We start from the raw sequence: 72,089 nt of genomic DNA, 5'->3' as shown, positions 1-72,089 counted from the left end.
TTGATTAATTTAATTTACTTGATCAAAATTAATTTTTCCAAAAATTATTTAGATTTTCTAAATTAATTTTTCAAGAAAAATCTTTAATTAAATTCTCTACTTGAACAATTCTTACAACCACTTAATTTAATTCCACATCGAATAAATCGACTTAACTAAATTATTCTCATAGTCGTAGAATTTTCTCCTGATTCAAATGCAGTCCGATTAAGCTTTTTTTGAGCTAGCAGAGGGACTAATTTGACATATACAATTAGGTTTTAGTGATTGCAATTATGCTTAGAAGCATCTTTATGATAATTCATAATTACTTAATCATGGAGTTAGTCCACAAGAAGTACCATGATTGAAAACTCCTTATTGTATACTCTTTACAAAAGTAGTTCATCCAACTACTTTGTCCAATAACCTCATCATGTGCGTGTTACACTTATATAATATCGTTTATTCCCTTGAGTTAAATCCATTCACTCAATACAATCCTATTTTATCTTATTATCAATATTGTATCTTCTTAATGTTTAATATGATCACTGTCAACAAATAACTGTGATAAATTGCTCGTTCAAGAATGAGCAACCCATGGCCACGTTTCATATTTATTAATCCACATAATGCCAATGAGAGGATATCATTAACTCTTTAATTAAGCTATGCATTCCACTGTTGCTAGTAAAGTCATGTTATACACAAGTCATGTACCTAATATATCAACTATGGTCTCGACACTTATATCAAAGCACATGAGTTGCATACGAATGGTTAGTGACTAACTCAGGATTTAGATAAATCACACCATGACATGAACGTCACAAGTGAATTAATTCTCAAACAGATTCAGAATTAATTCATCATGGGTCCAATCTAATGTATCATTCTACCAATGAATACATCTTTGTCTCTACTCATGGAGTCAACAGCTTTGATAGCCAAGACTAGACATCTCACAAATTAGAATTGTAGACGACATAATAATCCTTCTCAATATTTGAATCAAATACTCACTCCAATTCTTTTACGGGATTACAGACTTATTTATATTCTACTGACGCAAGTTATCTTTCTCACAATGTAAATGTTCTTTATAATGCCACTTATCTTCAGTTTGAACTTTAGACAATCAATGAGCTACTATTTGCTTGTCATAATTTCGCTATGCATGTAAAATATAAAATACATAAATACAAAAGAAATAATAGTGAAATGTGAAATTAACTTTATTTATTTATTCATCGTTCAAATAAGTAGAAAATAATTACATGTTTGCTACAATATGGACACATTTCCCAACAATCTCCCAGTTGCCCTAGTGAAGTAAATGTGTCATATTTCACATTCTCATAACATCAACGTGTTTGTTAAAACTCCTAATTACAAGAGTCTTAGTAAAAAGATCCATAAGGTTATCTTCAGAAGCTACTTTCATCACATCTACAATTCCTTCGGCTACTGTCTCTCGTATCAAGTGATACTTTCGATCAATGTGGTTTGTCCTTTGTGACTTCTTATTTCTTTGGTATTTATTGTTACAGCACTGTTATCACATAATAGTGCTATAACTTTTTCTATACTAGGAATAACTTTAAGTTCGGTTAAGAACTTTTGAAGCCATATTGCTTCTTTTGTTGCCTCAGAAGCAGCCATATACTCGACTTCTATAGTAGAATCAGCAGTGCAAGTTTGTTTTACACTTCTCCACACTATGGCTCTACGGCCTAGAATGAATACAATTCCCGACATCGATTTCCTCGAATCTTTACAGGTTTTGAAGTCTGAGTCTGTGTATCCAGCAAGAGTAAGGTCCTCCCTAGAATACACAAGCATATAATCCATGGTTCCTTAATATATGCTTTACAACTTATCAATTCCTGTGACCAAGATTCGCCTGATATTGGCTAACCGTTCCTACTGCGAAACAAATATTTGGCCGTGTGCAAAGCATCACATACATAAGGCTTCAAACTTCTGAAGCATATGGAACCTTACTCATATACTCTCTTATTTTCGCTGTCTTAGGACAATCATCTAAAGAAAGATGAAAACCTAATGCAGTCTGCTAAACGTCTGGCTTTGCATCTATCATTGCAAAACATTCCAGTACCTTATCGATGTCTGGAACTTGAGATAGAGTTGTCGTTTTATTCTTTAGACCCCTAAAGATTCGGATTCCAAGAATATAACTAACTTCACCCAAGTCTTTCATGCTAAACTGTTTAGCTTACCGCAGTTTAACCGATGACATTTTTCCTACATTATTTCCAATAAGTAGAATAACATCAACGTATAAAACAAGGAATATCACCTTTTTGTCCTTTATACGCTTATAAACACAAGGTTCATCAACGTTTTGGTCAAATCCAAAAGTCTTAATCGTTTGATCAAATAATTTATTCCATGAGCGGGACGCTTACTTAAGTCCATAAATAGATCCTAGCAGTTTGCAAACTTTTTGCTCCTTTTCTTTGACAACATAGCTAGTGGGTTGAGCCATATAAATGGTCTCATCAAGAGAGTCATTCAAGAATATTGTCTTGACATCCATTTTCCAGATCTCGTAATTGAGAATAGTGACAATGGATAAGAGTATGCAGATAGACTTAAGCATGGCTACTAGAGAAAAGGTCTCATCAGAATCAATGCCTTCTTTCTATGTGTAACCTTTCCCTACAAGGCTAGCTTTGTGTGTTTCCACTTTCCCTTTTGCATTTCTCTTCTTCTTGTAAATCCACTTATACCCTATAGGTTTAATCCTAACCGATAAGTCTATAAGTTCCCACACTGTATTGGATTTCATAGAATCCATCTCGGCATCCATGACCTATTTCTAGAGCTTGGAATCAATGTCCTACATAGCCTCCTCATAAGTGAGTGGATCATCATCCTCATGATTGGCTTCCGTATTATAAATACTACCATCATAGATGAAGAAGTCTAGTTTCTTAGAAACTCTCCCACTACGACAAATTCCCCTATATTGTTGATCATTTGCAGGTTTGTCTACAACTTTCTCGAGAATTGAAGTCGGTGATTATTCTACCACTCTCGAAAATTTCTCGAATATCACTTTACTTTGAGGCTTAAAGTTATCCATGTAGCTTTCCTCTAGAAAAGTAGCATGAGTAAAAAAATTACTTGTATTATCTTTCGGATTGTAAAATAATCCTCATTTTGTTCCTTTTGTATATCTTACAAACATGCAAAATTCTATCTGTGCATCCAACTTCTTTGCATCATTATCCAGAAAGTGTGCTAGACAACCCCATATTTTAAAGTGATTTAGAGTGAGTTTCTTTCCATGCCACAGTTGATAAGGTGTCTTTAAAGAAAACTTTGTTGGCACATCATTCAGAATATAGCAAGTCGTTTGTATTGCATATCCCCAGAACGAAGTAGGAAGTTGTGAATAGCTTAACATTAAACGAACCATGTCAAGCAAGGTTCTATTCATTCTTTCAGCTCCGTCATTCTGTTGTGGAGTGCTTGGCGCAATCAATTGGGATAAAATCTCATTCCCTATGAGGAATCCTAAGAACTTATTGGACAAATATTCCCCACCTCGATCAGACCTAAGATTTTTTATGGATAAATCTAATTGCTTCTCCACTTCCACATGAAACTCTTAAAATTTATCAAAGGTTTTGGTTTTGCAGTGCATTAGATACACATATCCATATTGAGAATAGTCATGGATAAAATTCATGTAATAATCATAATTTCCTTGAGCATTGATGTTTATGGGACCACATACCATGTGCACAAGTTCTAAAGGTTGGTTGGCCCTTGTACCTTTGGCATTAAAAGACCTCTTAGTCATTTTACCTTCCAAACAAGATTCACATTGTGGAAGACTAACTTCTTTAAGCATACTTAAAGGACCATCTTTCACGAGTCTAGTGATTCTTTCTTGGTTAATATGACCAAGTCTTAAATGCCATAGGTACCCCTCATTAGAGTGAGAAGTTTTAAGCTTTTTATTCATTATTTCAATTTAAAGCATCAAGTAGTTATTTGGTTTGATAAAGTAGAGATTATTTTTCATCCATCCATTACAGATTAAAGAACGATTTTTTTGAATATCAATCCTTTTATTGAATGTCACGGTATAACTATCATAAAATAAACATGCTATATAAATTAAATTCTTCCTAAAATGAGGTACATAAAACACATTCTTTAAAACAATCTTCCTAAAATGATCAAATTGTAAAATAACTTCTCCCACTGCTTCGGCTGAAACATAGCTCTCATCTCTGGTTCGCAACAAAAAGGCTCCTATCACGCAAACTTCTCATTTCGCTGAACCCTTGTAAAGAAACACACACATGGTTAGTGGCTCCAAAATCAATAACCCAGTTGTTAATTGATTCTTCCATTAAGCAAGTTTTAACCACAAAGAGTTTCGTACCTTTGCCCTTTTCAAATAGGTAATACAAATACTCCTTGCAGTTTTATTTGAAATGCTCTCTTCTATTGCTGAAGAAACATTTGGTCTTTATAGGATATTTTGACTTCTTAGCCTTCTTTCTATCCATACGAGGTGGAACCAAAGACTTAGTCGGTTTCTTCTTTCTCTTATCTTTTTTGTTTTCCCTTAAAGGATAAGAGGCCCATAGCTAAGTTTGTCTCAGTTTTTTCTTAAACTGACTTACCATCATTCATCATCAACTCATAGGATTGTAATTCCTTCATGAAGTGAGTCAAGGTAAGCGCCTTATTCCTCAAGTTGTAAGTGGCCCTAAAACTAACAAACTCCTTAGTTAAGGATTTGAACACTATTTCAATTTGAGTGTTCACGTCTAGTTCAACTCAATTATCCTCCGCTTCCACAAATAATCCCATAAGATTAAGCATATGTTCTTTGATCGGAGTGCCAAATTCTATTGAGAACGAATTTGTGTTTCTCGCAGCTGAGAAGTATTAGCAAGTTCCATTTCCATTCTCGAAAGTTATCCTCATTTAATTTATTCTCAGTAAGAATGCTAATAAGAGGAGTATGAGACATATTTGAATTGAAAAAAATACGGATTTCACTAATTACTATCTTTGTATTAAGCAAATATTTTTCATTTTAGCAACATAATAAGAATACAATATGATGCATGCGTATTGTATTAAAACCTTGAAAAGAAATTTCGTTGCTACGATTATTCTCACACTCATCAAACATGTCGCCTTGGGGTCCTATGATTAATTAGCAAGAACATGGATTACATCCAACTAGTTCATGAATCTTAATTCTCACACGAACTAATGACCGTTTAATGTTTGACCATCATCTCTAGCTTAAATATCGTTTCTTGGGAAACTATTTAATAAGAGGTGATCTTGAGCGTGTAACCATTGACTCAACATCCATCATGAACATGCTTTCATTTGTGAGTCATCTTAGGACAATTTCTCTGAAATTCATGCATGACTAGTTGTCCTTAAAAGAAAATATCATCTAGTGAACCCACATGATAAAGTTTATCTTGGGGTGCGGTTAGAATATGAACTGGCTCGAAACTTTATCATTCTATCACTTAGGGACTATCAATGGAGGCCATAGGTCTTGTTCAAGGATATTCTCCCACTAAATAGTTTAAAAAAACATGCAATATTTTTTTATCCTAAATTTCAAGAATGATCATACAATAGTCCTAGTGGCATTCTTACCTAATTTAAATGACATGCTTCTAATATATGCATGGCATGCTATGGCAATTTTTTAATATTCACATTCATTCTCAAGAATCAATAAATCATAAAAACAAACAATTTTGATTTTCCACAATATTTCTTTTAAGGAAAAAATCGAAGAAGTGAATGCAAATCGTGTATCAAGTAAGGCCTCAGGAAAGGGAGGTGACTCAAATTTGACTGCTTAAAAACAAAGTCTTTCCTAGCCTTCTCATAACCAAACTTCTCACAGTTATCGAATGATCTAAAGAAGTGAATATAACAATACAAGACATGTATTTTCTCATTACCACACTTCTTATTTTTAATCGATCAACTGTGGATCATCTCATATATATATCACAATTATAACATTACATAATATAAATATTATAAACAATAATAAAATAGATATATAATGAGATAGGTAATTAAAATAAAATTGACAATCAAAGTTTCCATAGTTCTATTTCTAGAAAATAAATGAAAATAAAATATAAATATTGTCACTTTTTATGTAATCAAATCATTCAAAAAATCATTCAAAAGAAGAGAAATTTATTTTATTATCTATTTATACTTATAGATAGAACAAAACTAACTGTAATACCTATTGTTGGAAAAAAGCGGGTTCGAAAATGCAAAAAAAATAAATTTAGAGGAAAACTATAGTTTTAAATTTTTTTACCAAAACAAGATCTTGGTTGTGATATATATAGTAATAAACACTTAATCAAAATTTTACCTTTTCGATTCGTCTAGGATGAGCGCTTCGACCGAGTAGTCTTCTCCACTATCCTCAAGCTCACGTCTGTCGAGTGTGGGCTCGCTTCGAATTAGAAAATTTTCACAAAAATTATCAGTGTGGTAATTTTGTAATTTCTCTAAAATTTTGGGTCAAGTTGTAAATTAGAAAAATATCTCTAGAAAGTTTTTAAAATAATCTCTTCAAAGAATTTTCTCTCTACAACTTTCTCTTGAATTCAAATGTGTGTAAATAATAACTCAAGGCTCTCTTTATATAGGGAGAGTTTAGAGAGTTCAACTATGATTAAACTTAATCACTTTAATATTAAATTAATATAATATTATCAAGATAAATAGTAGATTAAATTTAATATTAGATCTTATTAAAATAGTAGAATGTTTATCTACAAGATAAACATTAAATTAAATTTAATATTAAATTAATAAAGTACTATTAAGATAAGTGTTAAATTTAATTTAATATTAAACTATTAAGATAATATTATTTTTGGAATAATTAATCTAAAATCAAATTCGCTGGTAGAATCCTAGTAGGAGTGTAACTCTTCCACTGCTCAACCACAGATGAACAACCACCACCAACCATTAGGATGCTGCCGTCGCAGCCATTAGCACTGCCATGTCTGGTGGTGCAGGTGCGACACCCTTACAACACCCCAAGCCGATTCAGCTGTTGCCAGTTCGGTCTGACTTAATGACGACCTAACCGGTTCGGTTCAACCACCGCTTGGACAATCGGCCTGGTTTCACATGCCGAGCCAGGTTCGACCAATTTTTGGGTCTTGGTCTCAGTTTTTGGCTCCCAGGCCCAATTTACGATCTCAGGTCTAATTTTCAAAATGAATTACCCATTTGACCAATTGTTTGACTTGAGAATTAACTTCCAAAAATATCATATTAATTTTAATTGATCAAATTAATTTTTCCAAAAATCACTTAGATTTTCCAATTTAATTTTTCAAGAAAATTCTTTAATCAAATTCTCTACTTGAACAATTCTTACAACCACCTAATTTAATTCCACATCGAATAAATCGACTCAATTAAATTATTCCCAAAGTTGTAGAATTTTCTTCTAATTCAAATGCAATCCAATTGAGCTTTTGTTGAGCTAGTGGAGGGACCAATCGGACATATACAATTAGGCTCTAGTGATTGCAATTATGTCAGAAGCATCGTTTCGATAATTCACAATTACTTAATCATGGAGGGAGTCTATAAGAAGTACCATGATTGGAAACTCCTTATTGTATACTCTTTACGAAAGCAATTCATCAAACTGTTTTGTCTAATGACCTCGTCATGTGTGTATTACCCTCATATGGTATCATTGATTCCTTTTATTTAAATTCGTTCACTCAATACAATCTTATTTTATCTCATTGTCAACATTGTGTCTTCTTAATAATTAATATGATCGCTGTCAACAAATAGCTGAAATAAATTGCTCATTCTAGAATGAAAAACCCGTGGCTACATTTCATATTTATCAATCCACACAATGCCAATGAGAGAATATCATTAACTCTTTAATTGAGCTATGCATTTCACTGGTTCTAGTAAAGTCATGCTATACACAAGTCATGTACCCAACATACTGACTATGGGCTCAATCATATTTAGAGCATAAGCCTCTACTTATCTCAAAGCGCATGAGTTGCATACGAATGGTTAGTGACTAACTCAGGATTTAGATAAATCACACCATGAACGTCACAAGTGAATTAATTCATTATTCTACCAATGAATACATCTTTGTTTCTACTCGTGGAGTCAACTGCTCTGATAGCCAAGATTAGCCATCTCACCAATTGGAATTGTAGACGGCATAATAAGTATTCTCAGTATTTGAATCAAATGCTCACTTTGATTCTTTTACGGGATTAGAGGCTTATTTAGATTATCTACTGAAGTAAGTTATCTTTCTCGCAATGTAATCGTTCTTTACAATGCAACTTATCTTCAATTTGAACTCTGGACAATCAATGAGCTAATATTTGCTTGTGACAATTTTTTTATGCCTGTAAAATATAAAAGACATAAATACAAAAGACATAATAGTGAAATGTGAAATTAACTTTATTTATTTATTCATCGTTCAAATAAATAGAAAACAGTTACATGTTTACTACAATATGGGCACATTTACCAACAATGGGAATAAAACAAAGGTGTGACTGGATAAATAGGGAGAGAAAGACATAAATACGAAGGACCTTGTGTTCAATGATGCTCTTCCACATGGCGCTACAATTTCTAATCATTTAGTAGAGGATATATCTAGATGGACTGATAACTAGCTTCGATCATTTCTAGATCGATATTATGGATTGTATTTGGCTATTCTACTTATGCTTATAATAGTGATGATGTATTCAATTGGGGACATATGTCGAATGAGGTTTATTCAACTAGGCTTGGTTATAATTGACTCCTTTTTAATTCATTGGGGGTATGGGCCACATAGGGCTTATTGGAAGGAAATTTGGAAATTTAAGGCTCTAACTAAGACCAAGTTATTTAGTTCTAGAATGGGCTATGAGATTCTTCTGACAACTGTGAAGTGTTCCCCTTTCACTCTGTCTAATAACGCTTAGTGTAAGAGATATGGTGATCTAAGAATGCATATTGTACATGAAATATGTGATTGTCCTTTATCCAAGGAGGTGTTGATTTTGATTGGTATTGACAATAACTTATTGAGTGCTTCTTTTTTGTAATTTGATTTGTTGGCTACAGTTTGCTATGAGGGAGCTCAATGAGGCTTTCACAAGCCTTTTAGTTGTCTTATGAAAGATTAGGAAGTAAGGAACTTGGAGATCATTCAAGGAAAGACTATGTCCCCACATGATTCTCTGATTCATGCTCACACTCTCCATAGGAACTTTAGGGGGCATAACCTCTTATGCACACCCTTGCTACCTAGGGGACTGAGTATTGAAGGGTGGGAGGCCCTAAGTAGTGAACACTAGAAGATCAATGTTGATATGTCATGGATGGATAGGAAGTGAACGACGACTTATGGATCAATGGTTCGTAAGTTAGAAAGAATGATACAAATGGGGTGTGCTAGACAACTTGATGGTGCATTTAATGCTCTTTCAATTGAGGCTCTTACTATTGTCAACATGTAACACCCCTAACCCGTGTCCATCGCCGGATTAGGGTTACGAGAAATTACCGATCAAAATACAACTCAGAACAAACATTCATTTCAATTTAAGTACCAAATTAATCATTTCAATACTATTCATCTAGTATAATTTTAAACCAAACTAACATGCTTCGATACTATAATTCATACTCTACGTAAATTAATATTCAAACATTATAACCAATGAATCATGGCAATCGAATACTTAACTTATAAACAAGTATAATTCATTTCATATACCAATCATATATTAAGACATCCATTCATATAAATCTATTTCATTAAATACTTTTCAAAAACACTATTTATAATTATGCACTTCTTCAAATTTTACTAAGTCAAGCCAAACCACATGATTTATTAAACATTAATATATATATATATATACGACATTAACAACTTCACATAATGGTCAAGTATGAAATTTGGTTTTACTAAATTATGCACATTTTACCAAAATAATAACTACCAATTTTATAAATAAGAGCCAAATCAAATCATATCATAATTACAATACCGCTTGACTAATAAATATCCCAAATACCTATCTATCATTTACCAAATTCATAAGTCACATATATGGCACATTTTAAACTCAAGCATTTAACTTAACAACTTAACCATTAATTACCAAAATCATGAACAAAACATATCACAGGCATGTATAAGCATATTTTACCTATTGTTAGCCAAATATAAAAGCACACCCTTTACCATTTCCAAAATACATATACATAATCGATCTTTTAACCATATATTCGGTCATAAAATTTATCCTCCGATAATCCAACCAATTTCACAACTCGAATCAAAGCTAATTGTACCATTTATAACCGTACCTAAATGACCATCAAATAAATTAAATATATGTTCATATTTTACCATCACAAACAGTACTTTAACAATCAATATCCAAGCTGTCACACATACATAACTTAAGTTATGTGAGCATATATATTATGTCAAAAACACATCATTTACCACTTTCAAACCTTTACAAAAGACAAATTATAAATCCAAAATGAGCTATTTTCATGGTCGATTATACATCATTATTAACACCTCTCATTGTCGAATCTTATAACCAACATCACAAACATACTTAACATGAAACATACCTCCAAATTAAGCTTATAACATTACTGAATATATATACCAACATTAGTATCAAGATCAAGCCATTTTCGCATGGCTATATACATATATACAAATTTTAAAACCAAACATATCAAAACTAGCCTATACATGCCACATAACCAAAAACTCAAAGCTTATATTTACCAAAGCGATAACCGGATAGTGTGATGGGGTCTCCTATGACTTCCTACCCGAGCAAGTCTCTGAAACTCCATAAACATAGGAAAAACACACAGAGTAAGCGTTGAAAGCTTAGTAAGCCATAAGCAAATAAATCATCTCAATTATATTTATAATTCACTTTAACTAGGCTGAATTTAGCAAATCTCAACCATTACAATCTCATTTATCAATTCAAAATTCAAACTAACTACCACACATCAAAGTCATATTACACATGCTTCATAATTCCACTGTTCGAACCATATATACTCCTCATTCAAATATATATCATATTTGGTCATACAAAACACATAACCAACAAATCAAAACATGCTTATTTAACTCTTTCACATATACATAACATACTTAATAATTTAACCTTATCAATAACATTTATCTAATCATCTTTCAAACCAAACCAGCATACCTCAAAACCATGTTTCATATTTCATAAATCCTATGTTCGAAACATAGGACCACAATTTCATGGCACTTGAACTCTTGAATATAATTAAGCTTATTTCATTACAATTTTATATAACGAGCATATGTATTACAACGTTCATTTATATACATTCATTTCATTCATTGTTATGTATTTCACATATCGTCATTTGAAACATACTCACTTTTCATTCTTGAATATCATATACACTTCGTATGTACCTGAATCGGATATACTTTCACATAGTCATTCATTTCTCGTTTTTGCCCGTTGAACCGTTTGGAATCATTAAGGATACTCGGATAGCTCGGAAGCTCTTACAATGCCAACATCCCAGACGTGGTCTTACATGTAACCAAATATCGATGGCACTGTCCCAGACAAGGTCTTACACGAAATTGTATACAATGCCGAAGTACCAGACATGGTCTTACACGTAAATCTCAAATCGACGCCAATGTCCCAGACTTGGTCTTACACGATAACTCATATCGGAATCCTATTTCATGACATGTGTATCCTAACTATTCCTACGGTTCGTACGGGGCTTTCGGACATCGTAAGTCGCTCGTTTCAAGCTCGTAGTTACTTCTCCTATACTTATATTAATTCGACATACACATATATAGTTACTAAAATTCAACTCTGCATAATTAAATACATTTTCATATGAATTTAACAACAATTATTCACTTATGAACTTACCTTGTACGGACATGAATGAACTGAACGATTATTCGAAAATTTTTTATTTTTCCCCGATCCAAATCTGATCTCCTCTTTTCTTGATCTAATCAATTCAAATTTGGCTTTGTTAATAACATATCCATTCAATTTTATCCAAAAATACATAATTTGGACATTTTGCATTTTAGCCTCTAACATTTCACATTTTCACAATTTAGTCCCTATTTCAAAATAACACAAATTACTCAAAATTTCAAGAAACCCATGTTAGGCCCGAATTCACCTTAGTTTCTTAGCAGCCCATTTATTCAATTTATTTCACAATTTGACCCTTCAATTTACAAATTTCACAATTTAATCCTTAATACATATTTTTTATCAAAAATCATTTAATTAAACATATTAATCTATAAACAAATATTTATTTTACATCATCAACTATCAAAATACTCATGCATTCAACAATGGCAACATTCAAATACTTTAACAGTTTTGAACTCGAAGATACGGGCTAGGTAGATTAAGCTGTAACGATCTCAAAAACGTAGAAATCATTAAAAATAAAGCTAAAACCGTACCTATTTGAGCAATGAGAGCTTGGCTGAATGTTAAAGCCAACAATGGCCTTCTTCTCCTTGAATTTTTGGTGAAGATGAATAGTGGAAGATGACAATACAGTTTGTTTTATTTTAATTTAACATTATTTACTAATTTACCTAACTAACCATTAATAATATTAATAATTACACCATGTGCCATCCCACTATCATCCACTATCTCAAAAATGGGATAATTACCAGTTAAGGACCTTCACTTTAAGGTTCCATAGCTAATAGACACCTTTAACTATAAGAACACAACTTTTATACTTTACGCGATTAAGTCCTTTTTTTAAAATTGAGCACACAAACGATAAAATTTTCACACGAAATTTTTACACCTATAAATCAACATGCTGTAGACACCAAAAATAATATTAAAATATTTTTTGACTCAGATTCATGGTCTCGAAATCACTATCCGACTAGGGTTTTTCTTTTGCAAGAATTCGACCTAGAGATTAAAGATAAGAAGGGTAAAGAAAACCTTGTGGCTGATCATTTCAGTAGGATAGAGACTGGGGACGTGAGGATTGAGCCGAATGATTTATTTCCGATAAAAAACTCTGTAGTGTGTCTAGTGCTTTGCCATGGTATGCTGACATAGTGAACTTCTTAGTGACTAAAGAGTTCCCCACGAATGCACCTAGGCACTTGAAAGAAAAAAATAGAAGTCAAGCCCGATTTTACTTATGGGAGGAGCCATACCTTTGGCTATTTTGTAGTGACCAAATAATTAGGCGTTGGATTGATGATAGTGAGATAGAATCCGTGCTTAATTTTTGCCATTCTCGAGAGGGTGGGGGACATTTTGGACCTAAGAGAACAGCTCATAAGATACTTGAGTGTGGGTTATTTTGGCCGACTATTCATAAAGACTCATACGCATTTTGTAAAAATTGTGCATCATGTCAAAAAACCGGTAACTTAAGTAGTAGAAATCAAATGCCATTACATAATTTTTATGTTTGTGATATATTTGACGTGTGGGGTATTGATTTCATGGGGCCTTTTCCTTCTTTCTGTTATTTATACATTCTTGTGTGTGTTGATTACTTATCGAAATGGGTAGAAGCATTTACAACTAGGACCGATGATGCTAAGACTGTGGTGAAACTTCTTAAGACCAACATCTTAAATAGATATGGAGTACCAAGAGCTATAATTAGTGACAAGGGAACCCATTTCTGTAATCGAACCGTAAGAGCCTTATTTGCACAATATGCTGTCACCCACAAAGTATCGACATCTTATCACCCTCAAACCAATGGCAAAGCCAAGAGTAGCAACAAGGAAATTAAGGGACTTTTAGAGAAGATTGTCAGGCCTAATAGAAAGGATTGGAGCCAAAGGTTAGATGAAGCATGTGGGTTGTTCGAACAGCTTACAAAACGCCAATAGGGATGTCGCTTTATAGGATTGTTTTTGGGAAGGCATGTCATCTTCCCGTAGAGCTAGAACATAGGTCATTTTGGGTTGTTAAGCAATGCAATTTGGATTATTGTTTGGCAGGTGAAGAGTGCAAGTTGAAGCTACAAGAGTTGGTGGAGCTGCGCTTGGAGGCATATGACAATTCGGTCATCTACAAAGGTAAGTCGAAGGCATTTCGTGACTCAAAGCTGATTCGCAAAGAATTTAAGGTGGGGGAGAAGGTACTACTATTTAATTCTAAGCTTAAACTGTTTCCTGGTAAGTTGAAATCAAGGTGGCTTGGACCGTTTATAGTAACCGAAGTGCATCATCATGGGGCAGTCGAAATTAGAAGCCTCGATACTAATAAAATTTTCAAGGTGAATGGTCACAGGTTGAAACATTTCCATGAATGGGAGCAAGTAGCTTGGGTGGAGGAGATCAATCTTGAGGATCCATGAGGAATTGCAATGTCGAGCCAACGACTTCAAACAAAGGCGCTTGTGGGAGGCAACCCACTCATTTAGAGAAGTTTTTCTTTTATCTTTTACGATCTTATTGTTCCTTTTCCATTAGTAATTATTTTAATTTTCTTTTGCATAAAGGACAATGCAAATATTAAGTATGGGGGAGTTAATCATTTCATTGATTTTCTAACATATTTGATGTTTGCATTTAGCGAATTTCATGAATAAATGTTATTAAATTTCTTTCGAAAATATATATACATATATAAAAATATAAAGAAATAAATAATGAAAATGTATTTTACGAATTCAAGTTAATTTTGATTGTTGTTTGGCGATTGGTTGGGTTCAATTTTGTTTTCAATTGACTGATTTTGGTTCGAAAAAGAAAAGAAAGGAAAAAAAATGAGGAAAAATACCATGTTTACTTTTGTACTTTAAAATCGGAGTTGTATTGTTCTAAAAAAAATTTAGTCTGCTTAATTGATCAATCATGTGGTTCTTGTGAGGAATTTGAGCCTAGAGAGTAAAGTTGGGACGTCCATGCCAACTTGAGAGGTTATTATTAATTCATGTATGATTATTGTTATCGATTGTCGACTACTCTAGAACTTGCTTTAGATCTTATTAAGACGGGTAATACATTTGATTCCCAACAATATGATTTGATAGGCATCAGGAAGTAAGCCATGATTACTTATAAAGGCCGACCTTGACGCTATCTCCATTTAGTTAGCCAATTTGAAGCCTTAATTCCCCAATTTCTTATTGATTCACCCCTAGAAATTGAACCGAGCTTAAATTAACTCACCTTCTCTAGGCTAGTAAATTCAATTGGGAAGTTCATCTTGATCTCGACATATGGTGGGTTGATGGAAGTACTGTTTGGAGTGGGTGGCTAATTGGCAATTAAAAAATGAAATGAAAAATGAGAGGAAAATCAGTAAGTGTAGCTTCTCTATTAAGCAAAAGAATAGTCTAATGAAAGAAGTAATACGTGATCACATTGAAGGGAGACTGCCGAATCAGGGGGCAGGAAATCGAAACGATGAAGGGCTGGTTGAATCTGTCATCCGTATTTAGAAAAGAAAACAAAAGAGAAGAAAAATAGGAGAGAATGATGACTCCCGAATGATGAATTTTACTAGCTTAAGAGAACTAGCTCCACCATCTAAATAAACTCCCCCCCGTCCTTAAACATTACCTTGGCCCCATTACAACCTTTGTCTAGCCTCAATCATATTTTTGGATAAGGTAGACAAGCAAGCCTATTGTGGTTAATTACTGTCGATTTCAATTTGAGAGCATCATACTAGCCTAAACACATTGAGTGATGTGAGTTAAAAAAAATTTTTCCAGAGAGGATTGATCAAGGAAGTATTCTTAAATTTTGATTAGCTTTGAATTTGTTTTGAAATACTATTTGTGGATTTAAAGTAGATTTTTCTTTGCTTTGACGAACCAAAATTCAGGATTGATGATTCCAAAATTTATTCAAAAATGAAAGATGCAACAATTCGTGATTCGACTTGAGTTTTTTTAAATTTAGCATGATTCTATTTGCTTCGCTTCTTGACTCTTAGGAATTGCTCGAGGACAATCAATAGTTTAAGTATAGGGGAGTTTGTTAAGTTCAATTTTGAGCTTAACTTACTCCATTAATTACCTTAACTATTGATGCATTCTTGATTAATTAGTTTCTAATTAGTTGAATTTGCATTAAGAATATACTATGCTCTGTTAATTTATTTTTACTTCAAGACCGATGATTTAACGATATTTTAAGTCATATTGCAAGGTAGGTTCATCGGATAGTTAGACTGAACCCAAATGAAGAAGCTGCTGGAAAAGGCTGGGCGAATGCTTATTCTATAAGTTGACGGGGTCAAAATTCGAAGAAATTAATTCGACCACAAAAGACCTTGACAGCAAAGGCGAGGCTCGGTCCACCATAAGGCGCAATAGACCGACATCATGAAACCAGTCGGCAAGGGAATTATTTTTAATTCCCTAATTCTCCTTCTTGCTAGTGGTGGCCGACTCTAATCAAATCAAGGGAATCCAATCAACCCTTGATAAGTTCAATTTAAGTAAAACTCTAGTAGGCTGGAGCTATTTTTATGCGACGGGTTGAGCTAAGATCAAGGGATAAGAATAGATTTTTTTTAAAATTATTGGAGGTTAATTTTATTCCATAAAAGGAGGAGAAGAAGCAGCAGACGAGGGAGAGATTTTTCGCAGGCATAATTCGGGTTACTCAGTCTAGGAATTTGTGAACCAGCACGCACTGATCAAGCAACTGGATAGCAGTCCAAAAATTCAGCTCGTCGAGAGGAGGAAGGCTCGATAATTAAGAGCAGTTTTCCATATCAGATTGGCTCGAAATTCATATTGTCTCTAATTAATTTCTGTTCTGTTCTCCTTACTATGAGTGGCTAAATTATTTCCGCTTAGTTAGGTACTCATGAAGCCAAGTACAAGTTGGTTCAAAGACATGCTTTATTCTAATTCCAAGTTCGGTAATCTTTAATTGTTTATTTTTATCGTTCAAGGAAATTTTTTAAATTAATTTGATTGATCACCTATTTAATTTGGGAATTTTCTTACAATCATCTAAGTACAAATTGAGTGATCGAATTTCTTAATTAAACTTAGAGTTGATGATGACTAATTGGCCAGCAGCTAATTAAATCAACTAAGGGTTTAAGTGTAGAAGCCGCTGGAGGATTCTGTACAATTAATGCTAGGTGAAATCACTAAAATACTAAACACACCTTTAATTGGTCGATAGAGAGATAATTAAGGGTAGGAATTTAGTTATGAACGTTCTCTAATTGGATAAAATTATCGGAGATAGGAAATCACTTCGTAAGTAATTTTTCAGCATTGCTGCCGAATTAGTCTACTGGGATAATTGAAGGTCACAAATGACTTGTGCTTGATGGATTGAGGAGTCCATAACTAAGCCTTCTTTCTCTCTATTGGATTAATTATTTCAAAGCGATTTTAATTCGAATTCATTTTCGTTCATTACTTTAGTTTTTATTTGTTTTTTGCAACATTTTAAACAAGAACCCCCTGTTTTCTGCTTACGTGTGCGTGGTTTATATTGGTTTAATTTCGATTCTCTTCGAATAGATTTACCACAAGCTTCTCCATGGGGCGATTCCCTATTTTCCTTATATTACTAGTTAATATTGGTCGAGTAGCAAATTTAATTCGGCAGAAGTAATGATAGCTACCATGTATACTACCTATAGTAGTTTCAGAATATCATAACATATATCAGTTTCAGAATGTCATAGCATGTATTAGTTTTAGAACACTTACAAGATTAGCGCCTGTAACGTGTAGGTTTGTGCAAGTGTACACAGTCGTTATCAAGTAATAATTAAGTATCGAGTTATCATCTCCACAGGGATTGTATTTGTGCTAAGTCACTTAATTTGTAAAATTATATTAACAATTCGGTAAATAAAAACACAATATAGTTGAGAAGTGGTGATTAAAATATATTAAATTAAATGCAATGATCCCTAATACAAATTATCCTAAGTATGCAAACTTTATGAATGAAATAGATTTTAGTAAAATTAAACACAATTTGCAACAATTATAACATAAATAAACTAGGATAATTACTTTAATCAAACTCAATTTATTATCAACATGCTTAATAACATTCAAAAAAACATTCCATGGCAAGTTGATCTTTCATGAATTTGGAAACCACATTAGGTCCTTTCGGAATCCTTTACTTAGTAAATACGCATTTTACTGATCCTTATTTACTAAGGGTTTCTTAGCATTCTTGTGAGGTAACAGGGGCGTGTTAGGTTTGAAATAATTTAATCACACAATTCTAAAAACTATGCAGATAACAAAGCTTGGTCAGAGTTGTTATGCAACCTTCAATTTAATCGGGTCATGATCTAAATTGAGTATGCACATTTCAATTATGTGTCCATTAGCCAACATCTGGTCAGGATCGCTCAACTAATTTAGGTGCATTTCAATCACGTATGAACGAAATACAAACTTGATTTTAATTGAAAACATGATCGATTGAGGCACAGACATTATAAGCATGAATCAAATAAATATTATTTAATCAAAGCAATCATCCTAGCTTAAGTAAAATTAAGCTAACATTGTTGTAAACTAGAATAAAGAACACATAGCAAACATCTTCATATTAAATTAAAGAAAAGGAAGACTAAACTCAATTCAGAGTGGTTGTCACCCAAGACTCTGACTGATGAGACTCCTTCGTTTCATTATTTTGCTCCTTTGCTGATGGCTTTCCTAGGTGGCCGACCAAGGGTTCTTTAAGAGGCTTAATTGCTAAAATATCTATGAAGAGATGATGCTAGGCGTGGGGATGGAAAAGGCTAAGAGAATTTGGAGAAAAGAGAGAATGATGCTTGAGGGAAGATGAATGAAGGAATGAGAGGGTCTTATTTATAGGTGAGGAGAGGGGGATAGTTTGCTAAAAATAGGAGTTTTCATCTTTTGAAGCATCTTCCATGGGTGGTCGGCCATAAATTAAGCAAGTTCAGTTGATTTTTCCTTGATTCTTGGTAAATTTGAGTGCCACAATAACTCAGGATTGAGACTCGGTCAAGTGCAAATCTTCAGGTAAATCTCTAATTTCTTCAACTCTTCAAGGACCTTGTGCAATTAAACTAAAGAGTAGTTTATGGATAGCCATGAGCAGCTGAATTTTGGGGTTGACTTGGTCTCTAATTTTGACGATTTTGTAATCCAACAAAGCTATCAGACATGTCTAGAATAAATCAACAAGTTAGAGGACCAAAGAATAAAATTTATCCAATTTAATTAATTAATTAAAAACCCAAATTATTAATGAAATATTTTAAAATTAATTATTAAATATAATTTTATATTTTATTATTTAATTTAATCATGCATGGCCCACTTTATGTCTTAAAAAATATAATATATTCAAATTAATATAAAATAAGCCATTTATTGCATGAAAACTATATAATAAAGCATAAAATCACATTTTAAAAATTTTTATGTCCTAATTTCATATTTTCACATATTTCATTAATTTATTAAACAATTACTTAGTTTTAACATCGGATTTAAGTAAAAAGGTGATAAATTACATAGGAAAAATCCTATATATTTTTTCGTTTACAACGCCGAAGAATTGGTACACCACATACTTAGTAGAAATATTTCAAATCATTTAAAAACCAATTTTTCAAAGAAAATTTAAAACCAATAATCCACAGCTGAGTTTTGTAACCTGGCTTTGATACCACTAAATGTAACACCCCAAACCCAACCTAGACGTTATGGTCGTATCTGGCAATGTCACACTAACGTGTTTTTGAAATCTTGTTGTTACGATGAAAGCATTCCATGTTGTTATCTTTAGTAAACCTTTGTTAGAACTTAGGAAGTCTTCTTTATTCATTTAAAGCATTTGTTTTGAAACATCTCTCGTTGCAGAAGCTTTAATAAAACAGTTTAAGTGATCATGCGTTTAGAAAATACTTTAACTTTTTGAAAATCGAATTTCCTACAACTAGTAGGTATAAATCCATGAGGTAAAATAAATAAATAAAACTCAAAATTTAATGCCAAAGTCCTAAAGGGTCCTTAAATTACAACCCAAATAATCAATAATAATCAAATCATAAATCGTAATTGAAAACCATGAAGTCTAAAAATTACTGTGGTCACCGCTGAGCCCTCCATCACATCGATCTGTGTAAGTTTGGGGATTACCTGTGCTCATTAAAAAAAAGGGTGAGTTTACGTAAACTCAGTGTGTAATCCCGCAAAAACAGACAATCAATCAGTATTTACAGTGCACAGTTGAACCGTCTTGGGCCTAAGCCCTTTTCAGTATCAGTGATAGTTTGGGCCTTAGCCCATCTCAGTACAGTGTCAACAATACAACAGGGCTTTAGCCCATCACAGTATCAGTAGTAGTAACAGTTAAGCAATAGGAAAATCCTACCCAACCAGCCTCTACACACCATACCCGTCCAACCTTACACTCCGTGTGGGGATATAATCAACTCACCCATCCCTACACTCCAAGTAGTACTGAATGCGGCACAAAATAGTAGTTTGCAGCTGAGCTCCCAGTAAATTAGGCTTAAAGCCTTTCAGTACACTTCCTCCAAATAACAACCCCCAACCCAATGTAATGCAACATACCATGGATGATATGCTATTATGCAATTTCAGTACATACATTCAGTTCAGATATTAACATGCTTAGTACAAATATCATTCAGTCAATTTCACACATTTAGGGGCCTAAGTAGCCCTTACCGACCTTATAGTTGGTTCACAGTCGACTAGGGCGACTCGCGCAACCATAAAATCATTTCGATAGAAATGGACCCAATTCAGATATGCCATGCTCAAGTAAAATTGGCATTGGCCGTGTGATCCATTTTTAATGTAACTCATGCTAGCTAAATATTCATATATGTTTCCACTATTTACTAATATGATCATTCAGAGCTGTCTACTTGAGTCATTGTCACTAAATTATTTATAACTTGAGTTACAGAATTCCAAATTAAGATTTTCTTGATGTTTTTCAAACTAGACTCAAATACCTTTCTATCATAAAATTTTTAGAATTTATAGTAAAATCTTCAAATTTATCCCTATTCTGCTGTTTGATAGCTTCAACCCTTCCTTAGTAAAAATTGTTTGTCTCTTAGTACGAAATTTGGATGATGTTTTCGTTTGTTTCTCTTGAAAGTAGACTCATTAAGGATTTAAACGTATATATTTAAGCCCTAATTATTTTTTACAAATTTTGAAGATTTTCCAAAGTCAGAACAGGGGAACCCAAAACCATTCTGACATTGGCTCACAAAATTCATTATATCTCGTAACTTACAATTTCATTGCCTACACTGTTTCTTCCATCTAAAACTAGACTCAATAAATTTAAATTTCATATTTTATTCAACCTCTAACTCAATTTCCACTATTTTTTATGATTTTTTAAAATTAGACTACTGCTGCTGTCCAAAACTATTTTAGTGCAGAATGTTGATTTCCAAGTTTATAACACCCTTATTTCCTTTCTCTACAATTTTTCATATCATTTTCTCTTACTTCTCTTATTTCTCGACAGCAAGCAATTTCGGCTTTTCACCAAATCTTATTATCTGCGTTTCGAGTACACACCTGGTACCGATTCACTGTGCAAATTAACCCGAGCCTTCAAAAACCTATATTTGACCAATATATCCCTTAATTAATCACTTGATTCATCAATCAACCAAATACCCCAACATAAAACTTGAGAAACTAAACCAACGACGATTCAAAAACTTACCGCGACATATCCAATAACAAGTCGTCTCCACACACTGGAATATCCGCTTAAAACCTTTGAACAACACCTAAACGAGAGTAAAATGAACCCTTTGTTAACTGCCTAATCGAAATGCGATAACTAAGGGAAAAAATTCCACTTATCGAAACAAATGAAGTCAAAAGTTGCACCCAAAGAGATGACTCACGAAATAATACATAAATGAAAAGAGAGGGGAAAGAGAAGAAATAAGATTCGGCCAAAGGGGAACAAAAACGAAAAGTGAACAAGAAGGGAGAAAACATGGCAGAGAAATAAAAGTTTAACATCAAAAATTTGTTGGGAAAAGGAAAAAAAAATTAGAAAACTTGTAAGGAGAAAATCTTATTTTGATAACTTCTCCCCAATTATCTCTTAAAAACACTCCCTATTAACCCATTAAAACACAACTACTATGCATCATCATTAACACTTCTCATTGTTGAATCTTATAACCAACATCACAAACATACTTAACATGAAACATACCTCCAAATTAAGCTTATAACATGACCGAATATATATACCAACATTAGTATCATGATCAAGCCATTTTCGCATGGCTATATACATATAAACAAATTTCAAAACCAAACATATCAAAACTAGCCTATACATGCCACATAACCAAAAACTCAAAGCTTATATTTACCGAAGCGATAACCGGATAGTGTGATGAGGTCTCCTATGACTTCCAACCCGAGCAAGTCTCCAAAACTCTATAAACATAGGAAAAACACACAGAGTAAGCGTTGAAATCTTAGTAAGCCATAAGCAAATAAATCATCTCAATTATATTTATAATTCACTTTAACTAGCCCGAATTTAGCAAATCTCAACCATTTCAATCTCATTTATCAATTCAAAATTCAAATTAACTACCATACATCAAAGTCATATTACACATGCTTCATAATTCCACTGTTCGAACCATATATACTCTTCATTCAAATATATATCACATTCGGTCATACAAAACACATAACCAACAAATCAAAACATGTTTATTTACCTCTTTCACATATACATAACATATTTAATAATTTAACCTTATCAATAACATTTATCTAATCATCTTTCAAACCAAACTAGCATACCTCAAAACCATGTTTCATATTTCATAAATCCCATGTTCGAAACATAGGACCACCATTTCATGGTACTCGAACTATTGAATATAATTAAGCTTATTTCATTACAATTTCATATAATGAGCATATGTATCACAACGTTCATTTATATGCATTCATTTCATTCATTATTATGTATTTCACGAATCGTCATTTGAAACATACTTACTTTTCATTCTTGAATATCATATACACTTCGTACGTACCTGAATCGGATATACTTTCACATAGTCATTCATTTCTCGATATTGCCGGTTGAACCGTTCGAAATGAATAAGGATACTCAGATAGCTTGGAAGCTCTTACAATGCCAACGTCCTAGACGTGGCCTTACATGTAATCAAATATCGATGCCACTGTCCCAGACAGGGTCTTACATGAAATCATGTACAATGCCGACGTCCTAGACATGGTCTTACACGTAAATCTCAAATCGACGCCAACGTCCCAGACGTGGTCTCACACGATAACTCATATCGGAATCCTATGTCATGACATGTGTATCCTAACTATTCCTATGGTTCGCACGGGGCTTTCGGACGTCCTAATTCGTTCGTTTCAAGCTCGTAGTTACTTTTCCTATACTTATATTAATTCGACATACACATATATAGTTACTAAAATTCAACTCGAAACAATTAAATACATTTTCATATGAATTTAACAACAATTATTCACTTATGAACTTACCTCGTACGAACATGAACGAAGCGGACGACTATTCGAAATTTTTTTATTTTTCCCCGATCCAAATCTAATCTCCTCTTTTCTTGATCTAATCAATTCAAATTTGGCTTGTTTAATAACATATTCATTCAATTTTATCCAAAAATACATAATTTGGGTATTTTGCATTTTAGCCCCTAACATTTCACATTTTTTACAATTTAGTCCCTATTTCAAAATAACACAAATTACTCAAAATTTCAACAAACCCATGTTAGGCCGAATTTACCTTCGGTCCTTAGCAGCCCATTTATTCAATTTATTTCATAATTTCACCCTTCAATTTACAAATTTCACAATTTAATCCTTAATACACATTTTTATCAAAAATCATTTAATTAAACATATTAATCTATTAACAAATATTTATTTTCCATCATCAACTATCAAAATACTCATGCATTCAACAATCCCAACATTCAAATACTTTAACAGTTTTGAAATCGGAGATACGGACTAGCTAGATTAAGCTGCAACGATCTCAAAAACGTAGAAACCATTAAAAACGAAGCTAAAACCGTACCTATTTGAGCAATGAGCGCTTGGCCGAATGTTAAAGCCAACAATGGCTTTCTTCTCCTTGAATTTATGGTGAAGATGAATAGTGGAAGATGACAATACATTTTGTTTTATTTTAATTTAACATTATTTACTAATTTACCTAAATAACCATTAATAATATTAATAATTACACCATGTGCCATCCCACTATCATCCACTATCTAAAAAATGGGATAATTACCAGTTAAGAACCTTCACTTTAGGGTTCCATAGCTAATAGACACCTTTAACTATAAGAACACAACTTTTATATTTTACGTGATTAAGTTCTTTTTTTAAAATTGAGCATACAAACGATAAAATTTTCACATGAAATTTTTACACATATAAATCAACATGTTGTAGACACCAAAAATAATATTAAAGTATTTTTTTGACTCAGATTCGTGGTCTCGAAATCACTATCCAACTAAGGCCTAAACCGGACTGTTACACAACATCCTTATGATGACTAGGGATTTGGACTTCAGCGGCATTATTGTTGAGTTAGATTTTTTAGTGATTCACAAACTTAAGAGTAGTAGTTTGGACTTGTCTATTGATGGTTAAATCATTGAGGAGGCCCGTACTTTGTGTGAGTGGTTTGATTTTTGTTTCTTTTTATTATGCTTATGCTCGTAGTTCAGTTAATGGTGTTGCCCATCCTCTAGATCATTGGGCCCTTGATGAGAATGTGGACATTCTTTTTGTTTGGATTATCTGAGTATCATCCATTGGCTTGTGTTAGAATCTTGATTTATGACATTTCGTCCTACAGGAATTTTACTCTAAAGGAATGGTCGATTTTATTCCCTTTAGTTTTTGAATTAATCAATTTTAGTTTTTGTACTTTTCAAATTTTGAAATTTCAGTCCTGATTAAACTATAGCATTTAAATCTATTTAGTTAAATTTTGTCATTAGTCTTGTACGATGCCTAAATTTTAGATTTATTTAATCTTCTCAAATTAAATCATTATTAATCCTATAAATTTAGAATTTTAAAATTTTAATCTTGACACAAATACCAAATTTTAAACCCATAACTGACTTTTTTATTGGTCAAACCTATTGTTTTGTCGACTATGACGAGTGACGACAACCAGTAACTTCGATTCCTTGGCAACGTTGCTGGTTACTTTTACAACAATAAGACAGGTTCCACCATTTTACCAAATTCCCATTACCCAAATTTTTTTTCTAAACATTCTATCCTTACGTTTGGGCTAAACGTAAAACTACTCCAATCAATTTAAATACAAATATTTTTTTTAAATATACTAATTTTTTTTATATCAAATTATAAAATATGGTATTAACATACATCGTTTTAAGTCACACTGTGATTATGATTTTTTACTATAAAATTTAATTTTTATATTTTAATTTAATATAATTTAATTTTTAAATTTTTTAGTTTAAAGTAGACTTATTTCTTAAATATTTGTATCAAATTCGAATCCTATAAATGATATTGTTGGAAAAACTTTATCTAAATATCACCTTCGATCCAAACAAAATTAGGATCAAACTGTAAAACGAATGATGACAAATGTATTATATAAAAAATCTAAACATTAAATTTCAAATATGAGTATAATAGAATAATCAAAATTACTTAGAGAGTTTAACATCCGTAAATCATGGTGCAAACTGTAACATCTGAGGAGTTACCAATCGCAACGTCTATAAATTGTGCCTCAAATCATACCCCAAAATGCACCCAGTACCATTTAACTTCTTTGCTTTCTTTGTATTAGCAGCTTGTGTAGGAGAAAAAAAAAAAAAGATGATGAGAGTTTCCTTTGTTGCCTTGTGTGTGGTGGCACTGGCGGTGGTGATATTTTCAAGTGAAACTCGCACGGCGGAGGCAAAGACATGTAATCCCATGAAGCTTCTCCCCTGCATGCCGGCGCTCACGTCGTCCTCGCCTCCATCAACCAGTTGTTGCAGCAGGCTGAAGGAACAGCAGCCATGCCTCTGTGGATACATTAAGAACCCAGCTCTTAAACAGTATGTCGACAATCCTAACGCTAAAAGGGTTGCTTCGACTTGTGGAGTCCCATATCCTAAGTGTTAAATGTTGCTTAATGGTGTATCTACTCTCTACTGGCAGTAAATAAGTGTTGTTTTTGCTGTCAAGTACTGTTCTGAATAAAAGAATAACGATAAGATATTAGATAAAATTAAGATAATATTTTACATTTTTATTTTGGAAAAATTATAAAAATGATAATATTGGTATGGCTTACAGTTTCTCCATCGTGAAAATATGGCTAATCAACTTATGTTGTTTTTTCATTATTTTCCTTCTTTGATTTGATAAGCAACACTTGAGCAATTAAATTTGTCGTGAGTTTATGGACAGTGTTTTTTCTTCTAATGCAATTTATAGAAGCTTAAAAAAGCCAACACTAATGCAAAAGCCGATGTTTAGCCAAAACATGTAGGGTACCTACAAAATAAAATAACCAAAATTAAACTATAAAATGAAATAATAATACGACAAGAAACGAAAAACTAAAATGGACAGACAATAAGAAAGAAATGACCAACCTTCATCCAGGTCATCATGAAGAAACTCATCCATATCCCCTACTCTCATCACTGTCTTCTTCCTCGGGCTCAAGAAGTATCATCACCATCTATTTCCACTAAAGATTAAGAAATGGATTAATGGCCCTAGGGTCATGGTTTAATTAACTTAATCTAACGATTAATGAGTGAGTTAATTATTATATATATGCATGTTAAGAGGGACAGAGAGAAAACATGTCTTCATCATCTTCTTCTTCATAAACCGAATTTAAAGAGAAGAAATAGGCAAAGCTTCACCCTTTATAATCAGCCAACAAATTAGCAAGGTAAACATGTATTTTTCTTCTTAAATTTCATAGATTTCTCTAGTAGGAAACTAGTTCTAATTAACCCATTGTTTAAATGTTAATATTATATGAGGTCATTTAAGTTACCATTGTACGGAACATTGTGAAATTAAATTGAAACTATGAAATTTTAGTTGTTAAATTTGGTGCTTGTGAGAACTATGCTAGTAAGGAAATAGGTGATGTTAAGCTTAAAGACTTGAAGATATTGTTGAAACATTAGGGACCAAATTGAATAGAATAAAAATAATTGAAATTTTATGTTATAGTGTTAAGTATGACTCCTATTTTAGTCAAATTTGAGAAATAATACTCTAGTTAAATTCTGTTTATTTGTTTCAATCAAACACTGATTAGATTGAAAGTTGAGGTTCTTGTAGTATATATACAAAGTTGAATTTAGATTCGCTCAGGAAAACCTAAAGATACGAGCATGTCGGACCTTAGGGTTAACAAGAGACCTAATTTTAAAACATACATTCATGCTTCAATTGTTAGTTGTGCCTTTTTCTATTGTGTACTAATGAATTTCCATAATCGATTATCGAACGTAGCTAAAGAGGACACTGGGACGTCGAAAGATAAAGGAAAAGAAAAGGCCATCCGCGAATAGCTATTCTAGTTTATGCTTACATACCTTCATTTCAATTTATGCTTAAATAGGTAATTAATTATAATCGATAATACTGGTGTAGAGAATAATTCGACGTATGAATAAATTTGATCAATTGAGTCGATTGGGTTATGTTTGAAATATGTATATGTACATGTGTGAATATTGTATTACAATATAATAATGCTATGATATATTGATCATTATATGTTTGAGTGATGGTTGATAATGATAATGTCCTATTAATAGCATCAAATAGAGTTACAAGTATAGTTGGCATGCCATTAGGTTCCTTTTGTAGGTGGGAGATCTAGCGCTGAGCATGTATCATTAAGTGACAATTATCTAATTCCCTTTGAGTCAAGAACATATCAGCAGCTCAAATACCGTAAGGTACATGTGTATTTTGGTATGGTTGGTGGGATCAGTGCATTTATGCTCGATTAGCACTTCAGTGTGTATACTAGATTGTTGGTGGGTTGATCCGTGTATCTGTTCTCAAATGCAAGTTAGCTAATGAGGGCTAAGAAAATAAAATGAATGTGAATTATAAATGATCATTGATTATGTTTAAAGTACTGAAATTGAAATTGACCTATATTATGTTAAATGAGACGCTAATACCCTAAGGGTGCGTCGAAAATTCTTATATTCCAGTATGTCTTGCGAATACCTTGAGGGTGTTTTGGCAAATGAATAATGTGATTATTATGTGAAGAATGTGAATTATGTAAAGTTTGTTACTTTATAAATTGTTATATTTCAATTATGCTTTTAATTTAACTTTAACTTGTTTGGATTCTAAATTATGATAACACCACTAAGTATACATTACTTTGCATACGAATTTGTTTGTTTCCATGCACAAGTTCTAATTAGGTTCTCTAATAGATTGAAGGTTCGACAAGTATCCCAGACCAAGTAGCTTAACTCATTCTAATTTTGCACTCTTTGTCCATATAGTTAGTTAATGGCATGTACCTAGGTTAAGTCTTTTGATTTAATGGTATTTTGGTTGTTGTCGTATGCTTGATTAGTAACGAACCTATAAAGTTCTCTGTGATGAACTTTCAATGCTTGAGTTATGCATTATAATGTATGATAATAAGAGTCTGTTTACTTGTGTAACTTCGTTAGGTTGAAGAGTATTGGTTATTAACTTGATGGAAGGTTTGATCATGTTTTAGTTTGTTAAATGTAGGTCGTTTTGGTATATTATGGCTAGATACGATCTTGTAAAGCTTCTTTTTGGTGGAAATTCATTGCTTGCTAAATAAACTTGTCACATCCCAAAAATTGGGTTTGAAGAAATTGGATTGTTGGAATCAAGAGGGGTCACGTTCTGATTTTGGGTTCAGATTGTGAAATTTTTTGTTAAGTTAATTAATCTGGTTTCATGGGTAAGTGTTATGTTTGTATGTAAGAGGTTTTGGTTTCGAATCATGTTTCTTGAATTTTTTGTTATTTTACCCCCAATTCCTATTTCTAGTATCTAACATAAATTTAATTCTCGCTCAAATTTTGACAAGAATGAGCTTACTGGTTCAATGGTAAGGCTTCAATTTATCCTTTGGTCTTACGTTTGAATCCTTGCCTGTGCAAGTGGGAATATTTTTGTTAATTTTTCTTGTTGCCGTGCAGTTTAGGCAATTTGGGTTTTAATAAAACTCTAGAAAATCTATTAGATGGGGATTAGATTAGTGGGTCTGGTTAGTTTGGATGTATTTTTATTTTATTATTATTTTTTAAAAAATATTTCCCCAAAATTGTTTCCACATTATTCACATATTCCATGTTTCCCCGAATTTCTCTCATTTGTTTGTTTCACGTTGGTTTCCAGTAACGAAAGAGAATTTCTCAAACTTTATTCTTTCTTCATCTTTCGCCTCCTAATTTTCGTTGTTTTCTTGTCTATTGATCCTTGTGTCATTAAATTTCAAAGGGAAGTGTTTGATTAAAGAGATTGCAACTCGATTCTTGCGTAAGTATCTTTTTTTTTTTGGTTTCAACTTTCGGGGATTTCCACTACTTTTTTTGTAAAGTGGGGGATTTATGTGTAGCGGTGTTTCGTATCTTTAATTGTGCAAGTTTTGTTTTAGGTGGAAATCGCGAGGTGGTTAACCCTTTAGTGAATTAAGATTGTGAGGTTGTTGATTTCATCTCGGGTAAGTGTTTTAATGCCAAATTGTGTAACACCCTAAACTCAGCCTAGGCATTATGGTTGTATCTGACAATGTCACACGATAGTGTTTTTGAAACCTCGTTGTTACGATGAAAACATTCCATGTTATTATCTTTAGTAAACCTTTGTAAGAACTTAGAAAGTCGTCTTTATTCATTTAAAACATTTGTTTTGAAACATCCCTTGTTGCGGAAGCTTTTATAAAACAGTTTAAGTGATCATGCGTTTAGAAAATACTTTAACTTTTTGAGAACCGAATTTCCTACGACCAGCAGGTATAAATCCGTAAAGTCACAGGAGATCCTTAAATTACAACTCAAATAATCAATAATAATGAAATCATAAAATGCAATTGAAAACCATAAAGTCTAAAAATTACTGTGGTCACCGCTGAGTCCTCCGTCACACCGATTCGTCTAAGTCTGGGGATTACCTATGCACATTAAACAAAAAAGGTGAGTTTACGTAAACTCATTGTGTAATCCCGCAGAAACAAACAATCAATTAATATTCACAGTGCACAGTTCAACCGTCTTGGGCCCAAACCCTTTTTAGTATCAATGACAGTTTGGGCCTTAGCCCATCTCAGTACAGTGTCAAAAAGGCAATAGGCCCTTAGCCCATCCCAGTATCAGTAGCAGTAATAGTTAAGCAATATGAAAATCCTACCCAACTAGCCTCTACACACCATCTCCGTCCAACCTTACACTCCATGTGGGGATATAATCAACCCACCCATCCCTACACTCTAAGTAGTACTGAATATGGCACAAAACTGTAGTTTGCAGCTGAACTGCCAGTAAATTAGGCTTAAAGCCTTTCAGTACACTTCCTCCAAATAACAACCCCCAACCCAATGTAATGCAACATACCATGGATGATATGATATTATGAAATTTTAGTACATATATTCAGTTCAGATATTAACATGCTCAGTACAAATATCATTCAGTCAATTTCACACATTTAAGGGTCTAACTAGCGCTTATCGACCTTACAGTAGGTTCACCGTCGACTTGGGCGACCCGTGCAACCTTAGAAACATTTCAGTAAAAATTGGTCCACACGCCCTGTATGCCCGCGTGGCCCACTCGGCCCAAATTGGCCTTGGCAATGTAATCTATTTTTAATGTAACCCATGCTAGCTAAATATCCATATACGTTTCCACTATTTACTAATATTGTCATTCAAAGTTGTCTACTTGAGTAATTGTCACTAAATTATTTATAACTTGAGCTACAGAATTCCAAATTAAGATCTGCTTGATGTTTTCGAAACTAGACTCAAATACCTTTCTATCATAAAATTTTAAGAATTTATAGCTTACCAAATAAGTACAGTAAAATCTTCAAAGTTATCCCTATTCTTCTGTTTGACAGCTTCAACCTTTCCTTATTAAAAATTATGTCTCTTGGTACGAAATTTTGATGATGTTTCCGTTTGTTTCTCTTGAAAGTAGACTCATTAAGGATTTAAACGTATATATTTAAGCCCCTAATTATTTTTTGACAAATTTTGATGATTTTCCAAAGTCAGAACAGGGGAACCCGAAACCATTCTGACATTATCTCACAAAATTCATTATATCTCATAACTTACAATTTCATTGCCCACACTGTTTCTTCCATGAAAAACTAGACTTAATAAATTTTAATTTCATTTTTTATTCAACCTCTAACTCAATTTCCACTATTTTTGATGATTTTTCAAATTTAGACTACTGCTGCTGTCCAAAACTATTTTAGTGCAGAATGTTGATTTCCAAGCTTATAACACCCTTATTTCCTTTCTCTACAATTTTTCTTATCATTTTCTCTTGGTTCTCTTATTTCTCGACAGCAAGCAATTTTGGCTTTTCACCGAATCTCATTTTCTACGTTTTGAGTACACACCTCGTATCTATTCGCTGTGCAAAGTAACCCGAGCCTTCAGAAACCTATATTTGACCAATATATCCCTTAATTAATCACTTGATTTGTCAATCAATCAAATACCCCCAACATAAAACTTGAGAAACTAAACCAATGACGATTCAAAAACTTACCGCGATGAATCTGATAACCAATCGTCTCCACACACTGAATATCTGCTTAAAGCCTTTGAACATCACCTAAACGAGAGTAAAATGAACCCTTTGTTAACTGCCTAGTCGAAATGCGATAACTAAAGGGAAAAATTCCACTTACCGAAATAGATGAAGTCGAAAGTTGAACCCAAAGAGATGACTCGCAAAAAAAATACAAAAACGAAAAGAGAGAGGAAAGAGAAGAAACAAGATTCGGCCAAAGGGGAACAAAAACCAAAAGTGAACAAAAAGGGAGAAAACACGGTAGAGAAACAAAATTCTAACGTTAGAAAATTTGTTAGGAAAAGAAAAAAAATAGAAAAATGATACGGAGAAAATCTTATTTTGATAACTTCTCCCCAGTTATCTCCTAAAAACACTCCCTATTAACCCACTAAAACAAAACTACTCAACAATCCAGTTTATTTTGAACTCCACCACGTTACACGCCTCAAACAAAAATTAATTCCCCTGCTTGCGCAGGGACTCAAACACAGGACTTCCTACACACTACCACTCCGCTTAACCACCAGACCTGTAGGCCAATTCTGATAACTTTTTACCAACAATCAAATAAAAGCCTGATGAACAAGAGTAAGGCCTAATTCATTCAAAATACCAAAATTTTCCCAAGCGAAGGCTTGAACTTGAGACCTTCCAAACACTCCCAGAACTCAAAACCACTAAAGCTGACAGATATTTGTATCATATTTTCACAATAACGAAATTAGAAATTTTGGGGCATTACAATTCTACCCCATAAAAGAAAATTTCGACTTCGAAATTTACCTAATCTGAATGGGTGAGGATATTGTTGATGCATCGCATCCTCAGGCTCCCACGTCGCATCCTCCTTGCTATGATTACGCCACAAAACCTTCACTAAGGGAATAGTATTTTTCCGAATGACCTTTACATCACGCTCCAGAATCTGAATCGGCTCCTCCTCAAAGGTCAAGTTTGGCTTAACCTCAATCTCCTCAACAAAAACAACATGCGTGGGATTAGAGCGGTAGCGCCTCAACATCAAGACGTGAAATACATCATGAATGTGGTCCAACTTTGGAGCTAACTCCAATTGATAAGCGACAGGTCCCACACGTTTCAGAATGCGGTAAGGTCCAATAAACTGAGGGCTCAGCTTGCCCTTGCGACCGAACCTCAGAACCTATTTTCATGACGAGACCTTGAGAAAAACTAAGTCCCCCACAGAATACTCGATCTCACGCGTATTTAAATCCGCATAAGATTTTTTCCTGTCAGAAGCCACTTTCAAACGATCCCGGATCAATCTAACACTATCCTCTGTCTTAGAGACCAACCCAAGACCCAGAACACGTCTTAATCCAACATAAAGGAGTGCGACACTTACAACCGTACAGTTCCCCGTAAGGTGCCATATAGATGCTAGACTGGAAGCTATTATTGTAGGCAAACTCCACTAATGACAACTACTCCTCTCAACTGCCTCAGAAATCAATAACACAGCTCCCCAACATGTCCTCCAGTATCTGAATCACCCTCTCCGACTGACCATCTGTTTGAGGATGGAAAGCAGTACTAAAGTCTAATCTTAAACCCTGAGCCTCATGAAGCTTCTTCTAGAACAGAGACGTGAAACGAGGATCCCTATCAAAAATGATCGAGACAGGTACCCCATGCAGTCTCAGTATTTTTGATATGTAGAGCTTAGCTAATTTCTGAAGTCAGTAACCTCATGCTTCAACCATGGCCACCAGTACAATTCCTGAAGATCTCGGTACATCTTGTTCCCACAGGGATGCATAACATAGGGACTACCATGCGCCTCTCTCAAAATCAACTGCCTTAAATCCTCATTATTCAGTACACAAATCTGACTGCGGAAACAAAATACCCTATCACTGTTTATCCCAAAGTCAATAGTGTAACCATTCTCAACCTGACGAAAATGAAACTTGAGAGACCTAACCCCTAACTATTTACCTTGAATCTGTTCAATCCATGTCGGTTTGACCTAAAGTTCTGCCAACAGACTTCCACTATCGGATAGGCTAAGTCAAGCAAACATCGCTCTTAGATCGGTCACAGCCCTATAGCTCAACGCATCGGCCACCACATTGGCCTTGCCAATATGGTACTCAATGGTATAGTCGTAATCCTTAAGCAGCTCAACCCATCTTCGCTGCCTTAGATTCAACTTCTTTTGCGTAAGGAGATACTTGAAGCTTTTGTGATCAGTGTAGATGATACAATTCTCACATTACAGATAATGCCTCCAGATTTTCAATGGAAATACTACGACGGCCAACTCTAAATCGTGTGTCAGATAGTTCGCCTCGTATGTCTTAAGCTAACTAGACGCATATGCAACCACCTTACCATCCTGCATCAACACACATCCCAAACCGACATGTGATGCATCACTATAAACCGTGAACTCCTTTCCAAGTTCAGGCTGTACCAAAACAAGAGCCTCAGTTAGTACAATCTTAAGCTTCTCAAAGCCCTCTTGCTGCGTATTAGTCTAGTCAAACAGTACACCTTTACGTAGCAGCTTAGTCAAGGGTTCTGCGATCAATGAAAATCCTTCCACAAGTTGTCGGTAATAACCGACCAACATCAAAAAGCTGCAGATCTCAGACACATTCTTAGGCTACTTCCAATCCAATACAGCCTCAATTTATCAAGGATCGACTCGAATCCACTCAGTAGACACTACATGACTCAAAAATGTTACTTCACGTAACCAGAACTCGCACTTGCTGAACTTAGCATAGAGCTGCATTTCCCTCAAAATTTGAAGAACAAACCTAAGGTGCTCGTCATGCTCATCCTCAGTCCTCGAATAAACCAATATGTCATCGATGAACACCACTACAAACTGATCCCGGTAGGGCTGAGACATTTGGCTCATCAGATCTATAAAAGCTATCGGTGTATTAGTCAGTCCAAATGGCATCACTAAAAACTTGTAATGACCATACGAGTCCTAAATGCCGTCTTATGCATATCAGCCTCCTTAACCCTCAACTGATGATACCCAGAACGCAAGTCAATTTTGGAAAACACAGACGCCCCTCGGAACTGTCAAAAAAATCATCAATCCTCGGAAGTGGATACTTATTCTTAATAGTCAACTTATTTAGTTGTCGGTAGTCGATACACATCCTGATGGATGCATCTTTATTCTTAACAAACATTACTGATGCTCCCCATGGGGACACACTAGGGCAGATAAACCCACGATCCAATAACTCCTGAATTTGAGTCTTAAGCTCCGTAAACTCTTTAGGTGCCATTCGATAGGGAGCAATAAACACCGAGGTTGTACCAGGGAAAAGATCAATCTCGAGCTCCACTTCTCGATTCGAGGTAAACCCGATAACTCCTAAAGAAATATGTTAGCCAAGTAATTTCGACATTTCCCAATTACAACTACTTTGTTACCCTCCTCAGTTCTTAATACGTGCCTCTTAGCTGCACAGTCCAAACTGACACGATGCTTGACCAACCAGTCCATCCCTAATATCATATCGAACTCCTCAAACGAAAGCTCCATCAAATTAGCCAAAACTACCGTCCCTTGAACCTCTAAAGGGACATCCCTGTACAGTTTCCTAACTCTAACAGATTGCCCGGCGGGATCAGCACAGTCACCTCACTAGAAGTACTCTCAACCAGAATCCCCAAATTTTAAGATATGTTGCTAGCTATGTATGAGTGAGTGGACCCTATGCCTATCAAAGCAATATACGGTACATCAAGAATAAAAAATGTACCCGTAATGACATCCAGAGCATCTCCATCTTCTCGGTGATGAGCAACATAAACTAGGGTCGGTTGTCTCGCCTCAGGCTATCCAGCACCTTTGCCCGGTGCTCTCCACCCACGACCCATACCATTACCACCTCTGGCCTATCCACGGCCCCTCGGTGGCTGCTACACTATACTCAGTGACTATGTCGCACCAGTATCCAAAGCTTACATAGCCTTCAGTGGACACTCCCTAATATAGTGCTCTAATGACCCACTCCGCAAGCATGCCCCAGTTTTGACTGGTCCAGCTTTGACTGGCCTAGTTTTGACTGGCCCATCAGCTCTAGTCTTTTTCTTAGGCCTCTGCATATAACTCAAGGGCTCTGGATCTCTCTTGTTCAGAATGCGGTAAGGTCTAATAAACCAAGGGCTCAGTTTGCCCTTGCGACCGAACCTCAGAACCTATTTCCATGGCAAGCACTTGAGAAAAACTAAGTCCCCCATAGAATACTCGATCTCACCATCTTCAGATCCGCATAAGATTTTTTCCTGTCAGAAACCGCTTTCAAACGATCCCGAATCAATCTAACATTATCCTCTGTCTCAGAGACCAACTCAAGGCCTAGAACACGTCTCAGTCTAACATAAAGGAGTGCGACGATTACAACCGTACAGTGCCCCGTAAGGTGCCATCTGGATACTAGACTGGAAGCTATTATTATAGGCAAACTCTGCTAACGAAAAGTACTCCTCTCAACTGCCTCAGAAATCAAAAACACAACTCCTCAACATGTCCTTCATTATCTGAATCACCCTCTCCGACTGACCATCTATTTGAGGATGGGAAGCATTACTAAAGTCTAATCTTGAACCCAGAGCCTCATGAAGCTTCCTCCAGAACCGAGACGTGAAACGAGGATCCCTCATGCTTCAACCCTAGCCATCAGTACAATTTCTGAAGATCTCGGTACATCTTGTTTCCATCGGGATTGATAGCATAAGGACTACAATGTGCCTCTCTCAACATTGACTACCTTAAATCCTCATGATTCTGTACATAAATCCGACAGCGGAAACAAAGTACCCTATCACTATTTATCCCAATCTCAGTAGTGCAACCATTCTCAACCTGAAGAAAATGCAACTTCAGAGACCTATCCCCCAACTATTTACCTCGAATCTGTTCAATCCATGTCGGTTTGACCTAAGTCGGGCGAACATCGCTCTCAGATCAGTCATAGCCCTATGGCTCAACGCATCAGCCACTACATTGGCCTTTCCTAGATGGTACTCAATGGTACAGTCGTAATCCTTAAGCAGCTCAACCCATCTTCACTGCCTTAGATTCAACTCCTTCTGAGTAAGGAGATACTTGAGGCTTTTGTGATCAGTGTAGATGATACACTTCTCACATTACAAATAATGCCTCCAGATTTTTAATGCATATGCTACGGTGGCCAACTCTAAATCGTTTTTCAGATAGTTCGCCTCGTGTGTCTTAAGCTAACGAGACGCATATGCAACCACCTTACCATCCTGCATCAACACATATCCCAAACCGACATGTCTGCATCACTATAAACCGTGAACTCCTTTCCAAGTTTAGGCTGTACCAAAGCAGGAGCCTCAGTCAGTACAGTCTTAAGCTTCTCAAAGCTCTCTTGCTATGCATTAGTCTAGTCAAACAGTACACCTTTACGTAGCAGCTTAGTCAAGGGTTCTGCGATCAATGAAAATCCTTTCACAAACCGTCGGTAATAATCGACCAACATCAAAAAGCTGCGGATCTCAGACACATTCTTAGGTTGTTTCCAATCCAATACAGCCTCAATTCTTTAAGGATCGACTCGAATCCACTCAGCAAACACTACATGACCCAAAAACGTTACTTCACGTAACCAGAATTCGCACTTGCTGAACTTAGTATAAAGCTATTTTTCCCTCAAGATTTGAAGAACAAAACTAAGGTGCTCGTCATGCTCATCCTCAGTCATCGAATAAACCAATATGTTATCCAGGTAGGGCTGAAACACTCAGTTCATCAGATCCATAAAAGCTCTCGGTGTATTAGTCAGTCCAAATGGCATCACTAGGAACTTGTAGTGGCCATAACGAGTCTTAAATGCCGTCTTATGCACATCAGCCTCCTTAACCCTCAACTGATGATACCCAGAATGCAAGTCGATTTTGGAGAACACAGACGCCCCCCGAAACTGGTCAAACAAATCATCAATCCTCGGAAGTGGATACTTATTCTTAATAGTCAACTTATTTAGTTATCGGTAGTCGATACACATCCTGATGGATCCATCCTTATTCTTCACAAAGAGTACCGATGCTCCCCATGAGGACACACTAGGATGAATGAACCCACGATCCAATAACTCCTGAATTTAAGCCTTAAGCTCCGTAAACTCTTTACGTGCCATTCAATAGGGAATGATTAACACCGGAGCTGTGGTAGGGAAAAGCTCAATCCCAAACTCCACTTCTCGATTCGGAGGTAAACCCGATAACTCCTAAGGAAAGACATTCGGAAAATCCCTTACAGTTCTAATGTCATTCACAATAGAGTCCCGAGAAGCGAAAACACTTATGTAGGCCAAATACACCTCACATCCCTTCCGAACTAGTTTCTCAGCTACTAGTGCAGAGATCACATTAGCCAAGTAATTCTGACATTTCCCAATCACAACTACTTTATTACCCTCCTCAATTCTTAATACGACCCTCTTAGTTGCACAGTCCAAACTGACACGATGCTTGACCAACAAGTCCATCCCCAATATCATATCGAACTCCTTAAATGGAAGCTCCATCAAATCAGCCAGAAATACCGTCCCTTGAACCTCTAAAGGGACATCCCTGTACAGTTTGCTAACTCTAACAGATTACCCCAGCGGGCTCAGCACAGTCATCTCACTAGAAATACTCTCAACCGGAATCCCTAAATTTTTAGATATGTTGCTAGCTATGTATGAGTGAGTAGACCCTATGTCTATCAAAGCAATATACGGTACATCAAGAATAAAAAATGTACTCGTAATGACGTCCAGAGCATCTCTATCTTCTCGACGACAAGAAGCATAAACTAGTGTCGACTGTCTTGCCTCAGCCTGTCCAGCACCTCTGTCCGGTGCTCTCTAGCTACGACCTATACCATTACCACCTCTGGCCTATCCACGGCCCCTCGTGGGCTGCTGCACTACCTTTTGTGGCTGTGCCGTACCAGTATCTGGAGCTTACATCTGATCAGCCTTCAACGGACAATCCCTCATACGGTGCTCCAATGAGCCACACCGCAAGCATGCCCTAGTCCTTCTTCAACACTCCCACTGATGGCGTCTACCATAGTCGACACATGGCTCTGATCGATGAGATAATGAGGGCCCAGCTTTGACTGGCCCATCAGCTCTGGTCTTTTTCTTAGGCCTCTGCATATAACTTAAGGGCTCTGAATCTCTCTTGTTCCTACCTCTCTCCCTATCGCAGTTTTCGCGCTCATCGTGCTTAACCTTCTCGACGATCTTCACCTTCTTAACCGGTGAAAAAAATCACGCTTATTCTGCAGAGCTATTAAGACTCTCAAATTATCTCTAAGGCCATCATTTAAGCGGACAAAATACTCATACTCAGTCGCCACCATACCTCACGTATAGCAGCTCAATCGTAGGAATTTGGCCTCATACTCGTCCACTGATCGATCTCCCTGTGTTAGATTCAGGAACTCCCTCCTACGGGCATCCACATAACTAGCTCCCACATTTTCCCCTAGAAGGCTGTCTTAAAGAACTCCCAAGTTAGACATTCGGGCTGAGTGCCCTCCTTAACAGTAAGCCACCAATGATAAGCCTTATCACGCAACAGCGAGACTGCACCCTTTAAATTTTTACTTGGAGGCTCAATCCAAGTCATCCATGATCTTCTTTATGGCCTCAATCTAGTACTCGGCCACATTAAGGGCAACCCAGTGACACCTCTGAAGAGCTCAGCTTCATTGAACAGGAGTTCTTTCGTAACCGACCCACAGCCCCCAGATCCAGTATTAGGCCCAGTGACCCTCTCCAATATCCTCAACATATCCTGGGACAATGCGTCATCCCCAGCAATGCGATCATGAGACTTAGTCTTAGTAGCAGGTGACACTGGCATCTCACTCGTGTCCAAATTTGTTATATTACCTAGGGAAGAGGACTCAGATCGAACCCCCCCATGACCTCTACCTCGGCCTCGAGTACCACGTCCATGAATACCTTGTGTGCTCATGTCTATTAAGATTTATCTATATTACAAATTTTTATGCATCCGTTTTAGTTTCAGTATTTACTAACAGATGTTTTATGTAAACAGTTTCACTAATTCAGAGTGATTTTCATAAATCGCAATCTCTATCAGTTTCGCTATAGTCTCAATATACACTATCTAGAGTGTTTTCACAGTATACTACCTATAGTAGTTTCTGAATATCATAAAATATATCAGTTTTAGAATATCACAGCATGTATCAGTTTCAGAACACTTACAGGATCGGAGCCTGTAACGCGTAGGTTTGTGCAAGTGTACATAGTCGTTATAAAGTAAGAAGTAAGTATCGAGTTATCATCTCCACAGGGATTGTATTTGTACTAAGTCACTTAATTTGTAAAATTATATTAACAATTCGGAAAATAAAAACACAATATAGTTGAGAAGTGGTGATTAAAATATATTAAACTAAATGCAATGATCCCTAATGCAAATTATCCCAAGTATGCAAACTATATGAATGAAATAGATTTTAGTAAAATTAAACACAATTTGCAACAATTATAACATAAATAAACTAGGATAATTACTTTAATCAAACTCAATTTATTATCAACATGATTAATAACATTTGAAAAAACATTCCATAGCAACTAGATCTTTCATGAGTTTGGAAACTACATTAGGTCCTTTCAGAATCCTTTACTTAGTAAATACGCATTTTACTTATCCTTATTTACTAAGGGTTTCTTAGCATTCGTGTGAGGTAATAGGGACGTGTCAGGTTTAAAATAATTTAATCACACAAATCTAAAAACTATGTAGATAACAGAGCTTGGTCAGAGTTGTTATGCAACCTTCAATTTAATCGGGTCATGGTCTAAATTGAGCATGCACATTTCAATTATGTGTCTATTAGCCAACATCTGGTCAGGATCACTCAGCTAATTTAGGTGCATTTCAATCACGTATGAAAGAAATATAGACTTGATTTTAATTGAAAACATGATCGATTGAGGCATAGACATTATAAGCATGAATCAAATAAATATTATTTAATGAAAGCAATCATCCTAGCTTAAATAAAATTAAACTAACATTTTCGTAAACTAGAACAAAGAACACATAGCAAACACCTTCATATTAAATTAAAGAAAAGGAAGATTAAACCCAATTCAGAGTGGTTGACCCAAGACTCTGACTAATGAGCCTCTATCATTCCTTTGCTTTGCTCCTTTGCTGATGGCTTTCCAAGGTGGCTAACCAAGGGTTCTTTAAGAGGCTTAATTGCTAAAATCTCTATGAAGAGATGATGCTAGGCGTGGGAATGGAAAAGGCTAAGATAATTTGGAGAAAAGAGAGAATGATGCTTGAGGGAAGATGAATGAAGGAATGAGAGGGTCTTATTTATAGGTGAAGAGAGGGGGATAGTTTGCTAAAAATAGAAGTTTTCATCTTTTAAAGCATCTTCCGTGGGTGGCCGGCTATAAATTGAGCAAGTTGAGCTGATTTTTCCTTGATTTTTGGTAAATTTGAGTGCCACAATAACTCAGGACTGAGACTCGGTCTTGTGCAAATCTTCAGGTAAATCTCTATTTTCTTCAACTCTTCAGGGACCTTGTGCAATTAAACTAAAGAGTGATTTATGGACAGCCATGTGCAGCCGAATTTTGGGGTTGACTTGGTCTCTAATTTGAACGATTTAATAATCCAACAAAGCTATCAGACCTGTCCAGAATAGATCAACAAGTTAGAGGACCAAAGAATAAAATTTATCCAATTTAATAAATTAATTAAAAACCCAAATTATTAATGAAATATTTTAAAATGAATTATTAAATATAATTTTATATTTTATTATTTAATTTAATCATGGATGGCCCACTTTATGTCTTAAAATATAATATATTCAAGTTAATATAAAATAAGGCATTTATTGCATGAAAACTATATAATAAAGCATAAAATCACATTTTAATAATTTTTATGTCCTAATTTCATATTTTCACATATTTCATTAATTTATTAAACAATTACTTAGTTTTAACAACAGATTTAAGTAAAAAGGTGACAAATTACATAGGAAAAATCCTATATATTATTTCGTTTACAACGCCGAAGAATTGGTGCACCACATACTCAGTACAAATATTTCAAATCATTTAAAAACAAATTTTTCAGAGACAATTTAAAACCCATAATCCACAGCTGAGCTTTGTAACCTGGCTCTGATACCACTAAATATAACACCCCAAACCCAGCCTAGACGTTATGGCCGTATCTGGCAATGTCACACGAAAGTGTTTTTGAAATCTCGTTGTTACGATGAAAACATTCCATGTTATTACCTTTAGTAAACCTTTGTTGGAACTTAGGAAGTCGTCTTTATTCATTTAAAACATTTGTTTTGAAACATCCCTCGTTGCGGATGCTTTAATAAAACAGAGTAAGTGATCATGCGTTTAGAAAATATTTTAACTTTTTGAAAACCGAATTTCTTACGACCAGCAGGTATAAATCCATAAGGTAAAATAAATAAATAAAAACTCAAAATTTAGTACCAAAGTCCTAGAGGGTCCTTAAACTACAACTCAAATAATCAATAATAATCAAATCATAAATCGTAATTGAAAACCATGAAGTCCAAAAATTACTGTGGTCACCGCTGAGTCCTCCATCGCATCAATCCGTCTAAGTTTGGGGATTATCTGTGCACATTAAACAAAAAGGGTGAGTTTACGTAAACTCAGTGTGTAATGCCGTAGAAACAAAGAATCAATCAGTATTCACAGTGCACAGTTGAACCGTCTTGGGCTAAGCCCTTTTCAGTATTAGTGACAGTTTGCGCCTTAGTCCATCTCGATCAAATGTCAAAATGCAGCAGGCCTTAGCCCATCACGATATCGATGTGATATGAGTTAAGCAATAGTAAAATCCTACCCACCCAGCCTCTACACACCATCTCCGTCTAGCCCTACACTCCGTGTGGGGATATAATCAACCCACCCATCCCTACACTCCAAGTAGTACCGAATACGGCACAAAATCGTAGTTTGCGTCTGAGCTGCCAGTAAATTAGACTTAAAACCTTTCAGTACACTTCCTCCAAATAACAACCCCAACCCAATGCAACGGAACATACCATGGATGATATGCTATTATGCAATTTTAGTACATATATTCAATTCAGATATTAACATGCTCAGTACAAATATCACTCAGTCAATTTCACACATTTAAAAGCCTAAGTAGCGCTTACCGACCTTACAGTTGGTTAACAGTCGACTTGGGCGACTCGTGCAACCATAGAATCATTTTGATAAAAATGGGCCCACACGCTCGTGTATGCCCGCGTGGCACGCTCGGCCCAAATTGGCCTTCATCGTGTGATCCATTTTTAATGTAACCCACGCTAGCTAAAAATCCATATACGTTTCCACTATTTACTAATATGGTCATTCAAAGCTGTCTACTTGAGTAATTATCACTAAATTATTTATAACTTGAGCTACAGAATTACAAATTAAGATCTGCTTGATGTTTTCAAAACTAGACTCAAATACCTTTCTACCATAAAATTTTAAGAATTTATAGTTTACCAAATAAGTACAGAAAAATCTTCAAAGTTATCCATATTCTTCTGTTTGACAGCTTCAACCTTTCCTTATTAAAAATTATGTCTCTTGGTACAAAATTTTGATGATGTTTCCGTTTGTTTCTCTTGAAAGTAGACTCATTAAGGATTTAAACTATATATTTAAGCCCCTAATAATTTTTTTACAGATTTTAATGATTTTCCAAATTCAGAACAGGGGAACCCGAAACCATTCTGACATTTTCTCACAAAATTCATTTTATCTCATAACTTATAATTTCATTGCCTACACTTTTTCTTCCATGAAAAACTAGACTTAATAAATTTTAATTTCATTTTTTATTCAACCTCTAACTCAATTTCCACTATTTTTGATGATTTTTCAACTTTAGACTACTACTGCTGTCCAAAACTATTTTAGTGCAGAATGTTGATTTCCAAGCTTATAACACCCTTATTTCCCTTCTCTACAATTTTTCTTGTCGTTTTCTCTTAGTTCTCTTATTTCTCGACAGTAAACAATTTTGGCTTTTCACCGAATCCCATTTTCTACATTTTGAGTACACACCTCGTATCTATTCATTGTGCAAAGTAACCCGAGCCTTCAGAAATCTATATTTGACCAATATATCCCTTAATTAATCACTTGATTCGTCAATCAACTAAATACCTCCAACATAAAACTTGAGAAACTAAACCAACGACAATTCAAAAACTTACCGCGACGAATCCGATAACCAGTCGTCTCCACACACTGGAATATCCGCTTAAACCTTTGAACAGCACCTAAACGAGAGTAAAACGAACCCTTTGTTAACTGCCTAATCGAAATGTGATAACTAAGGGAAAAAATTCCACTTATTAAAACAGATGAAGTCGAAAGTTGCACCCAAAGAGATGACTCGCAAAAAAATACAGTAACGAAAAGAGAGGGGAAAGTGAAGAAATAAGATTCGGCCAAAGGGGAACAAAAACCAAAAGTGAACAAGAAAGGAGAAAACACGGCAGAGAAATAAAAGTCTAACGTCAGAAAATTTGTTCGGAAAAGAAAAAAAAGAAATTAGAAAACTGATAAGGAGAAAATCTTGTTTTGATAACTTCTCCCCAATTATCTCCTAAAAACACTCCCTATTAACCCACTAAAACACAACTACTATGCATCATCATTAACACTTCTCATTGTCGAATCTTATAACCAATATCACAAACATACTTCACATGAAACATACCTCCAAATTAAGCTTATAACATGACCGAATATATATACCAACATTAGTATCATGATCAAGCCATTTTCGCATGGCTATATACATATATACAAATTTCAAAACCAAACATATCAAAACTAGCCTATACATGCCACATAACCAAAAACGCAAAGCTTATATTTACCGAAGCGATAACCGGATGGTGTGATGAGGTCTCCTATGACTTCCAACCCGAGCAAGTCTCCGAAACTCTTTAAACATAGGAAAAACACACAGTGTAAGCGTTGAAAGCTTAGTAAGCCATAACCGAATAAATCGTCTCAATTATATTTATAATTCACTTTAACTAGGCCGAATTTAGCAAATCTCAACCATTTCAATCTCATTTATCAATTCAAAATTCAAATTAACTACCATACATCAAAGTCATATTACACATGCCTATTTAACTCTTTCACATATACGTAACATATTTAATAATTTAACCTTATCAATAACATTTATCTAATCATCTTTCAAACCAAACTAGCATACCTCAAAACCATGTTTCATATTTCATAAATCCCATGCTCGAAACATAGGACCAATATTTCATGGTACTCGAACTATTGAATATAATTAAGCTTATTTCATTACAATTTCATATAACGAGTATATGTATCACAACGTTCATTTATATACATTCATTTCATTCATTATTATGTATTTCACGTATCGTCATTTGAAACATACTCACTTTTCATTCTTGAATATCATATACACTTCGTACGTACCTGAACCGGATATACTTCCACATAGTCATTCATTTCTCGATATTGCCCGTTGAACCATTAGGAATCAATAAGGATACTTGGATAGCTCGGAAGCTCTTACAATGCCAATGTCCCAAACGTGGTCTTACATGTAATCAAATATCGATGCCACTATCCCAGACAGGGTCTTACAGGAAATCGTATACAATGCCGACGTCCCAGACATGGTCTTAAACGTAAATCTCAAATCGATGCCAACGTCCCAGACGTGGTCTCACATGATAACTCATATCGGAATCCTATGTCATGACATGTGTATCCTAACTATTCCTATGGTTTGCACGGGCTTTTGGACGTCATAATTCGTTCGTTTCAGGCTCATAGTTACTTTTCCTATACTTATATTAATTCGACATACACATATATAGTTACTAAAATTCAACTCGGCACAATTAAATACATTTTCATATGAATTTAAAACAATTATTCACTTATGAACTTACCTCGTACGGACACAAACGAACCGGACGACTATTCGAATTTTTTTTAATTTTTCCCCGATCCAAATCCGATCTCCTCTTTTCTTGATCTAATCAATTCAAATTTGGCTTGTTTAATAACATATTCATTTAATTTTATCCAAAAATACATAATTTGGGTATTTTTCATTTTAGCCCCTAACATTTCACATTTTTACAATTTAGTCCCTATTTCAAAATAACACAAATTACTCAAAATTTCAACAAACCCATGCTAGGCCGAATTTACCTTAGGTCCTTAGTAGCCCATTTATTCAATTTATTTCATAATTTCACCCTTCAATTAACAAATTTCATAATTTAATCCTTAATACACATTTTTTTCAAAAATCATTTAATTAAACATATTAATCTATCAACAAATATTTATTTTCCATCATCAACTATCAAAATACTCATGCATTCAACAATGGCAACATTCAAATACTTTAACAGTTTTGAAATCGGAGATATGGGCTAGCTAGATTAAGCTGCAACGATCTCAAAAACGTAGAAATCATTAAAAACGAAGCTAAAACCATACCTATTTGAGCAATGAGCACTTGGCCGAATGTTAAAGACAACAATGGCTTTCTTCTCCTTGAATTTTTGGTGAAGATGAATAGTGGAAGATGACAATACATTTTGTTTTATTTTAATTTACATTATTTACTAATTTACCTAACTAACCATTAATAATATTAATAATTACACCATGTGCCATCCCACTATCATCCACTATCTCAAAAATGGGATAATTACCAGTTAAGAACCTTCGCTTTAGGTTTCCATAGCTAATAGACACCTTTAACTATAAGAACACAACTTTTATACTTTACGCGATTAAGTTCTTTTTTTTAAAATTGAGCACACAAACGATAAAATTTTCACACGAAATTTTTACACTTATAAATCAACATGTTGTAGACACCAAAAATAATATTAAAATATTTTTTTGACTCAGATTCGTGGTCTCAAAATCACTATCCGACTAGGGTCTAAACCGGACTGTTACACAACATCCTTATGATGACTAGGGATTTGGACTTCAGCGGCATTATTATTGAGTTAGATTTTTTAGTGATTCACAAACTTAAGAGTAGTTGTTTGGACTTGTCTATTGATGGTTAAATCATTGAGGAGGCCCGTACTTTGTGTGAGTGGTTTGATTTTTGTTTCTTTTTATTATGCTCGTAGTTCGGTTAATGGTGTTGCCCATCCTCTAGATCATTGGGCCCTTGATGAGAATGTGGACATTCTTTTTGTTTGGATTATCTGAGTATCATCCATTGGCTTGTGTTAGATGATCTCTTATCTTGATTTGTGACATTTCGTCCTACAGGAACTTTACTTTAAAGGAATGGTCGATTTTGTTCCTTTTAGTTTTTGAATTAATCAATTTTAGTTTTTGTACTTTTCAAATTTTGAAATTTCAGTCCTGATTAAACTGTAACATTTAAATATGTTTAGTTAATGGCATGTACCTAGGTTAAGTCTTTTGATTTAACGGTATTTTGGTTGTTGTCGTATGCTTGATTAGTAACGAACCTATAAAGTTCTCTGTGATGAATTTTCAATACTTGAGTTATGCATTATAATGCATGATAATAAGAGTCTGTTTACTTGTGTAACTTCGTTAGGTTGAAGAGTATCGGTTATTAACTTGTTGGAAGGTTTGATCATGTTTTAGTTTCTTAAATGTAGGTCATTTTGGTATATTATGGCTAGATATGATCTTATAAAGCTTCTTTTTGGTGGAAATTCATTGATTCCTAAACAAACTTGTCACATCCCAAAAATTGGGTTAGAAGAAATTGGATTGTTGGAATCAAGAGGGGTCACATTCTGATTTTTGGTTCAGATTGTGAAATTTTTTTGTTAAGTTAATTAATCTGGTTTCGTGGGTAAGTGTTATGTTTGTATGTAAGAGGTTTTGGTTTCGAATCATGTTTCTTGAATTTTTTGTTATTTTACCCCCAATTCCTATTTTCAGTATCTGACATAAATTTAATTCTCGCTCAAATTTTGACAAGAATGAGCTTACTAGTTCAATGGTAAGGCTTCAATTTATCCTTTGGTCTTATGTTTGAATCCTTGCCTGTGCAAGTGGGAATATTTTTGTTAATTTTTCTTGTTGCCGTGCATCTTGGGCAATTTGGGTTTTAATCGAACTCTAGAAAATCTATTAGATGGGGATTAAATTAGTGGGTCTGGTTAGTTTGGATGTATTTTTATTTTTTTATTATTTTTTAAAAAATATTTCCCCAAAATTGTTTCTCATTATTCACATATTCCATGTTTCTCCCAAATTCTCTCATTTGTTTGTTTCACGTTGGTTTCCAGTAACGAAAGAGAATTTCTCAAACTTTATTCTTTTTTCATCTTTCGTCTCCTAATTTTCGTTGCTTTCTTGTCTATTGATCCTTGTGTCGTTAAATTTCAAAGGGAAGTGTTTGATTAAAGAGATTGCAACTCAATTCTTGCGTAACTATCTTTTTTTTTGGGTTTCAACTTTCGAGGATTTCTACTACTTTTTTTGTAAATGGGGGATTTATGTGTAGCGGTGTTCATATCTTTAATTGTGCGAGTTTTGTTTTAGGTGGAAATCGCGAGGTGATTACCCCTTTAGTAAATTAAGATTGTGAGGTTGCTGATTTCATCCTGGGGTAAGTGTTTTAATGCCAAATTGTGTAACACCCTAAACCCAACCTAGACGTTATGGCCGTATCTGGCAATGTCACACAATAGTGTTTTTGAAACCTCATTGTTACGATGAAAACATTCTATGTTATTAACTTTAGTAAACCTTTGTTAGAACTTAGGAAGTCGTCTTTATTAATTTAAAACATTTGTTTTGAAACATCTCTCGTTGCGAAGCTTTAATAAAACAGTCTAAGTGATCATGCGTTTAGAAAATACTTTAACTTTTTGACAACCAAATTTCCTATGACCAGCAGGTATAAATCCATAAAGTAAAATAAATAAATAAAAACCCAAAATTTAAAACCAAAGTCACAGAAGGCCCTTAAATTACAACTCAAATAATCAATAATAATCAAATCATAAAACGTAATTGAAAACCATAAAGTCCAAAAATTACTGTGGCCACCGCTGAGTCCTCCGTCGCACCGATCCGTCTAAGTCTGGGGATTACCTATGCACATTAAACAAAAAGGGTGAGTTTACGTAAACTCGGTGTGTAATCCCACAGAAACAAACAATCATCAGTATTCACAATGCACAGTTGAACCGTCTTAGGCCTAAGCCCTTTTTAGTATCAGTGACAGTTTGGGCCTTAGCCCATCTCAGTATTGTATCTAAAATGTAGTAGGGCCTTAGCCCATCATAGTATCAATAGCAGTAACAGTTAAGCAATAGCAAAATCCTACCCAACCAGCCTCTATACACCATCTCCGTCCAACATTACACTCCATGTGGGGATATAATCAACCCACCCATCCCTACACTCCAAGTAGTACTGAATGCGGCACAAAACTATAGTTTGCAGCTAAGCTGCCAGTAAATTAGGCTTAAAGCCTTTTAGTACACTTCCTCCAAATAACAACCCCCAACCCAATGTAATGCAACATAGCATGCATGATATGCTATTATGCAATTTCAGTACATATATTCAGTTCAGATATTAACATCCTCAGTACAAATATCATTCAGTCAATTTCACACATTTAGGGGTCTAAGTAGTGCTTAATGACCTTACAGTAGGTTCACAGTCGACTTGGGCGAGTAGTACAACCATAGAAACATTTCGGTAAAAATGGCCCACACGCTCGTGTATGCCCGCGTGGCCCACTCGGCCTAAATTGGCATTGGTCGTGTGATCCATTCTTAATGTAACCCATGCTAGCTAAATATCCATATATGTTTCCACTATTTACTAATATGTTCATTCAAAGTTGTCTACTTGAGTAATTGTCACTAAATTATTTATAACTTGAGCTACAGAATTCCAAATTAAGATCCGTTTGATGTTTTGGAAACTAGAATCAAATATCTTTCTACCATAAAATTTTCAGAATTTATAGCTTACCAAATTAGTAGAGTAAAATCTTCAAATTTATCCCTATTCTGCTGTTTGATAGCTTCAACCTTTCCTTATTAAAAATTATTTGTCTCTTAGTACGAAATTTGGATGATGTTTTCGTTTGTTTCTCTTGAAAGTAGACTCATTAAGGATTTAAACGTATATATTTAAGCCCCTAATTATTTTTTTACAAATTTTGATGATTTTCCAAAGTCAGAACAGGGGAACCCGAAACCATTCTAACATTGTCTCACAAAATTCATTATATCTCATAACTTACAATTTCATTGCCTACATTATTTCTTCCATGCAAAACTAAACTCAATAAATTTTAATTTCATATTTTATTCAACCTCTAACTCAATTTCCACTATTTTTGATGATTTTTCAAATTTAGACTACTGCTGCTGTCCAAAACTATTTTAGTGCAGAATGTTGATTTCCAAGTTTATAACACCCTTATTTCCTTTCACTACAATTTTTCTTATAATTTTCTCTTAATTCTTTTATTTCTCGACAGCAAGCAATTTCGGCTTTTCACCGAATCTCATTTTCTGCGTTTTGAGTACACACCTCGTATCTATTCGCTGTGCAAAGTAACCCGAGCCTTCAGAAACCTATATTTGACCAATATATCCCTTAATTAATCACTTGATTCGTCAATCAACAAAATACCCTCAACATAAAACTCGAGAAACTAAACCAACAACGATTCGAAAACTTACCACGATGAATCCGATAACCAATCGTCTCCACACACTGAAATATCCGCTTAAAACCTTTGAACAGCACCTAAACGAGAGTAAAACGTACCCTTTGTTAACTGCCTAATCGAAATGCGATAACTAAAGGGAAAAATTCCACTTACAGAAATAGATGAAGTCGAAAGTTGCACCCAAAGAGATGACTCACAAAAAAAAATACAAAAACAAAAAGAGAGGGGAAAGAGAAGAAACAAGACTCGGCCAAAGGGGAACAAAAACCAAAAGTGAACAAAAAGGGAAAAAACACGGTAGAGAAACAAAAGTCTAACGTCAGAAATTTTGTTGGGAAAAGAAAAAAAATAGAAAACTGATAAGGAGAAAATCTTATTTTGATAACTTCTCCCCAATTATCTCTTAAAAACACTCCCTATTAACCCACTAAAACGAAACTACTCAACAATTCAGTTTAATTTGAACTCCTCCACGCTACATGCCTCAAACAAAAATTAATTCCCCTACTTGTGCAAGGACTCGAACACAGAACCTCCTACATACTACCACTCCGCTTAATCACCAGACCTGCAAGCCCATTCTGATAACTTTTTACCAACAATCAAATAAAAGCCTATTGAACAAGAGTAAGGCCTAATTCATTTAAAATACCAAAATATTCCCAAGCGAAAGCTTGAACTTAAGACCTCCCAAACACTCCCAGAACTCAGAACCACTAAAGCTGACAGATATTTGTATCATATTTTCACAATAACGAAATTAGAAATTTTGGGGCGTTACAATTCCACCCCCTAAAAGAATTTTGACCTCGAAATTTACCTGATTAGAATAGTTGTGGATACCGCTGACGTATCACATCCTCAGGCTCCCACGTGGCCTCCTCAGTGCTATGATTACGCCATAGAACCTTCATTAAGGGAATAGAATTTTTTTGAATGACCATTACATCACGCTCCAGAATCTGAACCGACTCCTCCTCGACGGTCAAGTTTGGCCTAACCTCAATCTCCTCAACAGAAACAACATGCGTGGGATCAGAGTGGTAGTGCCTCAACATCGAGACGTGAAATACATCATGAATGTGGTCCAACTTCAGAGGTAACTCCAACTAATAAGCGACAGGTCCCACACGTTTCAGAATGCGGTAAGGTCCAATAAACCGAGGGCTCAGCTTGCCCTTGCGACCGAACCTCAGAACCTCTTTTCATGGCGAGACCTTGAGAAAAACTAAGTCCCCCATAGAATACTCGATCTCACCATCTTCAAATCTGCATAAGATTTTTTCCTGTCAGAAACCGCTTTCAAAAGATCCCGAATCAATCTAACATTATCCTCTGTCTCAGAGACCAAATCAATACCTAGAACACGTCTCAGTCCAACATAAAGGAGTGCAACACTTACGACCGTACAGTACCCCGTAAGGTGCCATCTGGATACTAGACTGGAAGCTATTATTGTAGGCAAACTCTGCTAACGAAAAGTACTCCTCTCAACTGCCTTAGAAATCATTAACACACCTCCTCAACATGTCCTTCAGTATCTGAATCACCCTCTCCGACTGACCATTTATTTGAGGATGGAAAGTATTACTAAAGTGTAATCTTGAACCCGGTGCCTCATGAAACTTCTTCCAGAACCGAACGTGAAACGAGGATCCCTATCAGAATGATCGAGACAGGTACCCCATGCAGTCTCACTATTTCTTATATGTAGAGCTTAGCTAATTTCTGAAGTCAATAACCTCACACTTCAACCCTGGCCACCAGTACAATTTCCAAAGATCTCGGTACATCTTGTTCCCATTGGGATGCATAGCATAGGGACTACCATGCTTCTCTCTCAAAATCGACTGCCTTAAATCCTCATCATTCATTACACAAATCCGATCGCGGAAACAAAGTACCCTATCACTGTTTATCCCAATGTCAATAGTGCAACCATTCTCAACCTGACGAAAATGCAACCTGAAAGATTTATCCCCCAACTATTTACCTCGAATCTGTTCAATCCCTGTCGGTTTGACCTGAAGTTCTGCCAACAGACTTTCTCTATCGAATAGGCTAAGTCTAGTGAACATCGCTCTCAGATCGGTCATAGCCCTATGGCTCAACGCATCAGCCACCACATTGCCCTTGCCTAGATGGTACTCAATGGTACAGTCGTAATCCTTAAGCAGCTCAACTCATCTTCGCTACCTTAGATTCAACTTCTTCTGAGTAAGAAGATACTTGAGGCTTTTGTGATCAGTGTAGATGCTACATTTCTCGCATTACAAATAATGCCTCCAGATTTTTAATGCAAATACTACGGCGGCCAACTCTAAATCGTTTGTCAGATATTTCACCTCGTGTGTCTTAAGCTAACGAGACGCATATGCAACCACCTTACCATCCTGCATCAATACGCATCCCAAATCGACATGTATGCATCACTATAAACCGTGAACTCCTTTCCAAGTTCAGGCTATACCAAAATAGGAGCCTCAGTCAGTACAGTCTTAAGCTTCTCAAAGCTCTCTTACTATGCATTAGTCTAGTCAAACAGTACACCTTTACGTAGCAATTTAGTCAAGGGTTTTGCGATCAATAAAAATCCTTCCACAAACCGTCGTTAATAACCGACCAACATCAGAAAGCTGCGGATCTCAGACACATTCTTAGGCTGCTTCCAATCCAATACAGCCTCAATTTTTTAAGGATCGACTCGAATCCACTCAGCAGACACTACATGACCAAGTAATATTACTTCACGTAACCAGAACTCCTCACATCCCTTCCGAACCAGTTTCTCTGCTACCAGTGTAGAGATCACGTTAGCCAAGTCATTTCGACGTTTCCCAATCACAACTACTTTATTACCCTCCTCAGTTCTTAATACGACCTTCTTAGTTGCACAGTCCAAACTGACACGATCCTTGACCAACCAGTCCATCCCCAATATCATATCGAACTCCTCAAACGGAAGCTCCATCAAATCAGCCAGAAATACCGTCCCTTGAACCTCTAAAGGAACATCCCTGTACAGTTTGCTAACTCTAACAGATTGCCCCAGTGGGCTCAGCACAGTCAACTAACTAGAAATACTCTCAACTGAAATCCCTAAATTTTCAGATATGTTCCTAGCTATGTATGAGTGAGTAGACCCTATGTCTATCAAAGCAATATACGGTACATCAAGAATAAAAAAATGTACTTGTAATGACATCCGGAGCATCTCCATCTTCTCGGCGACGAGAAGCATAAACTAGGGTCGACTGTCTTGCCTCAGCCTGTCCAGCACCTCTGCCCGATGCTCTCTGGCTACGACCCATACCATTACCACCTCTGGCCTATCCACGGCCCTTCGGTGGCTGCTGCACTACCTTCTGTGGTTGTGTCGTACCAGTATCTGGAGCTTACATCCGATCAGCCTTCAACGGACACTCCCTAATACGGTGCTCAAATGAGCCACACCGCAAGTATGCCCCAGTCCTTCTTCAACACTCGCCCTGATGGCATCTACCACAGTCGACACATGGCTACAGTCCAGTAGCAGTAATAGGGGGCCCAGCTTTGACTGGCCCATCAGCTCTGGTCTTTTTCTTAGGCCTCTGCATATAACTTAAGGGCTCTGAATCTCTCTTGTTCCTACCTCTCTCCCTATCACAGTTTTGGCGCTCAGCGCGCTTAACCTCCTCGGCGATCTTCACATTCTCAACCGGTGAAAAAAATCATGCTCCTTCTACAGAGCTATTCAGACACTCAAATTATCTCTGAGGCCATCATTTAAGCGGACAGAACGCTCCTACTCAGTCGCCATCATACCTCGCGCATAGCAGCTCAGTCGTAGGAATTTGGCCTCACACTCGGCCACTGATCGATCTCCCTATGTTAGATTCAGGAACTCCCTCCTACGGCCGTCCTCATAACTAGCTCCCATATTTTTCCCCTAGATGGCGGTCTTAAAGAACTCCCAGGTTAGACGTTCAGCCTGAATGCCCTCCTTAACAGTAAGCCACCAATGATAAGCCTCATCACGCTATAGCAAGACTACACCCTTTAATATTTACTCGGAGGCTCAATCCAGGTCATCCATGATCTCCTTTGTGGCCTCAATCTAGTACTCAGGCACATTAGGGGCACCCCAGTGACACCTCTGAAGAGCTCAGCTTCATTGAACAGGAGTCGTTTCGTAACCGACCCAGAGCCCCCAGATCCAGTATTAGGCCCAGCAACCCTCTCCAATATCCTCAACATATCCTGGGACAATGCGTCATCCCCAGCCATGCGATCATGAGACTTAGTCTCAGTAGCAGGTGACACTAGCGTCTCACTCGTGTCCAAATTCGGAATATTACCTAGGGAAGATGACTCAGATCGAATCCCCTTCGACCTCTACCTCGGCCTCGAGTACCACGTCCATGAATACCTCGTGCACTCATGTCTATTCAGATTTATCTATATTACAAATTTTTATGCATCCATTTTAGTTTCAGTATTTACTAACAGATGTTTTATGTAAACAGTTTCAGTAATTCAGAGTGATTTTCGTAAATCACAATTTCTATCAGTTTTGCTATAGTCTCAATATACACTATCTAGAGTGTTTTCACAGTATACTACCTATAGTAGTTTCAAAATATCATAAAATATATCAGTTTCAGAATATCATAGCATGTATCAGTTTCAAAACACTTACAAGATCGGCGCCTGTAACGCGTAGGTTTGTGCAAGTGTACACAGTCGTTATCAAGTAAGAAGTAAGTATCGAGTTATCATCTCCACAGGGATTGTATTTGTGCTAAGTCACTTAATTTGAAAATTATATTAACAATTCAGAAAATAAAAACACAATATAGTTGAGAAGTGGTGATTAAAATATATTAAACTAAATGCAATGATCCCTAATGCAAATTATCCCAAGTATGCAAACTATATGAATGAAATAGATTTTAGTAAAATTAAACACAATTTGCAACAATTATAACATAAATAAACTAGGATAATTACTTTAATCAAACTCAATTTATTATCAACATGCTTAATAACATTCGAAAAAACATTCCATGGCAACTTAATCTTTCATGAGTTTGGAAACTACATTAGGTCCTTCCGGAATCCTTTACTTAGGAAATACGCATTTTACTGATCTTTATTTACTAAGGGTTTCTTAAAATTTGTGTGAGGTAACAGGGACATGTCAGGTTTGAAATAATTTAATCACACAAATCTAAAAACTATGCAGATAACAGAGCTTGGTCAGAGTTGTTATGCAACATTCAATTTAATCGGGTCATGATCTAAATTGAGTATGCACATTTCAATTATGTGTCCATTAGCCACCATCTGGTAGGATCGCTCAGCTAATTTAGGTGCATTTCAATCACGTATGAACAAAATACAGACTTGATTTTAATTGAAAACATGATCGATTGAGGCATAGACATTATAAGCATGAATCAAATAAATATTATTTAATCAAAGCAATCATCCTAGCTTAAATAAAACTAAGCTAACATTGTTGTAAACTAGAACAAAGAACACATAGCAAACATCTTCATATTAAATTAAAGAAAAGGACGATTAAACCCAACTCAGAATGGTTGTCACCCAAGACTCTGACTGATGAGGCTCCTTCGTTCCTCTGCTTTGCTCCGTTGCTGATGGCTTTCCAAGGTGGCCGACCAAGGGTTCTTTAAGAGGCTTAATTACTAAAATCTCTATGAAGAGATGATGCTAGGCGTAGGAATGGAAAAGGCTAAGAGAATTTGGAGAAAAGAGAGAATGATGCTTGAGGGAAAATGAATGAAGGAATGAGAGGGTCTTATTTATAGGTGAGGAGAGGCGGATAGTTTGCTAAAAATAGGAGTTTTCATCCCTTGAAGCATCTTCCATGGGTGGTCGGCCATAAATTGAGCAAGTTGAGGTGAGTTTTTTTATTTTTGGTAAATTTGAGTGCCACAATAACTCAGGACTGAGACTCAGTCAAGTGCAAATCTTCAGGTAAATCTCTAATTTCTTCAACTCTTCAAGGACCTTGTGCAATTAAACTAAAGAGTGGTTTATGGACAGCCATATGCAGCCGAATTTTGGGGTTGACTTGGTCTCTAATTTGGATGATTTTGTAATCCAACAAAGCTATCAAACCTGTCCAGAATAAATTAACAAGTTAGAGGACCAAAGAATAAAATTTATCCAATTTAATTAACTAATTAAAAACCCAAATTATTAATGAAATATTTTAAAATGAATTAATAAATATAATTTTATATTTTATTATTTAATTTAATCACGCATGGCCCACTTTATGTCTTAAAAATAATATATTCAAATTAATATAAAATAAGCCATTTATTGTATGAAAACTATATAATAAATCATAAAATCACATTTTAATAACTTTTATGTTCTAATTTCATATTTTCACATATTTCATTAAATTATTAAACAATTACTTAATTTTAACAACGGATTTAAGTAAAAAGGTGATAAATTACATAGGAAAAATCCTATATATTTTTCCGTTTACAACGCCGAAGAATTGGTGCACCGCATACTCAGTAGAAATATTTCAAATCATTTAAAAACCAATTTTTCAAAGACAATTTAAAACCCATAATCCACAGCTGAGTTTTGTAACCTGGCTCTGATACCACTAAATGTAACACCCCAAACCCAGCCTCGACGTTATGGTTGTATCTAGCAATGTCACACGAAAGTGTTTTTAAAACCTCGTTGTTACGATGAAAACATTCCATGTTATTATCTTTAGTAAACCTTTGTTAAAACTTAGGAAGTCATCTTTATTCATTTAAAACATTTTTTCGAAACATCTCTCGTTGCGGAAGCTTTAATAAAACATTCTAAGTGATCATGCGTTTAGAAAATACTTTAACTTTTTGAAAACCGAATTTCCTACGACCAGCAGGTATAAATCCATAAGGTAAAATAAATAAATAAAAACTCAAAATTTAATACGAAAGTCTTAGAGGGTCCTTAAATTACAACCCAAATAATACATAATAATCAAATCATAAATCGTAATTGAAAACCATGAAGTCCAAAAATTACTGTGGTCACCGCTGAGTCCTCCATCGCATCGATCCGTCTAAGTTTGGAGATTACCTGTGCACATTAAACAAAAAGGGTGAGTTTACGTAATCCCGTAGAAACAAACAATCAATCAATATTCATAGTGCACAGTTGAACAGTTTTGGGCCTAAGCCGTTTTTTGTATTAGTGACAGATTGCGCCTTAGTCCATCTCAGTAGTGTCAAAAATGCAGTACGGCCTTAACCCATCACAGTATCAATACCAGTAACAATTAAGCAATTGCAAAATCCTACCCAACCAGCCTCTACACACCATCTTCATCCAACCCTACAGTCCATGTGGGGATATAATCAACCCGACCATCCCTACACTCCAAATAGCACCGAATGTGGCACAAAACAGTAGTTTCCGGCTGACCTGCCATTAAATTAGGTTTAAAGCCTTTTAGTATACATCCTCCAAATAACAACCCCTAACCCAATGTAATGCAACATACCATGGATGATATGCTATTATGCAATTTCAGTACATATATTCAATTCAGATATTAACATGCTCAGTACAAATATAATTCAGTTAATTTCACACATTTAGGGGCCTAAGTAGCGCTTACCGACCTTACGGTTGGTTCACAGTTGACTTGGGCGACTCGTGCAACCATAGAAACATTTCGGTAAAAATGGGCCCACACGCTCAAGTAAGCCCGTGTGGTCCACTCGGCCCAAATTTGCCTTGGCCGTGTGACCATTTTTAATGTAACCCATGCTAGCTAAATATTCATATATGTTTCCACTATTTACTAATATGATCATTCAGAGCTGTCTACTTGAGTCATTGTCACTAAATTATTTATAACTTGAGCTACAGAATTCCACATTAAGATCTGCTTAATTTTTTTGAAACTAGACTCAAATACCTTTCTACCATAAAATTTTTAGAATTTATAGCTTACCAAATAAGTATAATAAAATCTTCAGAGTTATCCCTATTTTGCTGTTTGATAGCTTCAACCTTTCCTTATTAAAAATTATTTGTCTCTTAGTACAAAATTTGGATGATGTTTTCGTTTGTTCATCTTGAAAGTAGACTCATTAACGATTTAAACGTATATATTTAAGCCCCTATTATTTTTTTACAAATTTTGATAATTTTTCGAAGTCAGAACAAGAGAACCCGAAACCATTCTGACATTGTCCAATAAAATTCATTATATCTCATAACTTACAATTTCATTGCCTACACTGTTTCTTCCATGAAAAACTAGACTCAATAAATTTTAATTTCATATTTTATTCAACCTCCAACTCAATTTCCACTATTTTTGATGATTTTTAAAAATTAGACTATTGCTGCTATCCAAAACTATTTTAGTCCAGAATGTTGATTTCCAAGTTTATAACACCCTTATTTCCTTTCCCTACAATTTTTCGTATCATTTTCTCTTAGTTATCTTATTTCTCGACAGCAAGCAATTTTAGCTTTTCACCGAATCCTTTTTTCTGCATTTTGAGTACACGCCTAGTATCGATTTGCTGTGCAAAGTAACCCGAGCCTTCAGAAAGCTATATTTGACCAATATATCCCTTAATTAATCACTTGGTTCGTTAATCGACCAAATACCCCCAACATAAAACTCAAGGAACTAAACCAACGATGATTCGAAAACTTACCGCGATGAATCCGATAACCAGTCGTCTCCACACACTGGAATATCCGCTTAAAACCTTTGAACAGCACTTAAACGAGAGTAAAATAAACCCTTTGTTAACTGGCTAATCGAAATGCAATAACTAAGGGAAAAATTCCACTTATCGAAACATATGAAGTCAAAAGTTGCACCCAAAGAGATGACTCGTAAAAAAATACAGAAACGAAAAGAAAGGGGAAAGAGAAGAAATAAGATTCGGCCAAAGAGGAACGAAAACCAAAAGTGAAAAGAAGGGAGAAAACACGATAGAGAAATAAACGTCTAACGTTAGAAAATTTGTTGGGAAAAGAAAAAAAAGAAATTAGAAAACTAATAAGGAGAAAATCTTGTTTTGATAACTTCTCCCCAATTATCTCCTAAAAACACTCCCTATTAACCCAGTAAAACACAACTACTATGCAGTCCAATTTAATATGAACTCCACCACGCCACACGCGTCAAACAAAAATTAATTCCCTTGCTTGTGCAAGGACTCGAACACAGGACCTCCTACACACTACCACTCCGCTTAACCACCAAACCAGCTGTCCCATTCTGATAAATTTTTATCAACAATCAAATAAAAGTCTACTAAACAAGAGTAAGACCTAATTCATTCAAAATACCAAAATTTTCCCAAGCGAAGGCTTGAACTTGGGACCTCCCAAATACTCCCAGAACTTATAACCACTAAAGTTGACAGATATTTGTGTCATATTTTCACAATAACGAAATTAGAAATTTTGGGGCGTTGCAAATTAGGGTTGTTGTACCTGATTAAGTTGATCATATTTTGTTTGGTTAGTAATTTAAGAAAATCAAAAACCATATTCACTTAACTGATTCGCAATTATCGGTTAAATTTGCTCAGTGTATGATGTTTTTAGGTATTGGATACTCGATTTTGGATCTACGATGGAATTTGATACAGTGTGTAACAAAAACTTGAGAAATCAGCGAACGACTAAAAGCCAAAATTGAGGCTGTTGACGCCACACGGTCGTGTGCCAGACCATATGCTAGGCCGTGTGTGACACGCGGCCATGTGATAGGTCATGTGGCACACAATCTAGGCTATTTTGGACGTGTGGGTCACACGGGCGTGTGCGAGGCTATGTAGTCCACACGGGCATATGGGCCACATGGGCGTATGGGCCTATTTTCTAAAATTTTACCTTAGGGTTGTTTATGTTGTGTGATGTGTAATTAGACCTTTCGTAGGGTCCATACTGCTTAAATATGACTTAAAAACAAGGAATTTGTTAGTTTGCTATTATATGTGATGTTTTTAAGGTACATAAAATATATATATGTATGAATTGTGTCTTGACAAATTTGATGGCATGTAGCCATGTTGAAATGTTGTGTGTGAGTTTATGATGTCTGAATATGTTAAATTGTAAATCTCTGAATTTGATATTTGACCATGCATGTGACATTCTGACTTTTCTGATTTAAGTGATTCATAATTTGATATATCTGTTTCAAAGCATGAAAGCCCATGCTTACTGGATTCTGTTAAGAATATGGATCCATGTTCAACATGCTTATCATTCTGATTTTGTATATGCATGCCATGTCACATTGTATGGTATTAAAATAGAATATCGATAATGGTAATGTATCGCAAAGAAATAAAGAAAGAAAAAATAGAACATACAAATTTTACATGGAAACCCTTTCGGGGAAAAACCACGGGCAGAGGAGAAGAAAATTTACTATGTCAAATTTGAGTAATTACAAGGATTATAGATTGTGTCTATTTATAGGTTTAGAAAACCTTATTCTAATCAACATCTAATAAAAGTAATGCAATAAGGTTAGAACATCTGATTCAAATCAATATCAAACAGAGGAAGTAAACTTCTATACGGATTCTTCTTGTGTAGCTTGTACCGTATTTTATTTTAATAAGAATTTGGGTCACAACTCTAACACATGGGGTTGGGATAATATGGTAAGGAAGAATTTATGGTGGTTTAATGATTTGCACTTTCTGGTGGTTTACCCACATTTCTGTCTTTCAGCTTGGTTGTAGTTATGGTGGCTTGACCACTCATATACGTTCTAGTAGCTTTTCTGCAGTATAGTGGCTTGACCACATATATTTGATTTGGTAGTATAACTTCAAATATGGTGGCAATGTCCTCAATTATATATTAGTGTAATTTGGTTGGATGAGTTCTAAGGAACTCTATTTTGGTGTGTAACGGAGTTGGTAGGAAGTTTTCTGAAGAATATGCATTATATTTTTCTGAAAAATGCCGCAATGGCATAATCATGCATTCTTAGTTCTGCTCAATTTTTCGTGATGAAATCCTCTATGATACACTGATTTGTATATCGTGATATATGTGTTATTTGTTTGAGTTTGGTTATACACTAAGCTTTATAACTCACCCCTTTATTTTATTTCTAACTTTTCAGGTAACCAGTAAGTTTAGAATAGGACGACGTGCTAGAGCTAGGATTGATTCTCTCATAAAAAGGTTTGCTCTACTTAATAAATGGATTTTCTGGACTTTTAGCTTTTGGTTTAATTTCTCGGATTTAATTTTGCCTTTGGGTTTCTTTTACTTAGTTAAAGTTTTTTCTACATGATTTGTGTTAATCAACAATCAATGCTGGGTTTTTAAAATTATACAAACCAATAATTTTTCTCTACAAAAATACTAATTGGGATTTTACAAAAGTTAATAACATAAGTTTAAAAATATGCTCAATGGCTAAATAAAATGTTTTCACTTGATGAAATCACGATTTACGAATATTAGCTTTGGAATTTTCACTGCAAGCTTTTAGTCAGAATTACAAGTTTTATGAAGTAAGTGATTTAAGCATTATGATTGTATAAGGTTGGGGTTTTAAAGTTAATAATTAATATATTCACATTAACATTTTAGAGAATTTACAAATTTTCCTATCGAGGAATCATGACGAACTTATATAAACTTTGCTTTCAATTTCGTAACAAAACACGCTTTGGAAAAGCAAAATTTCTATGTACTGATGTAACCTTCCAAATTTGGCCATAACGTCTAGGCCGAGTTTGGGGTGTTACAAAACTAGTATGCATGTATATAAGTGCTTAGTTATGTATCTAATTAAGTCATGTAGAAATGTATTGTTTGCTAAAACATCAAGATATATGATCATGTGTTAGTGATTGAATTGTTGAATATGAGTACTACTGTAATTTCTGTCTAAGTTTATAAGTTAAATGATGTTAAGAAATGGTGATTTTTAATGCTAAAAGCCATAAGTAGCAAATGGTATGTATGGAGTTAAGATAGGTACAGTTTAGATACTTTGAGCCAAATAGAATCTCATTGTGACATCATGTACCTCAACATCATGACATTCTCACCTGACGTTACGACTTTCCCTTCGCTCGTCGTGACGATGTTAAACTTGTACGGAGGCCGCGATATCTCCTGTTTCCACGTCATTGCACACTTGTTGTAGCAACTATCAAAATAAACGCAAGTCAACATTTAGATTAAATAAATTTAAACCTTTCCTTTAGAAAATACTCTACTTTACTATTAAACTTTCTTTTAAAATAGTTTTTCAATCTTATCAAACATTTAGAACAAATAAATCTATGAAGGTTTTCATGAAGCCAACATACAACTAGTAATTTTCTTTCACAAAAAATAACTTAAATATCATGAGAATGCAATATGTCAATTTTCGGATGAAAGATTTACAATAATCACACTAGCAACAAACATTTTGAATGAAAATGTTAAAATTATAATCAATATTCAAGAAATTCAATACTATAAATACAATCAATCATAATATTTTCAATGATTTGTATTAATCAACCTCAAAAATTATTACACAATCAATATGTTAGGAATATCATACAAAATGAATATCCCAAACTTATTTAATAAATAAAAACTAAATCGGAATAAAAATCCTAATCGATCATAAGAAAAACCACGTTCCTAATTTTCTAATAGTTATTCATAATCCTAATTTTCAAGAAATTAATCAATAAAGTTTGGAAAGAAAAAAAGAGTTGTTACTAAATTAGGGAGACTCACTTGAAAGTATTGAAAGATTAATCACCTATCTTGTAAAAATTCTAAAGAGTGTGTGAGAGAATAAGAGAAATTTGAGAGAAATGTGATGACTATTGAAGGAAAATAAAAAAGATTAGTGATTTTTTTAGTATTGGAGAGAGATTCATTTTTTTCAAATAAAATAAATTATTTTATAAAATAATATTTTCAAAAATTTTGGTGGGTCATTTTAATTTTTTTTGAAGTTAAATTTTTTGTGGGGTTATTTCATTTTTTTGTGGGATTTGTTCACCAATTATATATATTTTTTAAAAATTACAAGTGTTTCTTTTAACTTTTTCTAATCTTATATGTAGGTCCACTCATGTGAATAACCTCGATTTTTAGTATATAATCCATAAATCATCAAAATATTTCAATTCGAGTTAGTTTTTATTGTTGGTCCTTAGAATCGAAGGCAGTGACGGCTATAAGGGAAGTGAAATTTGCAAAACGAATTGGTCAAAGATCTTTCTTGCATGGGACATACCACTGAATGTGGGAAAATGATAGCTCTAGTATCATAAGGCAAGAACTTTAGTTTCGCAAACCGCGCAGCTTTAGGTGATTCTTTTGCTTCAAATCCGTATAAGTCAGCCTATCTCTTAAAAATAAGAATTCTCAAAGGAAATTCTTTAAGGCGCCGAAATAAAACGAAAGAAAACTCAAAGGAATGAGCAATGAAAGAACTAAAAAACCCACACGAAAGCAATACACACAAGGTGTTTGAGTAATACTCTCAAATATATTGAATAACTATGAATGGAATGAATACAAATGGGGGGGAAAACCTCTATTTATAGTTGATTTCCCCCAGATCCAACGGTGCAGATTGAGTTGCATCAATGGCTGAGATTAATGTCTATCTACAATATGAGAGTCCTAAGGGATTTAAACTCTATACAATCTTCTACCTTAGGATTTACAATATTCACCATGATAATTCTAGTTTTACTAAAGTGTTCCACCGGGCCACTGAGACTTTTCAAGTAGATGGACTTCTTCATATGTTCCACAAATTGGGTCAGATCAAATGGGTCAAATTAACCCCATTTAATCATTTAACCTCTATGGGATGCTCTGTGTGCATTTGTCACAAGCTTTGATTTGCTGCCCATGACACTAGAATATAGTTGAGGTGTATTTTTTATTTTAAAATATATATTTAATTTATCCATGAGGTATTGATTTTTGAACAATTTTTTTATCATTCTTATGTATGTATTGATGGATCAAGCCATTTGTATGTCAAGTTGATTTATAAGTTGTGCATGCATGATATTTAAATTTTTAACTGTTGATTAACTAACAGATGGATAGTGAAATATTTTAAAAGGTTATGGATCATAAATGTTACCCAGTTAAGGTTATAGGTGCAAATAAAACTCAAACATACAGTGATAGATTATGGGTAAATTAGTTTTCTTATTTTTATGTAAACTAGAATGGTTCACTCTCGCTTTGGGCTGGGTTAATTATTTGTTTATGTCAAATTATAGAGTAAATATTTGAAAATTAAATATATTCTAAGCAAAGTTTTTAGAACCAAACCGGTGGTCGAACTAGTTAGACTACCGGTTTGTATAGTTCGATTAAATGAATCATTAAAAACATAAAAATAAAAATATTTTAAAAATAAAAACGATTCAATCGAGTTTTTAGCCTAATTCTACAAACTCATACCAGTTCGTAGGTCAACCAATCTGATGACTCTCTTCAGACTAGTACCTCGGCCAATTTTATCAGTTCAAACAAACATGACTCTAAGTCTCTACACTTCGTACATTTAGAATTTAGTCCTTCAACTTTATTTTAATCTCTCAACTTTAAGGATTTAGAAATTCGTCTTTCAAATTATTTATAACCACGTAATATTTTAATTGAAAAGCTAACAATATTAACCATTTGAACTAATTAATAAAATTATAAAATATAAATGTCAAAATATGTTATAAATTAAATTATAATGATTAAATCTCAATTTTAACCAAATTAGATGGATTACAATTGAAAATTAACCATTTTTCATAAAATGGAAAAAAAGAAAAGAAAATGAGCTTGTGGTTGTGTGAGATGTGTCTTAAAAGGAAGGTTCTTTTGGCATTCATTTAATATAAAGGTATAGATTTATATTCCATTTAGGGGTTGTTTAGATCGTTGAATGTATTGGTGCGAATATTACAATCCGTAATTATTCACATAGTCAAAATTTAATAAAGATGTTGTTGACTATTCTGAATTTGTCATTTGTCCTCATTCTATTGCGGAAATTTTAATTTCTGATTGTCGTCATGATTTGGGTGATAATGAAGGGAGATAGTGTCGAGTGTATTAAGTAAGCCTATTGGCTTAGCTTTAGGTTCTCTCATTGTTTTCTCCTTTTATCTTGTTGACAACCTTGATTCATTGATAGCAGCCTTAACAGCTACTAATCAGGGATATAACAACAAATTTTAGAGATTAAATTGATATTATTTCCATATTTATCATGATACTTTATGTAACAGCCCGTTTCCAGTGAAATCGAAACAGTGGTTTCAGAACCACAAATCCGAAGTTGGAAGAAAATTTATTTTAATATTATTTTATGGTCTACAGTATGATAGAAATATCGTATCAAAATTTCGTTAAGAAATTTTATCGCTTTATGTCTAATTTGATAAAATGACTAAATTGCATAAAGTACAAAAGTTGAATTCTAATAGCTAAATGTATTAAATAGTTATGGAATTGTAAATTGGAGGTCCTTATATATTAAATAGACAATTTAGAGTAGTTATTGGATAAGAATGATTATTCATCATTGGAAATTTAATAAACTATTAAAGTTAATTTTGGAAAATTAATGATAAAATGATGATAAATAAATAAAATAAAATAAACTATTATCATTTTCATCATCATCCACCAAAAATAAAAGAAAATCCTAGCCATGGAAATTTGAGTTTTAGCAAACTTATTTTACTCATTTAGGTAAGTATTCTTGTCCCGTTTTTAATGATTTATATGTTTTCGAGATCGTAATAGCTTAATCTAGCTAACTCGGGGATTAATTTGTAAAACTGTTAAAGTATTATGGTTTTTCCATTGATGAGTATGCTTGAATTTTGAAGTTTTATGATAGAAAATGAAAGGTTGTTGTTAGATAAACAACTTTTGTAAAGAGAATTTTGATGAAATTATCAATTAGGGACTAAATTGAAAAGATGATAAATTATGGAAAAATTTCTGAATTTTATGAAATACATGGGTTGCTATCAATATGTACAAAAAAATCGGCTAGGCTTGGATAATGATTAAATTGCATGAATTTTATTTTCCGAGCCGAGGGGCTAAATTGTAATGAATTAAAAGTATAGGGGCAAAATAGTAATGTTTCCAAAAATATATGCTGGACTAAATTGAATATGAATTATATTGAATTGTGTTAAATTCATTCGTATAGATCCGGTTAGACCTAGTACAGAGTTAGATCGAGGCAAAGGAAAAATATCGGATTAGTCGCCTTCGTATCTACGTACATTTGTCGAGGTAAGTTTGTGTAATTAAATAATACATTAATATGTGTTGAATTGAATTGTTGTTTGTGATTTTTACAATTGTAATGAATAAATACTGGTTGTATATTCGACGATTATCGAGTCTCGTTTGAACCTTATGAAATTCGTAAGATACAAATGACATGTCATTAGGGTTATCGTTTTGGTTGTAGACCTACATGTGTTGTGGACACACCATAGCTCTTATGAGCTTCCCGATGCTCAACTCGCATGAGCTTCCCGTTATTTAGCTCACATGAGCTCCCCGTTATTCAGCTCGGAGGAGCTTACTATTCTACAGCTCGTATGAGCATACATGTAGATGAATTGACGGATTACAATTCAGTACACTTCGTGTGTACTGCCTGTGTATCCAACGATATTCTAAATGGTTCAACGGGCACAATTCTGTTATGAAATCATATGAGTTTGATATGAACTATTACCGGTATATACATGAAATATATGAAATATGATTATTTGATGAATTCCACCATGTGTGTTGGATTTTATATGTGATTTTCATGGCTAATATGTTGGTGATCATGTGTTTAGGCTTTTGGTCAAATTGATTGAGATATGCTATGTTTACTTACCTATTTTGTGGAAATATGGTAAGTTAAATTCTATATTATACGAACTTACTAAGCTTAAATGCTTACTTTGTGTTATTTTTCATGTTTTATAGTAATTCGGAAGCTCATTTGGGTTTGAAGCTGGTCAGAGCTATTTCACATTATCCATTGGCTTTTTTGGTACTTTCAATAAATTAATTTCAGTTATAATGGCATGTATAGGATATTTTGGCCAATGTTGGTATATAAATGTTTTGTTGGGATAAGTCCTTTGAATGGCTTGTGTTTGATATATTTTGATGTGTTTATATATATGGCTTAAAAATATTTAATGTGTGTTTGATATAGTTGAATGATGGAAAACTTATAGGTATATTGATGATTGAGTTGAAATAGTATATTTGGTACAATTATGCATATATGCATTTGGTTATCTAGGTAAATATGGATATTTGGTTGACATGTTATCAATTTGTCATTTGAGGTACCTAAGGGCATATTGGTTGTATGTTGTGATAATACATGTTTAAGACTTGATTTTAGCTTGATTTGGATGCCTTGTTATGGCTTGTTGATGTGTAAAAATGTTAAGTTAGGTTGATGTCAATTTAAGTGAGAAATGTGGCTTGGAAAATAATTTATTTTTGTCCACACGGGCAGAGACACAGGTGTGTGTCTCAATTGTGTGTGCACACGACCAAGTCACACAGTCATGTGTCCCCTATATATTTAAAATTGTGCAATTCAGTATGCTCAACACGGCCTAGCACACGGACGTGTGACTTGGCCGTGTGACCCAAGTTAGAGAGTTACACGGGCATGGACACGGGTTGAGACACGGCCATGTGCCCCTATTTTGAAAGCCCACATGGCTTAAGACACAGGCGTGTCACCTGACTGTGTGAGTCACACGGACTGGCCACACGGTCGTGTGTCCCCTACAACTTTGAAAACTTTCAATATTTTTCAATTTTTTTGAGTACATGATCTAGTCCTAGCTTGTTTCTAACCTGTATTTTGGGCCTCGTGGGCTCATATAAGGGACAATATGTTTGGTTTCGATACATTTCTGATATGAATGTTATATTATATGAAATGTCTAATTAATTGATCTGTAAAGTCCGGTAATGCTCTGTAACCTTGTTTCGGTGATGGATTCGGGTTAGGGGTGTTACATTTTATGTATAAAAACATGTACATATTTTAGAATTATGTATAAAATTTAGTGAATGTTTCCTCAATATGTTACGTTGTGAAATATTTTTTTCTCACTAATATTGTATGTGTCATTTTGATTGCTCATGAACATGAGCCTATGTGATACTTGATTTTGAAGGTTTACATGTTATGTATATAAGTGTGTATGATGGCCAAATTTTGAATGTGTAATGGTTAAGGTAATGCTATGAGAATGGTGTAAAATTGTTCAATAAGTGATTGTTGGGTGATAGTTTAATGCGATGTCTTAAATGTCATCCAAATGGTATTTGTAGGTATGGTTTGGTATAAAAACATGATATTATGAGATGTCGAATTATGGTATTCTAGATCATAAATGTCGCTTGGACTTTGAATGGCTATATGTCATATACATATATGTGTTTATATGCGAGCTGTGTCTATTTGTGAGTTGTGTTTATATGCGATTTGTGTCAATGTACGAACTGTCACTGTAATGTATGTGTGAACTGATTATGTAACTAGTCATGTGCTAACTGACTCTATAATGTATATGAAAGCTAGTTTTGTCAAGTGTGTGTGAACTAATTCATTAAAGACGTTATGTGTGAACTGACTTTGTATGGTGTCTATGTGCGAGCTCTCTCTAAAGTATCTAAGTGCGAGCTGGTCTATAAAGTAATAATATGCATGTTGTGTAAATCTGTGAGCTGTATTGACGTGCGAACTATGTCAATACATGAGCTACATCAACATGTGTGTTGTAGTAAAAGTACAAGTTGAATTGTTGTAGTATCCTATAGCTCGGGTCCAGTGACTGAACCGAGCGAGGGGTGTTACATAATGTGTTTGTGAGCTTTTGTGGTTGCGAAAGATATTGGATGAACTAAGGTTGTTGGACGAAAATGGATCATCCTTGTATTGTGACAACAAGACAGCCATCAGCATCACTCAAAATCCAGTGCAACACGATAGGACCAAGCACATTGAAATTGATTGTTGTTTTATCAAAGAAAAAGTAACAAATGGTGTCTTAAGCCTATTTCATCTAGTGTCAAAAAAATAGTTGGCCGATGTCTTCACCAAAATGCTTAGTTGTAAGGCTTATCATAATCTACTTTTCAAGTTGGGCATGTGAGACATTTATACACCAACTTGAAAGGGAGTGTTGACAACCTTAATTCATTGATAGCCTTAACAGCTACTAATTAGGGATATAGCAACATAATTTTAGAGATTAAATTGATATTATTTCCTTGTTTATCATGATACTTTGTGTATAGAAACATTTACAATTTTAGAACCATGTATAAAATTGAGTGAATGTTCCCTCAATATTACCTAACCCCTTTCTCTAATTCTTAACATATCTAATTTTATTTTTAATGAAATGATCTTTTCCTTCAAAAAAAATTAATTGTTGAAAATATGATATTATTAATAGTGTTAAGAACCACTAATATAGGGTAATATCAATATTACCTCCTCTTTAGATATTGTAAAATTTCATCCAAAATGTTACTTTTGTACCAATTTGATACTTTTATTTTATCATTTTAGTCAAATTTTCTCTTAAACCATAGCAAAATGATATGTTTCAGTAAAAAGTAATTTATATATGTTTGATCTCCTTTTATATAGTTAGTATTCAACATATATTCTAGTTAAATGAATCAAACTTTTAGGGAAATTCGGATTGGGAAATGTTTGATTACATATGGTAATAGGATTACCCTCCCATGTAGATTACTTTGTATATTATCTAATATGTTACATTGTCTTGTTTGATTCATTTGATTAGAATGTAAATTTTTGTTATTTGATTGATGGAAAAAATTGCCTAAAGACACATTTTACTAAATTATCCTCATAAAATTTATTTATTTTTATTATTTACTACATAACATAGTGGTCGATACCATATTGATACCGGTCGCAACAGCTAGTGCATACCATTTCAACCCTAAATAGGACCAATTTTTTTGGGGGTTTGATTAAATTATAAGAGCTTGTTTGGTTGGGGGAATCGGTATGCATTTCCCCTATTCCCTGGGCCCACCACCAAATAGATGTTTTACACCCCTATTCCTTTCCGTGTCTGCTACTGATATTGGATGTAATAGCTTTGAAGTGGCGATTAGGGATTCCCCACCAATTCCCAATTTTATTTTCTGTTTTCTGCCCTCATCCTCTCGCGACGTTTCCCAATTTTTTCCCTTCCAGATTTCTACTTCTTCTTCTGGTACGGTACGCTTCTTTTCTTCTCACATTTCTTTTCTTTTCTCCAGATTTCTGTTTCTTCTTCCAAATTTTTTCCTGTTTTTCTTTTCTTTTCTTTTCTATAAAATCGATTTTGATTTTGCTTTGCTTTTGCTTGTGCTTGTGCTCAAATCTAGAATATTTGTTTTTGTTCTCCTAATTTTGATTCGTTTCTAGCATTTTCCATTCGACTTTTCTTTGTATTGCACGTTCGATTGAACAGATGAATTTTTTTTCATTCATCATGTTCTATTATTTGTTTATTCTATTGCATGTTTGTCTAATTCTATTGTTTTCCTTGTTGTGCTTTATTGTGAGAGTGAGTGAGTGTTTGTTGGTATATCTGCAGAATGTGATTTTAATATAGGGGAAATACAGTGAACGTGCTCATCTTTGTCTTTCGAGTCTGAAACTAAAACAACACTCTCACACTTTGAAGATAACATGAGTAGTGTGTTTTTCCTCCGTTTCTGTTTATAGATTATCTCTATTGTTTTGGTTCATGTTTTGGTTCATGTTTTGGTTTCTGTTAAGTTGATGTTTTCACTTTGCAGATATTTGCAGATATTTTTCACTTTGGGCAGTTAGTGATAAAAAATATGGAGGATTAAGCTTTTCATCCTAAGATGTTGGTGAAGTTCTTGCTTTCTCTGGTATATCCATAACTTCCAATGTTGCAATAATTTCCTATTTGAAATTTTCTTTTTCAGAAAGCGTTAGTCTAATAGCATGCTTTCCATCATTTCCAGGATTTGGTCTTTTACTGTTTCAACTGCTGTTGTATCCACCAGTTGAGAGACGCCTTGGGCCTCTCATGGTTACACGCCTTTCAGCTGTAAATTCTTACCTCCACATCACTGTATTCCTATACTTACTTTTCTTTTGGTTAATCTATAGATACACCTTTTAATTTTTAACCATTTGGCACCTAAAGAGAAAAA

At 34.6% G+C, this 72,089-nt stretch overlaps 1 protein-coding gene, 1 long non-coding RNA gene and 1 pseudogene across 13 annotated transcripts in view; 2 read left to right on the top strand and 1 right to left on the bottom strand.

Annotated features, from left to right (window-relative positions):
- Positions 1-21,316: 21,316 nt before the first annotated feature.
- Positions 21,317-24,303, bottom strand: LOC128035581 (uncharacterized). The gene is made up of 4 exons (XR_008192057.1): positions 24,230-24,303; positions 23,671-23,755; positions 22,503-22,569; positions 21,317-21,899 (listed from the first exon to the last, which is right to left on the bottom strand). It is a non-coding gene; the product is annotated as an uncharacterized LOC128035581 (long non-coding RNA).
- Positions 24,304-25,977: 1,674 nt separating this feature from the next.
- LOC128035580 (probable non-specific lipid-transfer protein AKCS9) lies at positions 25,978-26,944 on the top strand (annotated as a pseudogene).
- Positions 26,945-70,923: 43,979 nt separating this feature from the next.
- Positions 70,924-72,089, top strand: part of LOC105763151 (probable peptide/nitrate transporter At3g43790) — a 3,155-nt gene continuing 1,989 nt past the window's right edge. For 2 of the 12 annotated variants that reach the window (XR_001124100.2, XM_012581269.2), the window contains exons 1-3: positions 70,926-71,136; positions 71,703-71,801; positions 71,898-71,983. Coding sequence is in view for 5 of the 12 variants with exons in the window: in XM_012581269.2 (XP_012436723.1) it covers positions 71,775-71,801; positions 71,898-71,983 (113 nt within the window). In the remaining 7 variants the exon portion in view is untranslated. Of the gene's footprint in view, positions 71,137-71,497; positions 71,600-71,702; positions 71,802-71,897; positions 71,984-72,089 lie in introns of all 12 variants that reach the window. The other 10 variants (XR_008191706.1, XR_001124096.2, XM_012581272.2 and 7 more) reach the window with 9 other exon arrangements.

Source organism: Gossypium raimondii, chromosome 12, assembly GCF_025698545.1.
Source record: "Gossypium raimondii isolate GPD5lz chromosome 12, ASM2569854v1, whole genome shotgun sequence".
Classification (NCBI taxonomy): domain Eukaryota; kingdom Viridiplantae; phylum Streptophyta; class Magnoliopsida; order Malvales; family Malvaceae; genus Gossypium; species Gossypium raimondii.
This window is presented reverse-complemented; position numbering and strand designations above follow the sequence as displayed.